This window comes from Scleropages formosus, unplaced genomic scaffold (assembly GCF_900964775.1).
Source record: "Scleropages formosus unplaced genomic scaffold, fSclFor1.1, whole genome shotgun sequence".
Classification (NCBI taxonomy): Eukaryota; Metazoa; Chordata; class Actinopteri; order Osteoglossiformes; family Osteoglossidae; genus Scleropages; species Scleropages formosus.
This window is the reverse complement of record NW_021641045.1, coordinates 23,753-93,293: the sequence shown is the minus strand read 5'-3', so window position 1 is coordinate 93,293 and position 69,541 is coordinate 23,753. Positions and strand designations below refer to the sequence as shown.

At 45.2% G+C, this 69,541-nt stretch overlaps 3 protein-coding genes across 9 annotated transcripts in view; all 3 read left to right on the top strand.

Moving 5' to 3' along the window:
* The first annotated feature begins 22,371 nt into the window (after positions 1-22,371).
* Positions 22,372-32,810, top strand: LOC114909775 (SEC14-like protein 2). Its single transcript, XM_029249577.1, has 12 exons — positions 22,372-22,443; positions 23,779-23,854; positions 28,211-28,254; positions 28,745-28,804; positions 28,941-29,129; positions 29,274-29,369; positions 29,738-29,798; positions 30,534-30,617; positions 30,743-30,849; positions 31,552-31,691; positions 31,794-31,963; positions 32,157-32,810. The coding sequence occupies exons 1-12, from the start codon at positions 22,390-22,392 to the stop codon at positions 32,306-32,308; spliced, it is 1,233 nt and encodes a 410-aa protein (XP_029105410.1). The 5' UTR covers positions 22,372-22,389; the 3' UTR covers positions 32,309-32,810.
* A 12,055-nt stretch (positions 32,811-44,865) lies between these two features.
* On the top strand, positions 44,866-64,825 carry LOC114909773 (metal transporter CNNM4-like). 6 transcript variants are annotated; one of them, XM_029249569.1, is made up of 8 exons: positions 44,866-46,314; positions 51,961-52,104; positions 52,232-52,366; positions 54,217-54,386; positions 57,284-57,380; positions 60,263-60,352; positions 62,715-62,890; positions 63,419-64,825. In XM_029249569.1, the coding sequence occupies exons 1-8, from the start codon at positions 44,895-44,897 to the stop codon at positions 63,716-63,718; spliced, it is 2,532 nt and encodes an 843-aa protein (XP_029105402.1). In that variant the 5' UTR covers positions 44,866-44,894; the 3' UTR covers positions 63,719-64,825. The 6 variants fall into 6 exon arrangements, with proteins under 6 accessions (XP_029105402.1, XP_029105401.1, XP_029105405.1 ...); XM_029249568.1 differs by having other exon boundaries at positions 63,365-64,825; XM_029249572.1 differs by having other exon boundaries at positions 62,715-62,907; positions 63,419-63,536.
* Positions 64,826-68,228: 3,403 nt separating this feature from the next.
* The window catches only part of LOC108932911 (metal transporter CNNM3-like), a 10,279-nt gene continuing 8,966 nt past the window's right edge, over positions 68,229-69,541 (top strand). For both annotated transcript variants that reach the window (XM_029249575.1, XM_029249576.1), the window contains exon 1: positions 68,229-69,541. This exon is cut by the window's right edge and continues 756 nt beyond it. In XM_029249575.1, the coding sequence (XP_029105408.1) occupies positions 68,806-69,541 (736 nt within the window). In that variant the 5' untranslated portion in view covers positions 68,229-68,805.

The following is a 69,541-nucleotide window of genomic DNA, read 5'->3' as shown; positions in this document are numbered from 1 at the left end:
GTTCAAAACACAAGGAGTCAAAAATCCAGGTCAGGAAGGGGCAAGGAACAAGGAGCTGGGACAAGGACAAAGAGAACAATAATGCTGAGTTGCAAGGAGAGTAAGTGCTAGGTGAACAAGGTTGCACGTCAGCCGTAGCTCTGCCTCCTCCGTCCTTGCCGAGCCCTAGGTGTGCCTTGTTGCTCCGGTGGCGTGGACATGGCACCTTTAAGCTGCTTGTTATTGTGACCTGCATTGACAGAGCACTGATTTCAACTCTCCAAACCTTCCACTCTAACTTCTTTTGATATTTCCATTTACTTACTTAGCGAACGGATATCTCCTAATCAGTGTTAACATCCTAACAATTATGAAGTCATTTATGCAGACAGGCAGTTTTACTGGAGCAATTTAGATTAAGTTCCTTTGTCAATGGAAGACACCTGGAAAGGGGAATTGAACCTATTATCTCTGCATCAAAAGGGAGTATTTCGAACCACTGTGCTATTAGCTCTACGTAACTGAAGGTGTCAGTCTTTCAATGGAAAAAAATCCTATGATAGGGAGCAGAGGCAAAAAAAGGCTTCAGCACCAGAGACAGCTCTCCGTTCCCAGAACCAGCAGCATCAGAACTGTCCTGTTGCAGCTCACCTGAATCACATTGAATCATTCAGCAGAAGGAAATAAAAGGACCGAAATAAGACAACGTGGAGCACAGTGGGGACCACGAGGACAACTGTTTGCCAACATGCTGACTCTGAGGAAACAAGACTGGGTCTCAACAACATGAATGTCCGTGATCACAACAGGACTGTCGGTGGATGAAAATCTGACTTGCATTTGCATTTTAGTTTATTTTTTCTCTGTGCTTCAGCTGCAAAAATGCAAAATTCTAACAACATGACTAAGTATGTGGTGGCACAGTGGTGCAGTGGGTAGTGCTGCTGCCTCACTGCACCCGGGCTGTTTGGGCAAAGACTTGAATGCAGCTCTGTCTTCTCTGTGTAACATGGTTTTCCAAATCCCAGTTTCCACATCCAGTGACAAAAACACAGGCTGCTTTCCTCCAAAGTGACGTACATCTCAAAGAAAATACAATGTGTGCATCACCTTAGGAGAAAGAAACACTTAGATGCAGATGTGTTACTCTTAAATACAGTTAGTTTGTTTCCTTCACCATATGCACCAATGTTCATCACACAAGTAGCTACATAAAACTTTACCAGAATATCGACGATTCCTTATCACCTTCCTAGTAGTTTTTTTTTTTTTTGAGATACATATATGTTACATTGCAGGAGTAGCTGTGTAAAGGACTGATCCGAGCATGATCACGAGCATTTATACCTTTCATGAACTTAAGAGATGATTGGCAAAGTGAGTCTGGAAGAGATGAGCTTTAAGAGGCTTTAAGAAAGCCCTGCAGCATCTCTCCTTTCTCCAAGGGTTGAGGAAAGCCCATCTCCCATCCTCCATCCTCACGACATTCTACAGAGGGACAATTGAGAGGAACACCGTGCAGCTGCATCACTACCTGGTTTGGTAATTGCACTGTTTTGGATCGCAAGACCCTACAGCAGATAGTGAGGGCAGATGAGAAGATCATTGGGGTCTCAGTTCCCTCCATCACAGACATTTGCACCACGTGCTGCATCCGCAAAGCCGCCAGCATTGTGGATGAACCCACAAACCCCTCACATCAGCTCTTTACTCTCCTGCCATCTGGATAAAGGTACCGAAGCACTTGGACCCTCACGGCCAGACTGCGTAACAGTTTCTTCCCCCAAATTGTCAGACTCTTCAATATCCAGGGACTGGACTGACACCAACCCACACACACACACACACACACACACACACACACACACACACACACACACACCAACCCACACACACACACACACCTGTACTCAACTGAACACCATTCTATCCGTTTGTAATTTTTCTGCAATAATGTTAACATTTTTACAGCATTTATTATGATACTGTAATTTAATGTCTTTTATGGCATGGTGGCGCGGCAGGTTTGGTTGGTGCTTGTTGTGTGGTGGGTCTGGGGTTCAAGCCCTGCTTGGGGTTTCTTGTGACAGACTGGTGTACCGTCCTGGGTGTGTTCCCTCCCCCTTTGGCTTTGTGCACTGCGTTGCTGGGTGGGCACCGGCTTGCCACAACCCAGCTTGGGACAAGAGGCTTCAGCTACTCTGTGTGTGTGTGTGTGTGTGTGTGTGTGTGTGTGTGTGTGTGTGTGTGTGTGTGTGTGTGTACTATACCACTTATATATGGTTGAAATGACAGTCTTGACATTGACTTATATTTTATCATGAAATATTCAAAGACTCAAAGAAATTTTATCATTGTAATTCTTTTGTGCCTTTGAATCCAACTCAGTGTGTGCGGAGTTCTCATGTTCTCCATGTGTTTGCAAAGGTTTAATCTGAGCGCCCTGGTTTCTTCCCACATTTGACACACAGTTCAGAAGAACAGCGTTTCTTCATTCGGTCTCATCAACACCGGTGTCCTGGATCACAGCAGAACTCTCGGTGGATGGAAATCTGAATGGCATTTGCATTTCAGTTTATTTTTTCTCTGTGCTTCAACTGCAGAATTGTAACTACATGACTAAGTATGAGGCAGCACAGCGGTGCAGTACACCTGAGCTAGAGTTCTCATGTTCTCCATGTGTTTGCAAAGGTTTAATCTCCTGGTTTCTTCCCCAATCTGACACGCTGTTCAGAAGAACAGGGTTATTTCATTCTTGGTCTACTGTATTTCTCACACATCTTATATAATATGTTACAATGACCCTGTTCAGCAGTGTTTCGGGCCGCGATCCATGTTCTAGGAACGTATCCTGAGCACTAACCAGGGCATCACTGTGTTACCGTTTGGGCATCTCAGCTTTACCATGACAATCCTAGTTGTACAGCATTACACAGTGGACAAATTGCAGGTCCGTTCCGTATCAGCCAATGTGTAGCAGAAGGAGTACATTCAGAACAGGTAAGTTATTAAACACAGCAGGTTACACAGTATATATGTATTTTCTGATATTATAAATAACTTGCAATCCTTTCATGAACACACAAATATCATGCTGTCAGAAACCACTCAGACTGTAGCTGCCATGAATCCAAGTGCATAATTTACTCAGCCTTTGATAAAGTGAACTGGTGACAAGTGAGTTCATGGACAGAAACACAAGATGAACACTGAGGGTTTGGAGATGCTGGACACAGACAAGGATGGAACAAATACTGGAGACATTGTTCTCTTGAGAGACGGGGGAACAGGGGCCTCTATTCGGGTTCTGCCAGGAGGGTGTTGGTGCTCCTTATATCTGTACTGTTCTGAGATGCAGCTGTTTGGGTCTGGACCCTCTCAGGGGATGCGACACATCAGCTGTAAATAGAAATGACAAGTCAGCAGTGTTATGGCTTCCCAAGGAAATCATAGTAAAGTTCACGCAAGGAGCTGCTCGAGCTCTACTGTGTTGTATTATATTAGACTGTTGCACTGAAGCAAAAACTCTGCCTTGATGTTTAAAAAGTTGTCATGTTTTCTCATTTTCTGTCTCCACCTGCATGATTTCCAAATATTGATTTTCTTTATATACCAAAACTGGTTTGTAAAATTTGTATATCTACACACATTGGCTGAAACCACTCGGCACAAGTGGGGTCGTGGCGAACCGGAACCTAACCTGGCAACCCAGGGCATAAGGCTGGGGTGGGGGGCACACCCAGAACGGGACACCGGTCTGCCGCAAGGCACCTAAAGTGGGACTAAAACCCAAAACACCCCAGAGAGTGAGATCTGGTCAAGCCCACAGCTCCGCTGCACTGCGACACCCTCCAATTTGAACCTATGGAAATAATGAGATTTTTATAATGTAGTTAATTAATAAACATAAGGTTACTTCAGTACTGGAAGGGTTTTAATTATTTTTTCAGACACAGAGTAATCTATGACACAATGTAAAATGTGCAGTGACAATGTGAACAGCAGCACAGAATTAACTTTTTTTTTCCCAAACAGACATTTAGTGTAATAAATGAAGTGAAATGAACACCTCTTTGATCCCCCACCACAAAAAGATAGAAAAACCAAGGGAGTGAAAAGCAAGAACAACACAATCTATAAGTTCTACATCACCAATCTCAACTCCCCCATCTCCTTGCACTGACATGTATCCATTTACCAGATGCTTTTCTCCAAAGCGACTTCCAGTGAACTCTATGTAGTGTTATCAGTCCACACACCTTGTTCACCTCGGTGACTTACACTGCTAGATACACTACACTCACTGGGTCACTCATCCATACATCAGTGGAACACACACCCTCTCTCTGTCACTCACACACTATGGGTGAACCTAAACAGCATGTCTTTGGACTGTGGGAGGAAACAAGAGCACCCAAAGGAACCCCACACAGAACACCTACAGTACATGCAACTCCACAGAGACTGAGCAGGGATCGAACCCATGTCCTCTCACACCGTTCAGACACTGTGAGGAAGCAGCACTACTCACGGTACCGCTGTGTTGTCCATGTACTCAAAGTGACTTCCTGTAGCTGCTTGGATGAAACTCAACACTCTGGTCTGTTGTAGACTGATGCTCTCTTCTGCAATACAGAATCCTGCTGAAGATACTTCCAAGTCTCCTGGTCTTCTCTGCAAATTCCCAACAGTTCACAGTCTACAAAACCATCAATGGATCTGCTCCGCGATATCTACAGGACCTGATAACTCGCTACACCCCAACCAGACTGGTACACTCCTCCACCTCTGTTCACTTAGTGGTCCCACACACAAAATGTCCAAAATCAAAAGCACAAAGGTTTAAGGTTCTGACACCCATATGGTGGAATGACCTCCCCCTTGCACTCAGAACTGCTGAATCTCTGTCTACATTTAAGAAGAGTCTCAAAACACACCTCTTTCAGATTCATTTCTCTCCCGATCTTGCAAGTGTTTGATAAATGTGTACATGTTTGTTTTATTTAATCATTTTTAAGAACAATTTGTTTAATAATGAGCCTTTATGCAACTACTAGTGTAATGTGCACTGATTTATACTGTCGTATGTGACACATTGACTGAACTCAACAATCACATGTCGGTATCCAAAATTCTCCTTCTCTTACTGTAATGAACTTTCTGTATTGTTCTATGAGTTGTATTTAGTTTTGGAGAAAAGTTTCTGGTAAATTAATCAATGTGACTGTAAATGGAAATAAAACACAGACAGACAGAGAAGTGGGTCCTACAGCCACCTTATCATGTCGTTTCTGAAAACATAAAGGTTGTGTTCACACCAGCCACATGTGTATCAGTGTGTGTTATATGTATTTGCATAGAGAAGCACTTTGCATGGACAGCACATGCTTCAGTGCTCTGGGACTGTTTATAGTCCTCAGAGTTGGACATTTCATGACTGACAGCTGTCCTTCATGGGAGTAAAACTCAAAACAATGATGAGCTCTATCAGTGTCTTCATCTCTGCACTTATGCTTCTGCTCTGTATCCAAGGTAAGGTTTAAAAAAAAAATTCTTCAGATATGCTTCAAAATGTTTGCTGTGTGTGGATTTTACACAAAATCCAATTTATGAAATCATGTTAAAAAACACAATAATCTGGTCATATGTTCATTATTACACTTTTCCTTTCAGAATCCAAAGGACAAATAACTGTGACTCAAAGTCCTGCAGTGAAAGCTGTTCAACCAGGACAGACAGTCAGTATGAGCTGTAAAACCAGTACTGCTGTGTATAACAACAATTGGTTAGACTGGTACCTACAGAAACCTGGAGAAGCTCCTAAACTCCTCATCTATGGTGCTACTAACCGTCAGTCTGGGATTCCAGATCGATTCAGTGGCAGTGGATCTGGGTCTGACTTCACTCTGACCATCAGTGGAGTCCAGGCTGAAGATGCAGGACATTATTACTGTCAGAGTGAGCACTACCCTAATAATGTCTGGGTGGCCACACAGTGTTACAGAGCCGTACAAAAACCTCCTCAGTCACACTTTACAGTTACTGCACTGCTGGGCCTGAAGAGGAAATAATGTCACACAGTCTCAAGACACTGATACAACAGAAGTACTTTACCTGACTGTTTCTAACAAAACCGATGACATGAAAAATTCATTATTTTCCTGCCATATTTCTGAAGAGCATCTGTTCTACTCCCTTGTAATATGCTTAATCATTGTACAACCCCGAATACACAAGTTTAACGCAAAGTGAAGATTCTCAACCCATCCTTTCTTGTAAACGACCGAGCGTTTTGTGCTCATTTTATACCCAAGATTAATACTGTCACCTGTTACCTATTTAGCTGTGGAAGGTTCCAAACAGGTTTTTTGACACATTCCACAGGGAAATGGTCGGCTGCTCCAACTGTTTTTTGAGACGTGTTGCGGGTGTCAAAGTCAGAATTAGCTTATATTTACAATTTTAAGTTTATCAGGTAAAACATTATATATGGGTAAACAATCATTTACAAATCACTGCTTTCTGTTTTTTTTCTGTTTTTATTTGCATTTTATATACTGTCTCATGGGGGGCGCCATGGCACAGTGGGTTGAACTGGGTCCTGCTTTCTGGTTGGTCTGGGGTTCGAGTCCCTCTTGGGGTGCCTTGCGACGGACTGGCATCCCGTCCTGGGTGTGTCCCCTCTTCCTCCAGTCTTTCGCCCTGTTTTGCCGGGTTAGGCTCCGGCTCACCGCGACCCCATACGGGACAAGCGGTTTAGACAGCTTTCTGATTCTGTCCACATCCCGTGTTCCATCGCCGTCCCAATCTGGTCTCAATTTCTTTTCACATCGTACACTTCAAACCATTTAATTTACTGTAAGAAGAGCCCGTGTGTCTCTTTCTTCTGTGTTCATTGTGTCACCATTGCACTTCATTTCCCAGTTCACACTGTACACTTGTATATAGACTCTGCTACTGTGATCATCGCACCTGCGTCTGTGTCCATTTCACGTCTGGATGTTACGGGGCGCAGTTTTGAATTTCTAATTTTGTTAACGGCCTCAAGATTTCAGAAGATAAATCAAATTAAATTTCCTTATTAATTGACATTGTATGCAGTTCTACAGTGTTAATTCTCTTCTTCAATCCATTTACCGTATTTATTCTAATTATCGCGCCCGGGCGCATCGCAAGTTATGGGCAGGGCGCGTCTATTTGAGGCCTGATTGTGCAAATTATGAAGTTTGCCTAATTCTCCCCAGCATTTAGCACGTGGTAACCATGCGGCCTGAGTGACGTCATTTTGTAAACGCGGGTTAAATATGGAGAGCAAAAAGTCGTACACAGCTGCTTTTAAGTTGAAGGTTATTGCAGTTGCTGAAGGAAAAGGAAAACGTTTCGCCGCAGAAGCTTTCAATGTTCACCGTCGGCGAGTGCAAGATTGGTGCCAGAACAAGACACGATTACAAAACGCACCTAAATCTGAGAAGAGAAAGTCAGGAGCTTGTCGGCCCGTCGCATATGAAGATATTGAAACTCTGCTCTGATAAACTGGTTTGAGGAATGACGTCAATGTGGGGTTCAAGTCACTGACAAATCCTCGAGGCACGAGGCTTTGAGATTGCACCGTGAAAACAGCAGCCAGTCATTTAAGGCTTTTAATGGCTGGTACCGATGATTCAATAAACGTCATAACATTGTGTTCCGGCGAACTACTCATGTATCCCAACATGCCGTAGACATCACTGATGACCGCGTGGATCACTTCTTGCGTTTTGTTACGTGGATGCGTAGGATGAGAGAGTATACGGATGGCAACGAACATTAGGTGTAGGCGTCAGCATCAATTTTTTGGCCAGACAGCTTGAAATCCGTTGTAGTTGTTAAAAATAAAAAGTTAAAAAGAAAACTGTGTTCTCTAAATTAAGATTCAATCATTGATCATTTTCAAGAAGCTAAAGTTTTACACATACGTGCACAAGGATATTAAAAATCAACATAATCAGCAGAAAAATATTAGCCGCGCCCTGGCTTGGTGGGGGCACTACTATTAGAGCGGGAGCGTCAAATAGGAGAAATACAGTATTACTATCTATAATATCTGTGAGGGGGGCGTGGTGGTGCAGTGGGTTGGACCAGGTCCTGCTCTTCAGTGGGTCTGGCGTTCGAGTCCCCCATGGAGTGCCTTGCGACGGACTGGCATCCCGTCTTGGGTGCGTCCCCTCCCCCTCCAGCCTTACACCCTGTGTTGCCGGGTTAGGCTCCGGCTCCCCGCAACCCCGTATGGGACAAGCAGTTCAGACAGCGTGCGTGCGTGCGTGCGTACGTATGTACATACAATATCTGTAACTGACAGTATATGGCACTGACTGTTATTCACTGTGATTGTTACATGTTACCACATGATGGAGCTGTGGCACATTGGTAAATAGTGGGACATGAGAGAAGGGTCTAGGATGTCACTTGCAGGTACTCGGGATTGTTCCTTACCCTTCTACTCTGTACTCTTCCTCGTCCATCAAGCAGTGTAAATTATCACCTCAGCAGTTGGAGTCAATGAGAAACTCAACCAAGCACCCATGTGAACCTCAGTGGGTGGAGGATCAGAGTCTGTTGTGAAGCTCTGTAAGACAGGACCCGAAGGGTTTTAGCAGAGACACATGGAAAGAGGAATAAATACAGTAGTGATGTAACAGCTGTAGGTGGTCCTCATGTGTAATATGTAAGCAGTGTGACACTATTCCACTCTTTCTGGCTGCAGTCTGTTTTCCCTGACTGATCTCCATTTCGAAGGTCTTCACTGCGGTTTTCTGCAGCCGATCTCACCCTCCCTTCTCACCTCACTCGTGAACAAGACCCAAAGATACTTAAACTCCTCTACCTGAGCCAGATTTTCTCCCCTTACGTGAAGGTGGCATGCCATCCTTTTCCGTGAGAGAACCATGGAATCAGACTTGGAGGTGCCGATCCTCATAACAACCACTGCACACAGCTGCAAACCGTTCCAATGCATGCTGGGGGCACCCATGTGATGGTGCCAAAAGGACATCATCATCCGCAAAAAACAGAGACATCAGCTTCCGGCCCCCACACAGAATGCCCTCCTGACCTCGGCTGAGCTTTGATATCCTGTCCATGAAATCCAGAAGCAGGAGTGGAGACAATGCACAACCTTGGCGGAGTCCAACACCCAGACCAAACAAACTTGACTTAATGATGTGTATGCGGACAGAGCACTCGATTCGTGTGTTCAGACACTGAACGGCCCGCAGTAGTAGCCCTGGCACCCTATTCTTCCGAAGCACCTCACACAGAATTTTTCAAGGAACCCAGTCATAAACTTTATCCAAGTCCACAAAACACATGCAGACTGGTTTAGTCAACTCTCATGCCCCCTTAGTTAACTGTGAGAGGGTAAAAAACTGGTCCACCGTTCCACGGCCAGGACGGAATCCGCATTGTTCCTCTTCGGTCCGAGGTTCAACTATTGGTCGGAGCCTCCTTTCCAGCACCCTGGCATAGACTTTCCCAGGGAGGCTGAGAAGTGTGATACTCTGATAATTGGTACACACTTTCCGGACCCCTTTCTGAAAGATAGGGACCACCACTCCAGTTTGTCAATCCAAAGGCACTGTCCCCGAGGTCCATGCAACATTTCAGAGGTGTGTCAGCGATGACAGCCCCACAACATCCAGGGATTTAAAAAGTCCTGGGCAAATCTCATCCGCCTCCGGTGCTTTGCACCTGTGGGGCTTTCCAACTACCTCAGTGACTTCCACCAGGGAAATGGACCCTGAGACCCTGGAAGCCTCTGGCCCTGACTCCTGTAAGGGAGCCATATCTCTCAGGTCTAGGAGTTCCTCAAAGTGCTCCTGACAATGTTCTCATTTGAGGTCAGAGTTTCTCCACCTTTGCTGAGCACAGCTTGGGCGAAGCTACTCCGACCCTTCCTGAGCTGCCGGATGGTTCTCCAGCACCTCTTTGAGGCCGACCGAAAGTAATTTTCCCATGGCCTCCCCAAACTCCTCCCATTCTCTGCATTTTGCTTCTGCAGCCACAGCCACTGCTGCCTTTATTTGCCTGCCGGTACCTATCCACTGACTCAGCAGTCCCCAGAGCCAACCAGGCCCTAAAGGCCTCCTTCTTCAGATTGACGGCTTCCCTCACCACCAGTGTCCACCAGTGGGTTCTTGGGTTCCCTCTGTGACTGGCACCAACAAGCTTGTCATGGTGTGGAAGGTATGTTAGTACCCATGGCATGTGTAACTTGCATTTCTGTGAGGGCTCCAATAATGTAGAAAGGCATGTACAAATTTTGGAGTTGGTGGTAGATTTTAGGAGGCGAGAGACCTGTCCGAATCCCGTTAGCACCCGGGGAACAGAGGTGGACATTGTTGAGGACTACAGGTATCTGAGTGTTCACATAGATAATAAGATGGACTGGACTAAAAACACTGAGGTTTTGTACAAGAGAGGTTTAAGCCACTTGTACTTCCTCAGGAAACGTCGATCTTTCAGTGTCTGCAGAACCATGTTGCAGATGTTCTATCACTACGCTGTAGTGTGCTGGGGCAGCAGGATGAAGGCAGCCGATGCCAATAAACTCAATAAGCTCATCAGGAAAGCTGGCTCTGTCTTGGGGGTGGAATTGGAGTCTTTGGTAGAGTTGTTAGAGAAGAGGATGCTAAGGAAACTACTCAGTATTATGGATGATGCCTCTCATCCCCTGTATGTCACATTGGAAGCACAGCGGAGCAGCTTCAGCCGTAGATTAAGACCACCGAGGTGTACCACAGAACACCATAGGAGGTCTTTTATACCAGTGGCCATCAATCTGTATAACTCTTCCCCCTTCTGTAGGGAGTAAAGTGGTAACATCGAAACATCGAGTATAACTGTATAATTATTATGTGGAATATCATTACTTCTTTCAACCTTACTAGCAATATAACCATTTAATATCGTGCAATTGTTTTGAATTATTTATTTATTTATTTTTTACTTTTATATTTAATTGTTCTTGCTAATCTGTTTGAGCAATCTCTGGCACAAGAATTTCCTTCGGGATGAATAAAGTTTTATCTTATCTTATCTTAAGTGCATGGCTGCGTAGGCAGAGAGTGTGGCACTAGACTGACCTGCCTGCAGTCCTGACCTCTGTCTGACTGAGAAAGTGACACGTTATGAAGCACAAAACAAGGCAACTAAGATGAATGGGGGAAAACTACACTTGCTAAACTTAACCAACTGGTGTCTTCGGTGCCCAGACACTCAATAAGTGTTATTAACACCCATGGTGATATTAGACAGTGGTAAACACTCAACTGTCCCAACTTTTTTGGAACATGTTGCAGACATCAATTTCAGAATAAATGTACATTTTCAAAAAACAATGTAGCTGATGAGGTAAAACATGAAATGCTTTGTCTTTATACTGTTTTTGTTTGAATACGAGTCAAATTCAATTTACAGATCACTGCTTTTTGTTTTTATTAGCATTTTCCATACTGTTCCAACTTTTTTGGAATTGGGGTTGTACAGTGCAAAGCAAACTACACAGGACATAATTTACACAGTAGCACAGTGCAGCATGTTATTTTGCTTCACAATGACGTTGGTGCAGGTATTGCAGTGGCACAGCGAGCTTGGCTGAGTCCTGCCCTCTGTTGTGTCTAGGGTTCAGTTCCCACTTGAGGTGCCTTGTGACAGACTAGTGTCCCGTCCTGGCTGTGTTCCCTCCCCCTCCAGCCTTACACCCTGTGTTGTTGGGGTAGGCTCCGGCTTGCCTTGACTCTACTTGGGGCAAGCAGCTTCAGCAAATGTGTGTGTGACACATGTGCCTTCGTACAAAGTGCCATGTGTCATGTTCAGGTGACTTGTGCAGTCTTTTCCTTTGTATGTGTAGCTCTTCTCTGCTCTTCCTTCACAGTGTATTTGGAGCAACGCTTTATGAGACATTTTAAACAATACGTTTTGACTGGTAAACAAGAGTTTTTCAGAAAACTATCCCTTCTGTAAGGGGGTTGTGGTGGCACAGCAGGTTTGGCCGAGGTCTGCTGTTTGGTGGGTCTGGGGTTTGAGTCCTGCTTGGGGTACCTTGTGACAAACTGGGGTCCCATCCTGGGTGTGTCCTCTCCCCCTCTAGCCCTGTGCTGCCGGGTGAGATTCTGGTTTGCAGCGACTCTGCTTGGGATGAGCAATTTCAGACAATGTGTGTGTCCTCTCTGTAAGGGGGACAGTGGTGCAGCGGGTTTGCCCGAGTTAGGGTGTGTTGCGACAGTCTGGCATCCTGTCCTGAGTATGTCCCCTCCCCTCCAGCCTTGTGCCCTGTGTTGCCGCATTAAGCTCTTGCTCACCAAAACCCCCCCACTGGACAAACAGTTTCAGTCAGTGTGTGAATGTGTGTGTGTCCTCTCTGTGTAACATGGTTTTCCAAATTCCAGTCTCCACACTGAGTGACAAAAACACAGGCTCCATCCTGTGGATTTCTCTTTTTTTGTGTTAAACCCCAATCTATCGATATGAATTAATGAGATTTTAGAGAATTTTCAGTACAGGAGGGGTTTTAGCTATTTTACTCACACTGTTACAAACTTGGTATTTTTATATATAAATCTGTGACACAATGTAAAATGTAGAGTGACAACATGATCAGCAGTACAGTTAACTTTTCAAACAGACGTTTAGCATAATTAATAAAGTGTAAAAGACACCTTTATGATCCCCCACCACAACAAGACAGAAAAACCAAGGGACTAAAAAGCTAAAAAAAAAAAACATGATCAACAAACTCCATACCATTAATCACAGTGAATTAAAATCAGACAGAGAGACAGATCCTACAGGTAGTGCTTAAAATGTGTTTCAATACATCGAAAATGGCTAACAGTGTGTCTTACATGTATTTGCATAGAGAAGCACTTTGCATGGGCAGCACATGCTTCAATGCTCTGGGACTGTTTATAGTCCTCAGAGTTGGACACTTGATGACTGACAGCTGTCCTTCATGAGAGTAAAACTCAACGATGAGTTCGATCAGCGTCTTCATCTCTGCACTTACACTTCTGCTCTTCATCCAAGGTAAGTTTTAAAACAAAATCATTCCCATGTGTGTAAATATGTATGCATTTAAAAATCCTTCTTATTAAAAGATATTTTTAAAAATTATGAGGTCTTAAATTCCTTATTAAACTTTGATTTTTCTTTCAGATTCTAAAGGAGAAGTAACTGTGACTCAGAGTCCTGCAGTGAAAGCTGTTCTACCAGGACAGACAGTCAGTATGAGCTGTAAAATCAGTACTGCTGTGTTTCTTAACATCTCTTTACACTGGTACCTACAGAAACCTCGAGAGGCCCCTAAACTCCTCATTGGTGGTCTTAATATCCTTCAGTCTGGGATTCCAGATCGATTCAATGGCAGTGGATCTGGGTCTGACTTCACTCTGACCATTAGTGGAGTCCAGGCTGAAGATGCAGGACATTATTACTGTCAGAGTTACCATGAAATCAGTAGTAGCCATGTGTTCACACAGTGTTATAGAGCCGTACAAAAACCTCCTCAGTCACACTGGACAGTTATTGCACTGCTGCACCTGGGACCCCCTGCAGCTGCTGAGGAGGAAGCTGGTGTAAAACACACACACAGACACACACACACACACACACACACACTTTCTGAACCACTTGTCCCATACAGGGTCGCAGGAAACCGGAGCCTACCCGGTAACACAGGGCGTAAGGCCAGAAGGGGAGGGGACACACCCAGGACAGGACACCAGTCCACTGCAAGGCACCCCAAGCAGGACTCAAACCCCAGACCCACCGGAGAGCAGGACCAGAGCCAACCCACTGTGCCACCGCACCCCCTGGTTTAAAACATTTCATGATTATTGTCCTTCATATTACTATGTTTATGAAAACTCTGTATTTAGTTACTCTCATTTCACCCTGAATTCAACCATAGATCTGTGAGCCTTACAATTACCTCATGACAGTTTGTGTAGAAAAATGTATATGGACTGTGTTCATTTTCAAAACTAGCAGACATTTAAGGGTTGATTGTAACATTTTCCAAACACCACACTCCTCCATTAGGACAACTGGTTATTGATAATGAAGTGAATTTTTTAAATTACAAAATAAATAGCCATAGAAATAATTCATTTTCTTAAAAAATATGTATGCAATGTAATGTGAACCCCTCACAGCAGGAATTTATTTGAGGAACAGGCAAAAATCCACATGAAAGCCTCCTCAATGTCCTGCTTTCTCCCAGAGAGCTCAAAACACTCAAAAATCCTGAAAATATCACCTATAATGAAAAACACTGATAGAATTTGTACAGAAATTGTCATGCCTTCCACTTCCACGCAACAAGGAACACCTGTGGCAGATCCCGAAACGCGCGCATAAGACGGGAGCTCGGAGCACATCCAGAGGTGGAACCTTGTTCGGCCTTGCTACTCACTTGCGTATCTTGCATCTGCTCTCCTACCACTCCCAATATCCCCTCCTTTGTCCTTGTTCCCGAAGCCTTCTCCTGTGTCTCCAAGTCCTCCTGGTATCCCTTGACCTCCTGCTCGTCTTTTGGATTACGTCTTTCGGATTCTCCTTTTCAACCACGTTCGCAGAGTCAAACACGGCAGATAAATCTAACACGCTGGTGCTTTGATTCATTCAGCCCATAATTGAGATTTCATTGGCAGAATAGTGACTTTGAGAATTTTTTTCTCTGGACATTTAAGGGTCTTTGTGGAGCAATAATTTATCCATGGTACTGTCCATTTCTCTCCATTGATCTACTACACAAGTTGTATAAAATAATAAAACTCTTATTATAAATATAAGAAGAATGTGGTACATTATTCATGTTTAACTCCAAAGTGATGTACAGTGTTGAGTACAGTAATTTATCCGTTTATACAGCTGGGTAATTTGTATAGTACCAAGCGGGAGGCTGGATTCAAGGCTGTGTCCTTAGGTTATCGTCAGAGCACATTGTCAACTGTACCTGGTGTCCCAAAGTCAGACGTTACCCCTTACAGTCCCGAGTCCAGGCTGTGTTGAGAGTCTGACCTGTTCACTGGTAGCTGTGACAGTAATACCTGAGTTCTCTGTTCTTCCGTTTACAAAATTGTTTGACAGGGTATTTGGAGAGAAGGGAGTGCGGTGGCGCAGTGGGTTGGACCAGGTCCTGCTCTGCACTGAGTCTGGGGTTCGAGTCCTGCTTGGGGTGCCTTGCGACGGACTGGTGCCCCGTCCTGGGTGTGTCCCCTCCCTCTCTGGCCTTATGCCCTGTGTTGCTGGGTAGACTCTGTGACCCTGGAGGGGACAAGTGATTCAGAAAGTGTGTATATGGAGTGATGCTTTACATGACATGTTTAAAACAATATGTGTGACTGGTAAATAAGAGTTTTTCAGAAAACTGTAACAAATATGTAAAATATGTATCAACATACTATGTATTTATGTCCATTATAAAGGCAGTTTTAGTAGTTTAATGGATTCCCTTCAAGTCCTTTTTTCTCTGTAAAAGAACATTCATAATGTTGTTCATAACAATTACTATATGTTTGTTGCTTTGATTCCCTCACATTACTGCTGAAAATTCTACATTTACATCACAGTATTAAATACACACACACATACACACACACACACACACACACACACACACACACACACATTTTCGGAACCGCTTGTCTCATACGGGGTCGCGGGGAACCGGAGCCTACCCGGTAACACAGGGTTTATGGCCAGAAGGGGAGGGGACACACCCAGGATGGGACACCAGTCCGCCACAAGGCACCCCAAGCGGGACTCGAGCCCCAGACTTACCAGAGAGCAGGACCCGGTCCAACCCACTGCGCCACTGCGCTCCCCCAGTATTAAATATTTCAGGTTATTTTATTTGTCTTCCGAATACAAAGGCCACGTTACTGAGACTCAGACTGCTGTTGTGAAAGTTGTAGCAGGCGGTACAGCGAGTCTGAGCTGTGAAACCAGTAGTCCTTCGTCAAACTGTAGTGACTGTAGAGCGTGGAACCAACAGCGGGAGTGAGTGAGTTAGTGAGGTTTACACCATGTGATTCTCAGGACAAAATCCCTCCTTTAAATCCAACTGTAATTTACATGAGCAGTTACTGAGGATGGATGGATGAATGGATGGATGGATGATTTTCTGTTCAACTTTCCCCACAATGGGAGTGATGGATGCTTTTTCCTAAAGCAGCAGGAGGGGCAAAGGGGTGCGGTGGCGCAGTGGGTTGGACCGGGTCCTGCTCTCACCAGAGGCTGGTGCTGGGACACATTAAGGACACCATCCCAGACACTTTGGACCCACTGCAGTTTGCCTACCGCCACAACAGAGCCACTGAAGACATAATATCACACACACTTCATACCATTCTAGCTCACCTGGACAACAAAAACTGCTATGCAAGGCTATTATTTGTGGACTATAGCTCAGCATTTAACACTGTCATCCCGACCAAGCTGATCCACAAACTACTAAGTCTGGGACTGAGTGCCGCATTGTGCAACTGGAACCTGGATTTCCTCACCAACAGACCCCAGCATGTGCAAATTGGTAGAAACACCTCCTCCCCACTAATCTTCAACACTGGCACTCCACAGGGAAGCGTCCTGAGCCCAGTGCTGTATTCCCTGTTTACACATGAGTGTGTGGCCAGACCCACCATTGCGGGTCTGATCACCAACAATGATGAGACAGCCTACAGAGAGGAGGTGAGGCTCCTGGCAGAGTGGTGCCAGGACAACAACCTGTCCCTTAAGGTCAGTAAAACTTAGGAGTTGGTGATTGATTTCAGGAAACAGGACACGGCTCATGCACCCATATACATTGGGGAAGACATTATAGAGAGGGTCAACAACTTCAGATTCCTAGGAGTCACCCTCACTGCTAAACTCACATGGACTGAGCACACAGCATCAACCATCAAAAAGGCCCATCAACGCCTCCACTTCCTCAGGCGTCTGAAGAAAGCCAGGATGTCCACTACAGTCCTCACCACTTTCTAGAGGTGTGCTGTGGAGTCCGTCCTCACAGAGTGTATTACATCCTGGGGTTGCAGCTGCTCCATACAGGACAAGAAAGCCCTACAGAGGGTGGTCAAAATGGCTCAGGAAATCATCGGCACACAGCTACCAGTAGTACAGGACACCTACACCACACCCTTCCTCAGAAAGACGATGCGCATCACGAAAGGTCATAATCACTCCACACGGGCACTTTTCTCTTCTCTGCCATCTGCTAAGCAGCACAGGTCTATTCAAACCCGCACTGCTAGGTACAGAAACAGCTTTTACCCCACTGCTATAAGAGTATACAACACTCGCCAACGTGCCACCTTTAGTAACTAGAGTTGGACTGCTCCACCCAACCACATTAGCAAATCAAATAGTCACTTTAAGCATTCTCATTCTCACATTCTGAGTTCTCTGGCTGTCTACTAGTATTATTGTTACTACGTTACTGTTATTTATTGTTATTGCTATTTGCATTATTTTACTCACTGTCATTGCCATTGTCATTGCTTTGTTTTGCACAGTATTTCTATTGTCTTTGTCCTGTCCATAGTTTGTGGAGAAGCATTCAGCAAAAGAATTTCATGATACTTGAACTTGAACTAGGGGCGCGGTGGCGCAGTGGGTTGGACCGCAGTCCTGCTCTCCGGTGGGTCTGGGGTTCAAGTCCCGCTTGGGGTGCCTTGCGATGGACTGGCGTCCCATCCTGGGTGTGTCCCCTCCCTCTCTCCAGCCTTACGTCCTGTGTTGCCGGGTAGGCTCCGGTTCCCCGTGACCCGGTATGGGACAAGCGGTTCTGAAAATGTGTGTGTGTGTGTGTGTGTGTGTGTGTGTGTGAACTTGAACTATCAAAAGAGGAGCAGTGGTACTCAATGTGGGGAAACAGCGCCACCCTCGTTATAATGGGCGCTCAGGGAACAGCCTCGCAGTGGTACTCAATGTGGGGAAACAGCGCCACCCTCGTTATAAAGGGCGCTCAGGGAACAGCCTCGCAGTGGTACTCAATGTGGGGAAACAGCGCCACCCTCGTTATAATGGGCGCTCAGGGAACAGCCTCGCAGTGGTACTCAATGCGGGGAAACAGCGCCACCCTCGTTATAATGGGCGCTCAGGGAACAGCCTCGCAGTGGTACTCAATGCGGGGAAACAGCGCCACCCTCGTTATAAAGGGCGCTCAGGGAACAGCCTCGCAGTGGTACTCAATGTGGGGAAACAGCGCCACCCTCGTTATAAAGGGCGCTCAGGGAACAGCCTCGCAGTGGTACTCAATGCGGGGAAACAGCGCCACCCTCGTTATAAAGGGCGCTCAGGGAACAGCCTCGCAGTGATACTCAATGTGGGGAAACAGCGCCACCCTCGTTATAATGGGCGCTCAGGGAACAGCCTCGCAGTGATACTCAATGTGGGGAAACAGCGCCACCCTCGTTATAAAGGGCGCTCAGGGAACAGCCTCGCAGTGATACTCAATGTGGGGAAACAGCGCCACCCTCGTTATAATGGGCGCTCAGGGAACAGCCTCGCAGTGGTACACAATGTGGGGAAACAGCGCCACCCTCGTTTTAAAGGGCGCTCAGGGAACAGCCTCGCAGTGGTACTCAATGTGGGGAAACAGCGCCACCCTCGTTATAATGGGCGCTCAGGGAACAGCCTCGCAGTGGTACTCAATGTGGGGAAACAGCGCCACCCTCGTTTTAAAGGGCGCTCAGGGAACAGCCTCGCAGTGGTACTCAATGTGGGGAAACAGCGCCACCCTCGTTATAATGGGCGCTCAGGGAACAGCCTCGCAGTGGTACTCAATGCGGGGAAACAGCGCCACCCTCGTTATAAAGGGCGCTGAGGAAACAGCCTCGCAGTGGTACTCAATGTGGGGAAACAGCGCCACCCTCGTTATAATGGGCGCTCAGGGAACAGCCTCGCAGTGGTACTCAATGCGGGGAAACAGCGCCACCCTCGTTATAAAGGGCGCTCAGGGAACAGCCTCGCAGTGATACTCAATGTGGGGAAACAGCGCCACCCTCGTTATAATGGGCGCTCAGGGAACAGCCTCGCAGTGATACTCAATGTGGGGAAACAGCGCCACCCTCGTTATAAAGGGCGCTCAGGGAACAGCCTCGCAGTGATACTCAATGTGGGGAAACAGCGCCACCCTCGTTATAATGGGCGCTCAGGGAACAGCCTCGCAGTGGTACACAATGTGGGGAAACAGCGCCACCCTCGTTTTAAAGGGCGCTCAGGGAACAGCCTCGCAGTGGTACTCAATGTGGGGAAACAGCGCCACCCTCGTTATAATGGGCGCTCAGGGAACAGCCTCGCAGTGGTACTCAATGCGGGGAAACAGCGCCACCCTCGTTATAAAGGGCGCTCAGGGAACAGCCTCGCAGTGATACTCAATGTGGGGAAACAGCGCCACCCTCGTTATAATGGGCGCTCAGGGAACAGCCTCGCAGTGATACTCAATGTGGGGAAACAGCGCCACCCTCGTTATAAAGGGCGCTCAGGGAACAGCCTCGCAGTGATACTCAATGTGGGGAAACAGCGCCACCCTCGTTATAATGGGCGCTCAGGGAACAGCCTCGCAGTGGTACACAATGTGGGGAAACAGCGCCACCCTCGTTATAATGGGCGCTCAGGGAACAGCCTCGCAGTGGTACTCAATGCGGGGAAACAGCGCCACCCTCGTTATAAAGGGCGCTCAGGGAACAGCCTCGCAGTGATACTCAATGTGGGGAAACAGCGCCACCCTCGTTATAAAGGGCGCTCAGGGAACAGCCTCGCAGTGATACTCAATGTGGGGAAACAGCGCCACCCTCGTTATAAAGGGCGCTCAGGGAACAGCCTCGCAGTGATACTCAATGTGGGGAAACAGCGCCACCCTCGTTATAATGGGCGCTCAGGGAACAGCCTCGCAGTGGTACACAATGTGGGGAAACAGCGCCACCCTCGTTATAATGGGCGCTCAGGGAACAGCCTCGCAGTGGTACTCAATGTGGGGAAACAGCGCCACCCTCGTTATAATGGGCGCTCAGGGAACAGCCTCGCAGTGGTACTCAATGTGGGGAAACAGCGCCACCCTCGTTATAAAGGGCGCTCAGGGAACAGCCTCGCAGTGGTACTCAATGTGGGGAAACAGCGCCACCCTCGTTATAAAGGGCGCTCAGGGAACAGCCTCGCAGTGGTACTCAATGCGGGGAAACAGCGCCACCCTCGTTATAAAGGGCGCTGAGGAAACAGCCTCGCAGTGGTACTCAATGTGGGGAAACAGCGCCACCCTCGTTATAATGGGCGCTCAGGGAACAGCCTCGCAGTGGTACTCAATGTGGGGAAACAGCGCCACCCTCGTTATAATGGGCGCTCAGGGAACAGCCTCGCAGTGGTACTCAATGTGGGGAAACAGCGCCACCCTCGTTTTAAAGGGCGCTCAGGGAACAGCCTCGCAGTGGTACTCAATGCGGGGAAACAGCGCCACCCTCGTTATAAAGGGCGCTCAGGGAACAGCCTCGCAGTGATACTCAATGTGGGGAAACAGCGCCACCCTCGTTATAAAGGGCGCTCAGGGAACAGCCTCGCAGTGATACTCAATGTGGGGAAACAGCGCCACCCTCGTTATAAAGGGCGCTCAGGGAACAGCCTCGCAGTGATACTCAATGTGGGGAAACAGCGCCACACTCGTTATAATGGGCGCTCAGGGAACAGCCTCGCAGTGGTACACAATGTGGGGAAACAGCGCCACCCTCGTTTTAAAGGGCGCTCAGGGAACAGCCTCGCAGTGGTACTCAATGCGGGGAAACAGCGCCACCCTCGTTATAAAGGGCGCTCAGGGAACAGCCTCGCAGTGATACTCAATGTGGGGAAACAGCGCCACCCTCGTTATAAAGGGCGCTCAGGGAACAGCCTCGCAGTGATACTCAATGTGGGGAAACAGCGCCACCCTCGTTATAAAGGGCGCTCAGGGAACAGCCTCGCAGTGATACTCAATGTGGGGAAACAGCGCCACCCTCGTTATAATGGGCGCTCAGGGAACAGCCTCGCAGTGGTACACAATGTGGGGAAACAGCGCCACCCTCGTTATAAAGGGCGCTAAGGGAACAGCCTCGCAGTGGTACACAATGTGGGGAAACAGCGCCACCCTCGTTATAATGGGCGCTCAGGGAACAGCCTCGCAGTGGTACTCAATGCGGGGAAACAGCGCCACCCTCGTTATAAAGGGCGCTAAGGGAACAGCCTCGCAGTGGTACACAATGTGGGGAAACAGCGCCACCCTCGTTATAATGGGCGCTCAGGGAACAGCCTCGCAGTGGTACTCAATGTGGGGAAACAGCGCCACCCTCGTTATAATGGGCGCTCAGGGAACAGCCTCGCAGTGGTACTCAATGCGGGGAAACAGCGCCACCCTCGTTTTAAAGGGCGCTCAGGGAACAGCCTCGCAGTGGTACTCAATGTGGGGAAACAGCGCCACCCTCGTTATAATGGGCGCTCAGGGAACAGCCTCGCAGTGGTACTCAATGCGGGGAAACAGCGCCACCCTCGTTTTAAAGGGCGCTCAGGGAACAGCCTCGCAGTGGTACTCAATGTGGGGAAACAGCGCCACCCTCGTTATAATGGGCGCTCAGGGAACAGCCTCGCAGTGATACTCAATGTGGGGAAACAGCGCCACCCTCGTTATAAAGGGCGCTCAGGGAACAGCCTCGCAGTGGTACTCAATGTGGGGAAACAGCGCCACCCTCGTTATAATGGGCGCTCAGGGAACAGCCTCGCAGTGATACTCAATGTGGGGAAACAGCGCCACCCTCGTTATAAAGGGCGCTCAGGGAACAGCCTCGCAGTGGTACTCAATGTGGGGAAACAGCGCCACCCTCGTTATAATGGGCGCTCAGGGAACAGCCTCGCAGTGGTACTCAATGTGGGGAAACAGCGCCACCCTCGTTATAATGGGCGCTCAGGGAACAGCCTCGCAGTGATACTCAATGTGGGGAAACAGCGCCACCCTCGTTATAAAGGGCGCTCAGGGAACAGCCTCGCAGTGGTACTCAATGTGGGGAAACAGCGCCACCCTCGTTATAATGGGCGCTCAGGGAACAGCCTCGCAGTGATACTCAATGTGGGGAAACAGCGCCACCCTCGTTATAAAGGGCGCTCAGGGAACAGCCTCGCAGTGGTACTCAATGTGGGGAAACAGCGCCACCCTCGTTATAATGGGCGCTCAGGGAACAGCCTCGCAGTGATACTCAATGTGGGGAAACAGCGCCACCCTCGTTATAAAGGGCGCTCAGGGAACAGCCTCGCAGTGGTACTCAATGTGGGGAAACAGCGCCACCCTCGTTATAAAGGGCGCTCAGGGAACAGCCTCGCTGAGAGACACAGGTTTGCGCGCCCGAGGGAGCCATGAGCGGTCGTGTGGGAGACCTGAGCCCGAAGCAGGTAGAAGCGCTGCAGCAGGTGAATTCCCCGTCCAACTCCTGCGCGTCCTTGCGTGTTCAGCATGTTTTACTGGGATTTACTGAAACTATATTATTATAGAATATGTTACAATCCTACTATGGTCTTGGGTGCATCTTAGTCTGACGAATTAAAAAATTGTATCAAAATTCTATTTTGGTATCTTTTGTTGAAACACTTTCAAACTCTGTTTCTATTACTGACAGTGCAGCAGGTGTGAGTCGTAACTTTAAATGACCTTTTTTTTAAATGAGTTATTTATTTCAACAAAAAAGATCCTAGTAAATACTTATATATACGTATAATTATGTACATATCTTGTCAAAAGTTATTCTCATCATGGTGTTTATATATCTTTATGTAAGAGCATCCAAAGTATTCTGTACAGTTTATAAACCAGAAATAAAATTGTATTCAGACACTGTTCACGTTCCCTTGTGCTGTGAGATTTTCGTTCGAAGTTCAAAATCCACCTAAAGTAAACATTTTTAAATGTTTGCCTTATAGGGTTAGAAAGGCAGTTTTAAAAAAGCTGGGCATTACTGTGTGTTTGTACAGTTCATGTGTGTTTCTGTATGTTGAGCAGAAGGGTTGTGTTGCTGACATGGGGGGGCAGAACAGTGCCCCCCCCCCAAAAGTCCCACAGGTTTAACTTGTGTAACTCCTCTGGGTGTTATAGGTAATATTTTTTGGCCCTCCAAAATTTGGCAAGTTGTTATACACCTGGTTCCCCAGGAATAGATCCAGCCCACAATAGTGAAAGCATCTGTGTAAAAACTAAAGAACTGGAAGTCTATTGTATGTACTTCAAGGGCATGTTAGGTGGGGTCACTATGTCATGTCAATGTAAATTATTATTATTCTTATTCTTATTATTATTCTTATTATTATTATGATTATAAGGGGGGTGCGGTGGCACAGTGGGTTGGCGCGGGTTCTGCTCTCCAGTGGGTCTGGGGTTCGAGTCCCGCTTGGGGTGCCTTGTGGCGGACTGGCGTCCTTCCCTGGGTGTGTCCTCTCCCCCTCCGGCCTTACGCCCTGTGTTACCGGGTTAGGCTCCGGTTCCCCGCGACCCCGTATGGGACAAGCGGTTCCGAAAATGTGTGTGTGTATTATTATTTTTGTTGTTGTTATTTCTCATTAAATAATTTCTTGGTGCTTCAGGTTTCTCCTAATGTAATGTACAAATTGTATTTTTACTGAGATGTACATCACTCTGGAGAAAAGCATTTACTAAATGAATAAATGTAAATGTAAATGTCTAAATCTGCCTCAAAAACATTTTGTTTTCATTCAGTTTTCCTTTCTTTTGAATGTTTTTTTTTTCGTTGCTAGTTTCGAGAGACAGTTCAGGATATTTTACCCTCTCTTCCCGCTCAGCATGACCATTTCCTTCTTCGCTGGCTCAGAGGTGAGACTACATAAAAGCTGATGTTAAATGAAATGTTGCGGTATGTGCTTTGAAATTAATGTTTGCAACCCAGGTTGGATGTTAAATAAGTTCAAATTGTTGTCTAACTATGGACTTTCAACTTCAGGTCTTGAAGATGCGCATTCCTAATGCATTGCACAGAAGATAGTCTTTCCTAAAATTTATTCCCCAGCCAGTCTTCTTAACACAATCTAATGATCCCCACTTCCACAGAATATGTGATAGTTGCACTTTATGGTAGTTTTCACTTCACTTTTCATTTTTACAGTGCTATTACACATCTCCTTCTTTGCCTTATGGTCAATGCTTCTGTAATAGACTCTGGATCACTCTGACCCTGCTCAGAACAAGCAGTTACTAAAATTGAACTGAACTGAGCTGAACTGAACTGGACTGGACTGGACTGGGGGGCGGTGGCGCAGTGGGTTGAACCAGGTCCTGCTCTCCTGTGGGTCTGGGGTTTGAGTCCTGCTGGAGGTGCCTTGCGACGGAAGGGTGTCCCGTCCTGGGTGTGTCCCCTCCCCCTCCAGCCTTACGCCCTGGGTTGCTGGGTTAGGCTCCAGCTTCCCCGACCCCGTATGGGACAAGTGGTTCAGATGGTGTGTGGAATGGACTGGACTGGACTGGATTGGATAGTACATACTTACTGTTTCCATACCTCTTGGTTGTCAGGCTAATTTGGTACTTTTCCTAGACCTGAACACAGTCCTAATTTATTTTTAAAATGTCTTCTTGAAAACTGTCTGTAAGAAAACCATTTATGAAAAATCTTATTCTCATGTATGTGAAGCTACATCATTGACCTGGTGGAAACTAATTTCTCAACTAACCCAGTAAGAGATTTCTGAGAATATCTGATAATCAATAGCACAAACATTTATGTGGAGCTTCTGAGAACTGTAGGCTCACCTGCTTTTTCTCCGTAGTGCTGCTCACCCAGAGACAGATGGTTTATATACATGAGTTTACCTTTTGCACTCTTCTTTCAGTCTGAATTTCATTTCAGTGGTTTCTTTTGTATAGTCTAAAATCTGAAACAGCTGTCAGAGCTGCTGCGCAGTGTCTGGTTCACAAATACAGGAAAGCCACCTAAGAATCACATTTATGCATTTTATGGCAAAAAAAAAATAAAAAAATCTTTGATCACAACTGCAGGTTTAAAAAAATGAGTTTGAGGAGATGGAGGTGAACAAGAGTATGAATCAAGCTGCTTTTTTGAAAATAATACGCTCTAACGCTAAGGAGCTAATATTACACACACACACAGTTTCAGAACCGCTTATTCCATATGGGGGTCACAGGGAACCGGAGCCTAACCCGGTAACACAGGGCGTAAGGCCGGAGGGGGAGGGGACACACCCAGGACGGGACGCCAGTCCGCCACAGTGCACCCCAAGCAGGACTCGAACCCCAGACCCACTGGAGAGCAGGACTGTGGTCCAACCCACTGCGCCACCACACCACCGCACCCCCTGACCGCTCAATAATAGCAACCACAAAAAGCAGGAACCAGTTTAATGATGTACAGAGACGGATGGGTGGCTTCTCTTGGCCTGATGAAGGAATGGAGCTTTAGAGGTCCCAACCATCCTCAGACTAGTCAATATCAAATCATCAAAAATCAAATCAAAGTAAAGAAAGGTCTGTATCTTGGAAGAGACTAAAGCTCAGTAGTTTTAACCATGAAAATGCTTTATCATTGTTGTGCTTCATGTTTATCTACATAGATTTAGCATAATAAAGACATATTAGTTTATACACCCTTATCTCATCCAGGGAAGTCTTATCAGAGGTATTGTTCCAGGTGTTGTTATGGGTGATGAACTGTCTTTTCCTGAGCCTAGATTGGTATGTCTTAGAAAGCCTCCAGTTCTAAGTTAAGCAAACATAGAAGTGCCAGCCAGTCAAATCAACCTCTTGGTAATCATTTGTGTGGTTTTCTAGGCAAAGGAGGAATGAAAGTGGATTACCAGTGTCTTGTTGCATGCATGTCTGGGGGTGAAAGTACAAAGAGAAACATGTGAGCTCCAGACACCCTGAGTTGGATTGGAATCCAACTCTACCAAGCAGCTTAGGAGATGTGAAGCACCGAATTTATCTGCTGTGCTGTCATGTCCGTTTTGAAATTTTAATGCTCCGAAAACTGAGAAATCTAAGAGGAAAATATTTCTCAAGCTATACTTGAATAAAATCAGTCCAGCCGCACCAGTGGTAAAGCATCGGACTTTGTACGCTTGGATATATGACATCCTGAGGTCATTGACTTGTCTTCTAGATAAGAATGTCAAAGGTAATTTTGGATGGAAAGATCAAGTGTTTGACCAGTGGAGTCTGATGTAGGTCTGCACCCCTTTTTTCTTTTTATTTTATTTAAAGCCTCACTTCTATTTAACACATAGGAGGGTCCAGTGGTGCAGGGGTGCAGTGGGTTTGGCTGGGTCCTGCACTCTGGTGGGTCTGGGGTTTGAGTCCCACTGGGGGTGCGTTGTCACAGACTGGCATCCTTCCCTGGGTGTCGTCCCCCCCCCCAGCCTTATACCCTGTGGTGCTCGGTTAAGGCTCCGGCTCGCTGCAACCCTGCTTGGGACGAGCAGTTTCAGTGTGTGTGTTCTATTTAACTGAGTTATAAGGCTCAAAACATTTTAATGCAGCCTGTGTGTTGACAAATTTGCCCATCAAGTGCCATGTATGAGATGTGTGATTGATTGACTGAAGTTACCGGTCTTCTAGTGTGGCCTGTGTGCTGAAAGAGTTATTAATTCATTTAGTTACATTAGTGGATTTATCTGGTTTATGGGCAGTTGTGTGGTTTTTGGAGGCTTTGGTTCTGAGTCACAGCCACAACTAGTTCCTGCAGAAGTTGATCCATCATAATCAAACGACCTTGAAAAAGTCCGCATTTCTAATGACAAGTACATTTTCATGTGCTTTATCACCATGGTTGTAGTAATTTAATTTAATGTATTTTAGTAACATTACAACAAATAAAATACAACATTTTATTTGTATTATTTGTATTATGCCTCTGATCCTTTGTTCAGTGCTCTGTCACTGTGTGAGAAGAGCACTCAATAAAAATAAATTGATGTGAATTTGGGGGCGTGGTGGCGCAGTGGTGCAGTGGGTTGGACCGGGTCCTGCTCTCTGGTGGGTCTGGAGTTTGAGTCCCACTTGGGGTGCCTTGCGGCAGACTGGCGTCCCGTCCTTGGTGTGTCCCCTCCCCCTCCGGCCTTACGCCCTGTGTTACCGGGTTAGGCTCCGGTTCCCCGTGACCCCGTATGGGACAAGCGGTTCAGAAAGTGTGTGTGTGTGTGTGTGTGTGTGTGTGTGTGTGTGTGTGTGTGTGTGTGTGTGTGTGTGTGTGTGTGTGTGAGATGTGAATTTTATTCCATGACATGTCAAGTGGTGTATAGTTGAAAACCACCAGTGGTGACATTTCCACTAATCTCAATTACACAGAGTTTGTAGTTTGTGACTTCACCCCCCCAGGGAGCGTGTTTAGTAGTAGTGTGTAAATGAGGTGAACACATAGTATTCGACTATTTCAGTCTTTGCACACCACCACAGCTCTGCTACCTGCAGTGATGGCTGAAATAATCCTTACTAAAGCAGAACTCACAATGAGTTTTGCTTTTTCTCACTCTCTCACTCATTTTCAGTAACCTCTTAGGCAGGGTTACCGTGGTCTGGAGCCTATCCCAGAAGCACAGGGCACAATGCCATGCAGGGTTCAACCCAGCCAGGATATCAGTCCATAGCAGAGCAGTCTCACACACACACACACAGTCACACACTATGACAATTTAAATTCACCAGTTCACCTCAAACTCATTGTTGGCCTGTGGGAGGAAACCAGAGTATCCAATGGAGACCTACGCAAATGTGGGGGACAACATGAAACATCGCTAGAATCCTTCGGTTTCACCAGGGAAAGGCAACTATTTATCTTTACACACCCATAGTGTTGTGTGGACTTTTTTTAAATTTTGTTTGATTTTACACAATTATAATACGGAAAATAATCTGAGCAGCCCAGTCAAGAATGTGGCTGAGAAAAGATTTTCAGTACAATGACTGGCTCTCATACTTATTTTTTATCTTGGTTCATTGTCCGCACAGGTTACTGGGGATAATGTGTGGGTTCATGTCTTCAGCTAAGGCTGCTTGCAGCAATGCCTTTTACATTGTGTTTGTGTATTCCTTTCATTCATTTCTTTTATGGTTCCCTTCATAAAATGTTCTTCCTATGGGAAGATGTGTGTTTCATGTCAGAAGGTAAGACCAAAATGAGTAAAACTAATGGTAACGTTCATTGTATTTTCCTTTAATTTTCAGCCAGAAGCTTCAGCGTGCCAAAAGCAGAAGCAATGCTCCGAAAGGTAAAATTTTCTATTTGGCTTTTTTTAAATCCTCTAAACACAGATATAAGCCCAAAATATTTTTAGTCTGACTGGGATTCATCTGAGTCCTTGGGTTTCCTCTCATATTCTAAAGATATTCAGTTACGATGAATTGGACACTCGAAATTGTCCATAGTGTGTAAGTGTTTGGCTACCCTGCAATGGATTGGTGTCTTACCCAGGGTGTACCCCCTAAAGCTTTGCGCTCGGTGTTTACAGGATAGGCTCCGGACCATTGTGACTCTCAGAAGTGGTTTTTGGAAGTAAATGATGTCATCTTCTGTACATAATAGTCCAAAGACATGCTGTTCAGGTTCCCCCATAGTGTGTGAGTGATAGAGAGCGTGTGTGTGTTCCACCGATGTATGGCTGGTAACACTACATAGTTTCCATCATAACTCGCTTTGGGGAAAAGCGTCTGCTAAATAAATGAATGTAAATGTAAATGTAACTGTAATCTCTTATTCAGCATGCAGAGTTCCGGAAACACATGAAAGTGGACACTATAATTGACTGGCAGCCACCAGAGGTATAGACGCAAAAAGTTTCGTGTCCCTCAAATATTGATATACAGTTGAAACAAAAAATTAATTGTCATGTCATTTGACTGTTATTACTGCAGAGGCACATGGCGGCTTCGTACAAAGTGCATGCTGTAATTCCAGGTTATTGAAAAGTACCTGTCGGGGGGTATGTGCGGTTACGATCGAGAGGGGAGTCCTATTTGGTACGATGTGATTGGCCCTCTGGACCCAAAGGGCCTCCTCTTCTCTTGTACCAAGCAAGACTTCCTGAGGTACAAGATCCGAGATACAGAGCTTCTCCGGAAGGAGTGTGAGAAGCAATCCAAGAAGGTTTGTTCTGAGAAACATTTCCTGAAGAGTCCCAGAACTGAGTTGCCTCCAGCATTCAATTTAGTCCTCACCATTTTTGAATATCTTCCAACAAACAGTCTCAGACCTTAACCATAATTAATGACCCACCTAACTGTCTCCCAGCTGGGGAAGAACATAGAGTCCATCACTTTGATTTACGACTGTGAGGGCCTGGGCCTGAAACACCTGTGGAAACCTGCAATTGAAGCCTATGGAGAGGTACCAGTCCTGTGACATCATACACCCCCTTCGCCCTTTGATAGAAAATGTGCTGTTCTGAGGCCAAATATGGTCATCATGAAATCCAGTACAATGCAATTAAAGGACATAAACATACCTTTTTAAAGCTCAACACATCTATTTGTACTGCATGAGAGCAATGCATGATTCAAGAGCTGTCAAACTCATAAGTATGGACTCGAGGTAAGAGAGGAGCACAAACTCATCATATCACTTTCTTCAACTTGCTCATGTCCTTTTACTGATGCCCAGCCTTTGCAGATTCCTCTTTGGCTACTTTCTGTCCTTTGCAAGAACCGGTGCTCGTTATGATAAATATGTACACTTTTTCGTCTATGCTGGTGCAGGTGCTTACCATGTTTGAAGAGAATTATCCTGAAGGACTCAAGAGGCTATTCCTCATTAAAGGTGAGGGGTTTTTTTACCATTGGGTGACATTAATTACAGCAATCCCTCAATTTGCACAATTAATCCTTTTCTTTTAAACATCTGGATACGGCAAGACTATTTACCATTATTTTACATGGGAAAAATAATAATGCATTCCCAGGCCTTCCAAAAAATCCCAGTCCAGTTTTCCAACTTTCAGTAATAAAATTAATGTTAAAGTGAAGGCAACAATTTCAAATAAACAAGGCAATTTACTATAGTCAACTGTTACTGGATTCAGTGAGTGAAGAGAAGAACAGCTGACAGTGAGTTCTGTTGAGTGGAGGAGGGAGGAAGCTTGGCAGTCATTCTTGCACTGCCGCTGAACAAATACGTGAAAAAAGTGAACACAAAACAAAAAACCAACAGAAAACAGCTGATGGTACACTAGCACCAACTATAGTACATTACTGCACTTTTACTTCACTCATGTGACATGCGACTGTCGATTTTTTTTCCAAACACTTTGGATAAAGGTTGTTAAACTAAATTTTTCATTCAATGGAAAATTGGATATTAAAAGCCAAGAGCTGTTATGCTGAAATTTCAGATAAAGAAAGTACATAAGTTGACAGATTTAATTTTAGCATTTTTTTTCCTGAGGTTGTACACTAACAAACACTTTGACAAACCATGATATTTAGTTCTAGTACTTAGATGAAAAGTTTCCTTGTGATGTGCGTGACCTCGGAGCTCTCTGTTACTTCATGGCAGCCCCTAAGCTCTTCCCTGTTGCCTACAACCTTGTCAAGCATTTCCTGTGTGAAGACACCCGTCGCAAGATCAACATCTTGGGGGGTAAGCGGGGGTTCATTGAATTCATTGACACCTGTGATCATGTTGGTTTTAGAGGCCAAAGGGAAACCAAACACTGTAGTCATACATGTCATGTGTATGTTCACTGTCTCTCCACCTGCCTGCAGGTAACTGGCAGGAGGTTTTGCGGAAGTACATTGAACCCGAGCAGCTGCCAGTGACTTATGGGGGCATCCTCACTGATCCAGATGGAGACCCTAGCTGCAGGTCCAAGGTAGATACTGGGGAAGTCAACCATCCGGGTTTTCTTCTCAAAACTTGATATTGCTGATACTTTGCTAATTCAGATGCCTCTTTTTTCATAGTTTTTTTTAACAACATGCAAACTTAGAGCATGTGTTACTGTTCAAGAGAAATATATTTCTTCTAATCATCGGTCACTTGACATAATTTTGTAACTCTTCAACATAGACATTACTCATGAAAACCTTATTCTGAGATTTCACAATCAAAAAATGTTGTGAAGCTATGCACTGTTCATAAATCCTTTTGGTCTGCACCGTGGACTCAGGACCACGGTCGCATTAAACACACAAGAGTTTTCACCTTACCTTATTGAATATACAGAGAGATGATGAGAAAAACATTGCGTCTCATAGTGAGAATTTGCTCAATTTTGACTGCTTACAATAGCAAGAAACTTGAGAGCCAGCAGATTATATGGTATAACACTTTTATAATCATCACAGACACAGGAAATTAATTTCAAATAATTTTTAAACGTTAAATCATTGGTAAGGATAGTAATCGTGATTGATGTTATCAGGTTCCTTATCGGTGTGGTTTATAGTACTAGGCGGAAAGGTGGTCCTAAACTAGTGCCTGGAAGCCGTACTCAAATATTCCAGACCTGACCTGGAGCTTTTATATTCAGCACTGGAGAAGTGCTTGAGTGTTTGGTGTTTCTGGCTCCTAGATAAAGTATGGAGGAGTCGTCCCAAAGTCGTACTACAAGCAAGAATCTGTCAAAGTGCAGTATGACCAAAGTGTTGTCATCAACCGTGGGTCCTCCCACCAGCTGGAATATGAGATCATTTCCCCAGGCTGCGTACTGCGGTGAGTGGCTTGCTGGGTAGTCTTTCCTTCCAGCAATATCCCCAAGTCCTAAGCAGATGTAGGCACGTTTTTCTCCAGCTTACCTACAGTCCTCGTTCCTAGGTGGCAGTTCGCAAGTCAAGGGGCAGACATTGGTTTTGGGATCTTCATGAAGACGAAGGTGGGCACAAGGCAGCGGGCAGGTGACATGTTGGAGGTGCTGCCTAGTCAGCGGTATAATGCTCACCTGGTGCCTGAAGACGGCTCTTTAACCTGTGCTGACCCGGGAGTCTGTGAGTAAAAGGGGTGGGAATGGAGGGAGGGGGTAGTGTGTGTATTTATTTCAACCCTCATAAAGGAACGTTTATTGATTGTCACAGAGCTTTCTTTTTGAGCAGTGGAAAATATTCCACAAACATTTTCTTAAGTCTGCCTTATGAAGACTTTGTAAAAGTCTGAAACAAATCGTGTCCTCGATCTTTGTAGATGTGCTGCGATTTGACAACACCTATAGCGTCCTCCAGTCCAAGAAAATCAGCTTCACGGTGGAGGTCCTGCTGCCTGACACTATGCCACAGTCACCAAAGAGTGAAGGAGGGAGCAAAGAGGAGTCCGAACCAAGTGCAAACAACCAATAACAGCACACTACTGACAATTAAATATGTAGAAGTTAAGATTCGGGTTCATTCGGTGCATGATGAGAAGACACCTTGAATTTTATTCCTTTTAACCCCATAGAGCCTAGGCATTTCACACCATTTCATTTATACAAATCTACACACGCAGGGAGAATATGAATTCCTCAGTGGTTGAGCGCGATTAAAACCCATCTCTAACTGCAGAGTCCAGGTACCGTCAGATACCAACACTTTGCACTGTTCCATGATATGCCACATGTGCACATGTGATGGATTTAAACAGCAAGTTAAAAGTAAGGCCCACCTGTTCCTAAGGAAATTTACCTACACGATCATAATTCGGGAGAAATATAGTAAAAGAAATAGACTGTAGCATTTACTTTGTTTCTAACAGTAAATTTAATATTAAATATGAATAAAGGAGCAACAATGCTCGGATATGTGTGTTAAAAATAATTTTATTGCCAGGTATCATAACTTACTAATACACACACACACACACTTTCAGAACCGCTTGTCCCATACGGGGTCACGGGGAACCGGAGCCTACCCGGTAACACAGGGCGTAAGGCCAGAGGGGGAGGGGACACACCCAGGACGGGACGCCAGTCCGTCGCAAGGCACCCCAAGCGGGACTTGAACCCCAGACCCACCGGAGAGCAGGACTGCGGTCCAACCCACTGCACCACCGCACCCCCTAACTTACTAATACACACACACACATTTTCAGAACCGCTTGTCCCATACGGGGTCACGGGGAACCGGAGCCTACCCGGCAACACAGGGCGTAAGGCCAGAGGGGGAGGGGACACACCCAGGACGGGACGCCAGTCCGTCGCAAGGCACCCCAAGCGGGACTTGAACCCCAGACCCACCGGAGAGCAGGACTGCGGTCCAACCCACTGCACCACCGCACCCCCTAACTTACTAATATTTAATACTTATTAATATTTAATAAAGGTATGGGTGTTAAAGGGACTTGCCTAATTAATGCATTAGTGTGGTCTAGTAACTGGTGAATCAGTCTTCTTTATAATACAGTTATGATTACAAACGTAGACATAACTGATGACACAGGGTTTCTTGTGCTCTGCTATAGTAGGATGAGTATAGGACTAGAAACTGGTATAGAAGAGCTTCTTGTTTTCTCACTGGTTGCATTGTATCATCTTAGAGTGTTAGTGACAGTGTGAAGCATCATATGTGTACTGGGTACCAGACTACCACGTTTGGGTTTTAACCCACGTGGATGATCAACTCTGTGTCTTTACTCTTTACTACCGTATCCTCCAAAAAAAGCCTAAGGTCTCGACAACAATCAGAGGAACTTAATTTGCTCTTGGAAAAAACTCTTGAAATGCTTCCAATACACAATAGAGAGAAGAATTCAAATAATTTTATTAACTTAATTTCACTTGAACAATTTATTCTGAATAAGAGTGATCTGTAAAAATGGCCCAAACAGTGCCTATCAAAAACACTACTGATTTAAAAAAGTTAATTGTAAATAGTTGCAGATTTTTTAAGTAATTCAAAACAGGTTCACATATAACAGAGTTAAACAAATAACCACCAAAAATGATTCTATAGTTTCCAGACTTTCAATATTACAGTGAATAATTATTTAGTGTATGCAATTGCAGCCTGTTCTCATTAATTACCTCTCTTCAGTTACAATTCTGACTTGATATAAGTGCTGCTATATTTTCCATACATTATTATCTTAACTTGTGAACTAAACTGAATTATCAGAAAATAGTTTTAGCTCTTCCTAGCTGTGTAATATCGGTATGTGAATTTACTGCAGTGATGTGTTTCCAGTGGCTTTTGTAACACTAAAATTCAGTACAGTATTATTGTACAAATGTATCATGTCTTCAGTAATTCTTTTGAACTTCCAGTAACACAACCAATGGATAATGGTATTGTTTTGAATGTATCAAAAGTTATGGAACAATAAAAGTACAGAATTCTGAGGACATATACTGTTTTTTTTTGTAAGTTTGTGAGTTGAAATAATAATGGTTTTAGTTTAACTTACAACGTACTTGCCTATAGTTTTAATATTTTATAAACTGATGTTTTGCCTGTAATTTAAGATATGATAAACTTCCCACATCTCTTCTCGAACTCTGGTAGCTTGGCAGGACACTACACATCTGTTGCAGTGATTTGTGCTTTGCTGGGATGTACGCCCATCTCATATTACAGGGGCCGATACAAGGAAAAATAGCTAAAATAGCATATGACAATGTGTACCCATCCTTTAAGAAAAAATATGAGTAGCTTTATACTGGTGTGTGTGAGTGTCATAGAGTGAGTGTGTTCCACTGATGCATGGATGAGTAACCCCTTGTAAGTAATGTATCTAGCAATGTAGTCACCTTGGTGAATAAGGTGTGTGGGCTACTAATACTACATAGTATTCATTGTAAGTCACTTTGGACAAAGCGTCTGCAAAGTGAATAAATGTAAATGTAAATGTAAATCAAGCCCTAATCTCATGATAAAGGTCATCTAGGGCCAAATCTTTGTTAATAAAGTTACACAGCATCTCTGACAGCAGTGTGTCCATGTATCTACTTTGCAGAGTAAAAGACAGAGACTATTATCTCATAAACTTCATTTGTTTATATCATAAAGATTCATAATGTGAATTATAAATATTTCCATACAGAGTGTACCTTATTTTCCACCCTGTGCTTATAGGGGAAACTCCAGACAACCATAACGATGCAGTAGACATGCGGATATAGGTAAATGTTGAATGAAAATTGTGAAATATTAATTTTAATTTCCATATTAAAAGGCACGGTGGAGATGATTTTTTACAAATATGTTGGTGTTGCCATTGTGCTGCATAAAAATATATTTTTTTCTTTTTTTTTTTTTTTTAGGTACTATTATTTCAGCTGTGAACTGGTGTTTTTTATGCATAATAATGGAAATTTGACTCCATCACAAAGGGAATTATCCAGATAATTTCATGGAACAAATTAACCCCATGATGTGTAGAATGTGAAGTATTATTGAACACATTCTACAAATTCTGTAATGGAAAATCTTTTGTGGAACTTACAACCCAAAATTATTGTTCTAGTTTCACCAGCGCATGTGTTCAGCTTCATACCGGATAAAATGGCAAATCTTAATGTGGGTTAGAATGGCGTAGATTTTTTTGTATGTATAGAGTCTGCAGTTTATACAGCTCTGTAACACACTACTCTAACAGTGTGTGAGATACCATAGTGGTTTTATGTCAGTGTCTTTGGGGATCAAGAGCCTAGGTTCAAAACTTACTTCTTACTATAGTGTATATCATCAAGGTACTAACCCCTATTTTTTTTTCAGAACCGCTTGTCCAATACAGGGTCACGGGGAACCGGAGCCTACCCGGTAGCACAGGGCGTAGGGCCGGAGGGGGAGAGGACACACCCAGGACAGGATGCCAGTCCATCGCAAGCCACCCCAAGCGGGACTCGAACCCCAGACCCACCGGAGAGCAGGACTGTGGTCCACCCCCCAACCCCTCTTTACTCCATGGAAAAAACAGTGCTTGAGCAGATAAATCACTGCAAGTCACTTTGGAGAGAAGTTTCAGTTACAGTAAATAATGGCAATCTTTGCCAACCTTATCAAAAAGCTGTTTGTGAAGCAAATTCTCCTAAGTCAAAGATATAACAACCATTAGTTTCAATTATAACTTTTACACTGTCCTGATCCCCAAAAAGAATACTCATTCATTTAACATTAAATTTACATTTATTCATATAGCAGACACTTTTCTTCAAGACGTAGGGTAAGTAACCGTGTCCACTTTAATGGGATTTGGTGATGTTCTACTAAGAAACACACAACTCAGAGTAAAGAAAAGTGCATTTCACCACCAGACAAAGAGATACAGATAGAGGACAGAGGAAATACTGAGAGACGGGATCAGGTTATGGCTCCGATGTGTTGGGAGAATCAGAGACTTGAGTCGATTGCCACTCACAGGCTCTTGGCCAGTAAAACAGAAGGAATGAAGGAGGTGTCCAGTTTGACATGGAGTTCATGAGAGGTGGATGGACCTGCTGGGAGGTGAAAGATCTCAGTCTTGGGAAGTCTGAGTTGTGGATTGTGATCAGTCATTCAAGCAGGGATGACACTCAAGCATTCACTATATTCAGTTCGATTCAATTCACTTTTAGAGCGTTCTCTTCTCACACACTGATGCAGCACGCTGAACAAAGGGTCAGAGGCATAATATAAATAAAACATTACATATACATTAAATTACTAAAATTACTACAGTAACTATGTGCAATTATTTAAGCTGTAAGTAAACCAATAAGTAAACCAACTAGCCACAGAGGAAAGGAACATGAAACTCCCAACTGAAAGGCAAGGGAGAAAAAAAAAAAACCTCAGGGGTCCAAGTGCCAGTATCTGCACCCCTCCTGGGCATTCTAGATTATAAAAGATTTTTAAGTAAATTTACAGGTATTTATAACATTATCACTAAATGCTAATAAGTTGATGTTCCGGTTCACGTGGGCACAGCATGTTCACCATGACTGGAGGTCATCAGCTTCTGTTAACATAGAGTGCTGGTGTCACGGCGGCACAATTGAGGGCTACTATGTTCTTATTCACCGATCACGCTGATCACAAAAATTCCCATTAATGGTGCTTTGTGTTGATTGATGACCTGTTTTGTGTGGTAGTAAGAAGAACTTGAAAAACTGGAACAGGTCATTTTAACACCCTGCTATCTGCCACTGCAGTGCCTGATTCCCATGAGCCTTTGCAAATTTTATTTGCCAGTGATTGCAATTTTTATGCTTGCAAATTGTTTTATTGCATTACATGTGTCTTTCTCTATTCCTTTGTTTTGCTGTGTCTTGTGGAAAGTAACAGCTCTGACTGCATCTATCTCAGTTTCACTGAGCGGTGCCAATCAGTTAAGTTACAATTATTTCTTTCCTGAAAAGGAGACCAGTCCACCCTCTGAGGTTAGTTACAATGCACAAGACAATGGATATGAATTATGGGAAAACCTTTGCAGGCTCAGTCTAAGTGTAAATAAACATTTCTCTAAACATGAACATAAATGAAAAGCAAATTATCATAGGGAGACATTATTACTCCAGCTGGGCTTCCTGACCCTATTTCACAGCAAACAAAGAAAGTTGCTTCATCAATAACCAGATTACTATAAATGGATTCTTTGCTTGAGGTCAAAGAGGACAATGTTTATAAGTGACAAACTTCATAAAACTCTATGAAATGCAATTGTGTTGCTTCAGTTAATGATTACAGGTATATTTCTTTCATAACCACTGTTGCAAAATGTGTTCAGTAAGGAATAACTTAATTTTACAAGTTTAAAACAACTGAAGGACACCTCCAAAGCAAATAAAGTTGACCGTGTGTTTGAACCTTGCCCGTGACCCAGCCTATCCTGTAACTCAATGACTGTCGCCTTTACAGCCATGTCACTCTGTTAGTGGCTCTTGGTCCCGTGGACACACAACCGTCTCCTTCATGGCACTGACTGCTCTCTCTACGTTCTTGAGATGCAACGTCTAAAGGCTGGAAAATGATGGATGCGCATTCAAATCTTACAGCTGAGAAGATCAGCAGTGTTTTTGTCAGCTGGACTAGTTATTGTGTTGCTTGGTACCCTTTTGTGTTTCTTCCTCACACACTGTGAAGTGAGCCTTACAACATAAGGAGAGATGAAGCTCTGAAGAAGGGCTCCACATCCACTGCAGCTCCCTGCCTGGAAGAGGATCGGACAATAGCTGGGTCCATCTGCTCATCTGCTCTCCTAGACTTCCATCATCAGCACCAAGAGACACAGAGCACGGACATTCAATACCCACATCTAACCCTAAGCAAAATGTGAACAATGCGGCAGCTCTCTCTCCTCCGAAGCACAGAGGTATGTGCAAATATAGGTGAGATACCATTTTCTACTGTCCAGGATGGGGGTTGTAGGAAGTCCCGTCATTAAGGGTCAGCTGAAAGTAATTATGTTTATAATAAGTTATAATGGTTTATTATGAGTTGTCTTTTCATTAGTGTTATATGTATAGCCTTATTTTCCTTTTATGTATCAATATTTAGTTGTTTAGTTTAGCCATATGAAATATTATATCGGTGTTTGATGCTATGACAACTACATTAGCCATAGTGTTTCACTGCTCAGTCGCCAGTGATGTTAAGGGCAGGTGTGCAGTATGTAACTTCCAGCCCTGCCCACAAATGGCACAAACAAAACCCCCCTTGTGTTGTATTAATGCTGTGTTTGTACTGTTTTGGGCCATAAAAATTAGAAATCTTGCTCTTCTCTTTTTTAAGATAATTATTTTCCGAGTGTGACATCACATAATCCCCCTTGCAACAGTGCAGGGACCCAAAACTGGGCTCTTCGTGCTGTATTTGTGTCACTTTGAAGGCTTAAAGTGTGATTATATCTCTTTCGCTGGTTTAAATGTGAATTTTTATCACTTTCAGACTGTGACATCACTCAGCCCTATGGTCCCGCCTGCAAACTCTTGACTTTGGATGGCAGTGAATGTTCTTCAGGCTTCTAACAGAAGATGGAGCTCCAAGGTCAAAAATCATAGACAGTGGCACGTTAAGCACTGTCCCAGTGAGTAAAGTACAGTCCTATAGTAACAAGGTTAACATAGTAGTGCAAATCCTTCAACAGTATTCTTTGATTGTTTGTTTATTTATTAGCTCCTGAGCATGCTAGTGTGTTGCAACATGCTTGTGGTACTAAAGCTGGGAGATACATGTAGATCAGACAATACAGAAGTAGCATCAGTGCAATCCAGTGGTTTCTGGAAACCCAGTCCAGCAGGCAGTGTGCAGTGACTTCCAGTAATTTCCCAAATGGCTCATTTGATGGGCCCGGATAGTTGCTGTGACCCTCCGTGAAGGAAGAAGCTCAACTAGTGAAGGAGGAACAATCAGAATGACTAGTTACGTGAAGAAGAGAGAAAGGGAATCATTCAGAGAATCATTAATCTTAGAGGTCAGGTACATATCATCAAAGAAGCAACAGTTAAATACGATGGGAAAGCAGCAAGACTAGGTGTTTGAAGCAGTCAAAGATTATGAATGAGGAGATAATTTTTTTGGAAACTCAGAAGTCTAGAAAGACACGTGATGCTGGCTGGAAGCTCATCTGACAATTTGTGAGCGAGAAAAAAGAATGAGTGATTCTTCCTTGTGCACTTGGAAAGAGACATTGAGAGAAGGCAGGCAGAGATTTCATCAAGGATAGTATGGAGAAGTTCGAAACTGAAGGTAGTGAGGAGTCAAGCCATTAAGAGAACTGTATGTTAGGGTTAGGGTCTTAAACGGAACCTGGCTGTGAGAGGATGCTGGTGGAGATACCAAAGTGGTAGAGTGGTAGGATGTGTGTGTAAAGTAGAACGTTACACACTAAACAAGCAGTTACGTTTTGTATGAGTGGAATGTTGTGGATGGCAGACACAGTACATACGGAAGCCAGTCAAAATGAATCAAGACTAAAGAAAATGAGGGTCTGGACAAGGAGATGGGAAGTATTGTCGGTGAAGAAGGAGAAGATTTTGTGGATGTTGCAGAGAGAAAAAGAACAGGTCTGAACCAGTGAATAAACATGATTATTAAAGTTGAGAGACATTCAGTGTCACACTGAGGTTCCTTACAGACTATATGGGGGGGGAAAGGTGGTGCAGAGGCAGGACATCAGATCTACAGAGATTAAATTTTCAGTGATGGTCAGTCACCCTGCGATGACATCATGCAAGAAGAGGTGTCCGAGAGGACCTCTGATATCAATTCTGAGACCTGAGAACTGAAGGGAGAAAAGGAGACGTACATTTAAGTAACATCTGCTTAAAGGCGATATGAAAAACAAGAATTCCCTGAAGTGGCTGTATATCGACAATAGGAGAGGTCTCAGTACTCATCCCTGAGGTACACCTGTGGGCATGTAATACAAGTTTCAAGTTCAAGTTTCAAGTTTATTGTCATAGATACACGTACCATGTACATGTATCGTGAAATTCTTCCTGAATGCTTCAACACAGACTATGGGCAAGGACAGAGACAATAGAAATACTGCACAAACAAAACAGTGACAATGACAGTGAGTAGTGCAACAGCAATAGGGATAAATAATGGTAACAGTAGTAACAATAATGCCAGTTGATAGTCAGAGAACTCAGAACGAGAGAATGAGAATAAGAATGCTTAAAGTGGCAGGGTAATTTACCAATGTGCTTGGGAGGAGCAGACCAACTCTAGTTACTAAAGGTGGCACATTGGTTAGCGTTGTATACTCTTGCAGCAGTGGGGTAAAAGCTGTTCCTGTACCTAGCAGTGCGGGTTCGAATAGACTTAAGCCGTTTTGCAGATGGCAGGGAAGAGAAGAGTGCCCGTGTGGGGTGACTATGGTCTCTCATGATGCGCATCATCTTTCTGAGGCAGCGTGTGGTGTAGGTGTCTTCGACTGCTGGTAGCTGTCTGCCGATGATTTCCTGAGCCGTTTTGATCACCCTCTGTAGGGCTTTCTTGTCCTGTATGGAGCAGCTGCCACCCCAGGATGCAATACACCCTGTGAGGATGGACTCCACAGCACACCTCTAGAAAGTGGTGAGGACTGTAGTGGACATCCTGGCTTTCTTCAGACGCCTGAGGAAGCGGAGGCGTCGATGGGACTTTTTGATAGTCGATGCTGTGTGCTCAGTCCATGTGAGTTTGGCAGTGAGGGTGACCCCGAGGAATTTGAAGCTGTTGACCCTCTCTACAATGTCCCCTCCTGTGCAGATGGGTGCATGAGCCGTGTCCTGTTTCCTGAAGTCAATCACCAACTCCTAAGTTTTACTGACCTTAAGGGACAGGTTGTTGTCCTGGCACCACTCTGCCAGGAGCCTCACCTCCTCTCTGTAGGCCGTCTCATCGTTGTTGGTGATCAGACCCACAATGGTGGTATCGTCAGCAAATTTTATGATGGTGTTGGAGCTGTGACTGGCCACACAGTCATGTGTGAACAGGAAGTATAGCGCTGGGCTCAGGACACTTCCCTGTGGAGTGCCAGTGTTGAGGATCAGTGGGAAGGAGGTATTACTGCCAATCTGCACATGCTGGGCTCTGTTGGTGAGGAAATCCAGGATCCAGTTCCACAATGTGGCACTCAGTCCCAGACTTAGTAGTTTGTGGATCAACTTGGTCAGGATGACAGTGTTAAATGCTGAGCTATAGTCTACAAACAATAGCCTTGCAAACTGTCCAGGTGAGACAGAATGGCGTGGAGTGTGTGTGATATCGCATCTTCAGTGGATCTCTTGTGGAGGTAGACAAACTGCGGTGGGTCCAGAGGGTCTGGGATGGTGTCCTTAATGTGTCCCAGCACCAGCCTCTCAAAGCATTTCATTGCAATGGGAGTCAGTGCCACTGGGCTATAGTCATTAAGGCAGCTCACTATTTTTTTCTTGGGAACGGGGATGATGGTGGTGTTTTTGAAACAAGTGGGTACAGCTGAGCTTTTTAAGGAGGTGTTAAATATGTCCGTGAAGACAGTAGCCAGTTGCTCACTGCATGTTTTTAAAACTCGCCCTGAAATTCCGTCCGGACCAGCAGCTTTGCGGATGTTGACTCGGCTAAAAGTTTTACAATACAATTCAACGCAATACAATTTATTCTAGTGTAATGCAACCACAACTGGAATATTTGGCAAAAATCTTGATTACAGCATCTAAGAAATTTAAAAATGTGCAAGTAGAGGTGATGATACAGGAAATAACCTGGATGAAATTGACAAACAAGATACAGGTATGCGTCACTTAACATCCTTCCACACAATATGAAGATGGGCGGCATGGTGGCACAGCGAGCAGAGCTGCTGTCTCACAGCACCTGGGTGGTGCGAGAGGACGTGGGTCCGATCCCCGCTCAGTGTGTGTGGAGTTTGCATGCTCTCTTTGTCTTTCTCTCTCTCTTTTCTCCGAGTGCTCTGGTTTCCTCCCACAGTCCAAAGACATGCTGTTCACCCATAGTGTGTGAGTGACACAGAGAGAGTGTGTTCCACTGATGTATGGATTAGTGACCCATTGTAAGTAGTGTATCTAGCAGCGTAAGTCACTGCAGTGAATAAGGCGTGTGGGCTGATAACAGTACATAGTGTTTCGTTCAAAATTGCTTTGAGAAAAAAGCATCAGCTAAATGAATAAATGTAAAAGTCCAGGGCCCATAAGGCTATAATAGAGTTGAAAAATCTGGATTGGCTAACGGGACATAGCAGACAGAAGCGGCCGTAGAGCAGATGGGAAGTCACCATGGCCTGGACAAGTAGTTGGGCAGAGTCAGTTGTGAATAAGGACGGATCCTGCGGATGTTATGCAGGATGTATCCGCAGGTCTGGGTTGTGGCTTTGACGTACTGAGAGAAATACAGACTTGGGTCATCATCACTCCCAGACTCTTAGCCCAGGAGGTCGGCAAAATGAATGAGTTATCCAGTTTGAGCTCTGTGGAGCGCATCATCTCTCGGTTAACTTTCATCCTGCAAAATAAAGCGCATCATGGCCCCCAAACACACTGAAACCAGTCTTAGTGATGCCAACAAGAGGAAAGGAGGATTATTGATTTGGAAACAAAATTAAAGGTGATTAAACAGCACAAATGTGGAAAAGGAGTGCATTTCATTGCTCGTGAGTAAGGTATGTCCCACTCGGCAGTCATATATACAGTAGTACAGTACTGTGTTAGTTGAAATACAGTATAGAATCTTGGCTATTTAGTCAGTACAAGTACAATATAGGTACAGTATACCATAATAGGCTTTTATATATGATGTTCGCACAACGTTCAAATCGCCTAACGTCCTTTTGGACAGAACGTGGGCGGCACAGTGGTACAGCGAGCAAAGCTGCTGTCTCACAGTGCCTGGGTGGTGTGTGGGAACGTGGCTTCGATCCCCGCTCAGTCTGTGTGGAGTTTGCATGTTCTCCCTGTGTTTGCATGGGTTTCCTCCCACACTCCAAAGACATGCTGTTCAAGTTCCCCCCATAGTGAGTGAGTGACAGAGAGAGAGAGTGTGTGTGTTCCACTGATGTATGGATGAATGGACCCCTTGTAAGTAGTGTATCTAGCAGTCTAAGTCACCATGGTGAATAAGGTGTGTGGGCTGGTAACACTACACAGAGTTCATTGGAAGTCGCTTTGAAAAAAGCATTTGCCAAATGAATAAATATAAACGTATCCTGCACACATTTGACTGTATTCTTATCATGGTTAACTAAATGTTTTGTGATTCTTTTTAGAGGGGGCGTGGGGTTCGAGTCCTGCTTGTAGTGCCCTGTCATGGACTGGCGTTGCGCCCTGTGTTGCCGGGTTAGGCTCGGTTTGCCGCGACCTCGCTCAGGACAAGTGGTTTCAGTGTGTGTGTGTGTGTGTGTGTGTGTGTGTGTGTGTGTGTGTGTGTGAGAGAGATTCTTTTTAATCTCTAGCGTTAAAAGCTATAAATCTACTGCATTTAAGTAATGTTTTATATTTGGCCTAAACCAAACCTCCACTATGCTATAAGACAACCGTAAAATAAGCGCAGTTCACGAGTGTAAGTGAACATTCGGAACAGTGGCTGGACGCAGCAGGCGGTCTGCGCACGTGCGCGTCTGTGCAGCGTTTGCAGCGCGTTCCATTTCTGTGTGCGGACCGTGCGCTACTTACCGGCGGCGGTGGACGCAGCGGGGTCCCAATGTCAAATGGCCCCGCCCCTCGGGATTGCGTCACTGCGCTGTGCACCGCTGACTGACGGCTCGCGGACGAAGCGCGTGCGGCCCGACGGCTCCTCGCGACGCGGCACCCGCGGTGGCGCGTGCCAGCGGAGTGCGGGGAGCGCTGCGGAGCGGGCGTTTACATAAGAGTACACTACAGTAATAAGTACAGTCAGTTTTAAAGGAGCGCAACACACAGAGGTCATGGAGGCAAACGAGGAGCAGTTTTGGCTTCCAGTTATTTGACAAATAAAAAATATTTTCAAAAAATTCAAAGAGCATTATTTATTATATATATGTCTCGCCATGTCTGGATTTTACCACTTGCGCTATGCTTTTCAGTGCCGTGCTGTATTGTCGACACAAAAAACGCAAAGGTTGCATAATACTAATGTGACAAATTTAGGATAATATCATGCAGACAGTACTGCAAATAAAAGCTGACACTCGGGCAGTTTTTGGGTCGGTTTCGGTACTGAGGAAATACTGTATATATAGATTCAGTCATGCGCAGTAGTTTATATTATAATGTTCCCTTAGCATCTCGCTAAGCAACCGCTCCTTCCTTGCATTACGTTACCGTAATGTTTGGTTTCATTTATGTCGTGCTCGTTATTCACGCCTAGAATTTGAACCCTGGCCAGCGGTCATTTCCGCACGCGCAGAGTACGAACCGCCCCCCCCCTCCGGCAACCGTAGCGCTGTCCTCGCCCGTCTACCTGCACGATTCGATGGGCGTGGCGGAAGGGTCATTATGTTAATAAGGGGGTGGGGTCGTGGAAAACGAGTGCGTGACGTCACCCGCCGTTCGCAGGGATTGAAACAAACATGGCGCCAGAGTGTGGCGGACAGGGGTACGTCCTAACTTTAGTGGTTTTTCTGTGGAGCGCGGTTGTCGGACGACCCGAGACGGCGGTAGCGGAGGCGGGGGGCACCCTGGTGCTGGGCATGAGGCTGGAGAGGAGCGACAAGCCGGCCACGACCACCGACGAGGGCGTCATCCAGGTGACGGAGGAGAGCAGAATCCAGCTCCGCTTTTACGGGCTACAGATGAACGGGGCCACCTGGTCTCACATCAGGTTCGCGGAGCGCGGGGACGGGGGCGAGGAGGAGGAGGCGGCGGCGGCGGCGGCGGCGCGCGGCAGCACTGGCGCCCTCAACAGGACTTGTGTGGAGTTCACCAAAGACTTGAGCGTTGGGAACTACATGAACGTCAGCAGCCGGGGCACCTCGGGGCTGCTGAGCGTGAGCGTGAAGCCGCTGCGCAAGAGCGAGCCGGCGAAGGAGTACAGCGCGTGCGTGCGGCAGAGCGCGGGCGGCGCGTGGTACGCGCTCGAGGGCAACGACGGCCGGCTGCGCGTGGTGGAGGAGAAGAAGTCGTTGCTGCCCCTGTGGCTCCAGGCCGCCCTGATCTCCTGTCTCCTGGTGCTGTCGGGCATGTTCAGCGGGCTCAACCTGGGGCTCATGGCCCTGGACCCGATGGAGCTGCGCATCGTGCAGAGCTGCGGCACCGACAAGGAGAAGAAGCACGCGCGCAAGATCGAGCCCATTCGCAGGAAAGGGAACTACCTGCTGTGCTCGCTGCTGCTCGGCAACGTGCTCGTGAACACTACGCTCACCATCCTCCTGGACGACCTCATCGGCTCGGGCTTGGGCGCCGTCGTCGCCTCCACCATCGGCATCGTCATCTTCGGCGAGATCGTGCCCCAGGCCCTGTGCTCTCGCCACGGACTGGCGGTGGGCGCCAACACCATCCTGGTGACCAAGTTCTTCATGCTCCTCACCTTCCCCCTGTCCTACCCCGTCAGCAAGCTGCTGGACCGCGTGCTGGGCAAGGAGATCGGCACCGTGTACAATAGGGAGAAGCTGGTGGAGATGCTCAAGGTGACGGAGCCCTACCACGACTTGGTCAAGGAGGAGCTCAACATGATCCAGGGAGCGCTGGAGCTCCGCACCAAGACCGTGGAGGACGTGATGACGCCGCTGAGCAACTGCTTCATGATCCACAGCGACGCCGTGCTGGACTTCAACACCATGTCGGAGATCATGGAGAGCGGCTACACGCGCATCCCCGTGTACGAGGACGAGCGCTCCAACATCGTGGACATTCTCTACGTGAAGGACCTGGCGTTCGTGGACCCGGACGACTGCACCACGCTCAAGACCATCACCAAGTTCTACAACCACCCGGTCCACTTCGTGTTCCACGACACCAAGCTGGATGCCATGCTGGAGGAGTTCAAGAAAGGTAACTTTTACCTGGCTGGAAGAGGAAAGTAACGGCTTCCTTTTGAGCACCTTGATACTAGAACCGGTTTAGTGCTTCACCTCAGGAAGTGCTTTGTCCGGTTAAAGTATTTAAATTCCAGTTAAATTCTTTATCCGTGAAAGGTATTTACCTAGGCTAAGCACAGTAAGTAAATATTACCTCCTGCAACACTGATACAGTAGTCTGTTAATAATTTCAGTTTCTGTCCGGTTAAATGTTAATTGTTTTATATTTCTCTGCACACACAGTGAGTGAACAGTAGGGAGTGGTGTCACACGTTGGCCTGTTTACCGTAATTTTCACTTACCAGCCTTAGTCCAGCGGGATTTTGGCTGCTCTCGGCTCTTACCTGCAATTTTCTACTTACCTGGTGTCACTTATTAACAATATGCTGTCTGTGTGATGTGCACAATTGGATGCGAGACCAAAGCTTTTGCACTAGAAAACATTTTGGGGGAGAATAAAGTCACACGAAGGTATGACCTTTGCCACAGCTGCTAGATAAAGAATGAAGCAGCAGTATTTACTTGGATATGTGTTAAACCCCATTGTCCCTAATCTCTGTCACCAGACATAACTCAAATAGGCTGTACCCATCTGACACTGAAATCATTATTAAAACACAAATAAGTTCACATTTCTCTACACATTTACTTCTCAGATGTGCCTATATTACTTCTTTGTGTGGGTCATTGGTTTCGTTATTTGCTGGGTATTCTTGCTGTATTAATTCTCAGCATCTTGCTCAGGGGTTCTACAGCACTGGGATTTGAAACAAGGACCTTCCGAATGCAAGGTGAAAGCTCTGAACAGCCTGCTGCTCCAGTAGTCCCCAATATGTCCTCAAAGCATGTCCCCTTAGCCGTGGTGAAGTTTTACAACTGGTTGTGGAGGTGAAACGGTTCTAAATCTATTTCAACTTTTTCATCTGAATTCAAGTTGCTTTGGTTTTTCTCAAGTCCATTATTCTTAAATTCCATATCTGAGTATAATTATGTGCTTGGAATTACAGAGAAAAAATTACTGTGATGGACAGTACACATGGGATCAGATTCAGATGAAAAATGCAATGAATTCATAGGCAAATGCACTAATAACATCCTATATTTGTGCCATGTGACTAATTAGGTCTTTCTACACAAGTGTCGCTTTTTGGATATTTAAGCAATTAATATACTGCCGGGTTTAAAGCTATGTATCAAAATCCATACATCCATTAACAACAACAGCTTCTCTCGAGCGGGGTCACGGCGACCCAGAGCCTCACCCGGCAAAACAGGGCGCTAGGCCGAAGTAGGAGAGGACGCATCCAGGATGGAACGCCACTCTGTCACAAGGCACCCCAAGCAGGACTCGAACCTCAGACCCGTCACACAGCGGGCACCAGCTGAACCCGCGCGCCGCCACCACCCCCCCATGTATAAAAATGTGGTTGATCATTGTGACAGGTACCATGCTTCTCGAAGAAAGATCAGTGACATAGAGAGGGTCATTGTTCAGACACATTTGGCAGTAGCTTCAGCAATGAACACTGTTCAGCTTTCTGATATCTCACAAGGAACTATGGAGATATTGACATCAAAGTTTGAGGGGAAGATGGCACTGGCTGGGAACAACTCGGGGCACAGTGCAAATTTTGGGGGTGTCGTCATTATCAAAACACCACGTTGTGAAATTTCTTATGGAAGAATGATGTCCAGGGCAACTGCTGCCCAGTGCACAATGTTTCCTCTAACAGAAAACACGTTTTTTGCAAAGTGTCCCACCACCCCTTTGAGTCCCCTCATGTTATGTATGTCACGGTTCCTTTCATTTTTCAAAGTTGCTTGTTACATTTTCCAGTTAGACCAGGTATAAAAAGAATAATGGCACTAATTGAGAGTTTTGTTGCTTTTTGGAATGAAGCACAGCTGTTGATTTAGTACATGGAATTTAAATATACGTTAGTAATGGAAGGCAGTGGACTCAGAAATGGACAGGGCTCCAAGCAATGTCTTCAAAGAGATTGTGAGTTTGTGAAATTCTTTGAAAAACGTGTAAGCAGGTGGGCAAGAGAACCTGAGGAATAAGTTGGCTCTCAAGTCATGAGTCATAAGTCTGTCTTATTGAGTCAGTTACCCAAGCATTTCCCAGCTAAAAAGGGTGATAGAAATGTACCTGGGTGGTACAGCGAGTAGTGCTATTGTCTTGCAGTGCCTGGGTGGCGCAAGAGGACTTGGGTTCGATCCCCGCTCAGTCTGTGTGGAGTTTGCATGTTCTCCTTGTGTGTGTGTGTGGGTTTCCTCTGGGTGCTCTGGTTTCCTCACATAGTCCAAAGACATGCTGTTCAGGTTCCCCCAGAGTGTGTGAGTGACAGAGAGAGAGTGTGTGTTCCACTGATGTATGGATGAGTGACCTAGTGTAAGTAGTGTAAGTCACCACAGTGAATAAGGTGTGTGGGCTGGTAACACTACATAGAGTTCACTGGAAGTCGCTTTGGAGAAAAGTGTCTGCCAAGTAAATGTACCTACATGTCTGTGGTGATGCGTTTCGGAATAACCCTTGATAAGGTGGATCCTCCTGATGCAAAGATGTTATTACTACTACACTCAAAGATTAAAACCTGATTCCTGCTCAGTCTGTGTGGCGTTCATATGTTCTCTGTTTGTTTGCGTGGGTTTCCTCCCAAAGTCCAAACATGTTTCAGGTGAATCGGTGACTCTAAATGGCCCTTTGTGTGTGTGTGTGTGTGTGTGTGTGTGTGTGTGTGTGTGTGTGTGTGTTACATTGCTGTGCTTTATCAAAGACTGCTCTAAACTGCCTACAGCGAAACACTAAGTCACCTTGGATAAAGGTCTCGGCTAAATTCTAGGTAAAATCATTGCAAGTCGCCCTGGAGGAAAGTGTGTGCTAAATGAATAATTGTGTGTAAATGTCTTGTCACTCAGCTGTCACAAGAAATCAAAATTCTGTTCTCATAAATGCAAAGAAACGCCTTCTTAGCTTGAGTCAGCGTTTCTCAGGGTATAACTATGTGAAAACGCCTAAATAATGTACCTGTTTAAGAAATGCAAGACCCCATTTCTGGAGTTTGTCTGAAGGTTTTATGTAAGTCCACTGAAACTTGAAATGAATATGTGAATAAGGGCCTTGTGTTTGGCTGCTCAGAGAGCATTTCATTATTCTTTGTAAAGTTCAGGATTATAATTAACTCAAAAACTGAAGTTTTGCTCCAACAAATTAGAGAACCAAATATAGTTTTCTTGTTACAACTGAAAACTGTACATGTCTCGTTGCTTTTGAAGTCTGTTTTCTCCTATTTCCTACACTCTGTAATGGTATTGAATAAACGAAGATTTGCCTGTTTGACTGCATGCACACAGCATCATATTCAGCATAATTGGGGGATGTGGTTGATTCCTTTGCGACTTGGAGACTTCTTAGATTTAACTTTCTGACTTGTGGCGTCATGATGTTTTACCAACATGAGGTTGGTGGAGCCAAGGCTGTGTGTTGAGTTACATGGTTAGACAGACTGCTGTAAAGCTCACAGGTTGGTGATGTCTCCATTGGACCTCTCTCTCTCTCTCTCTCGCATGCTCACTAATGCCTGGGATGTGGTTTGTTTCTTAGTGACTATATTAATAGATTGAACCTTTGTGCTCGGGCTGTCAAACCATGGCACATCAGCAGTATACAGTATTGGATGTCTAGATGTAGCTGAGTACCTAAACAAGGTAACTAAACAAAATGTTTTTGGCCCATAGCTGTAGTTGTCCAAGCACTTCTGGTTTTAAAGTGCAGCAGTCAGTGTGTTTTGGAATGTACTCATCTGTGTTTGGTAATATGATGCATACAAATGCCACTTGTAATGGAAATCAATTTGCATATCTTAGTTTTGTATTTATTCCAGTCATCCAGAATACACGTCTTGGTCATATGTCGTATTCTATTCCCATTATTAGAATGTGAAAATGCTCTTCTGGGAGAAAAGAACTGGCCTCAGTTTGGTTTGCTCTAATTCTGCATTTTGATTGAATGTCACCAGCTCTTCAATGAAATAGTTTTATTAGGTAAAATTAGACCAAGTAAACAAATAACTGAAGATGCATTTATTTAATGAAAGCAATGTACCACTCATCAGTGAGGAGGGTTTTTCGCCCACAGCTATATCCAGAACTGTTTGAGCTCAAACATTTCAGGGTTTTCAAGCATGAACAATTCTTTTCAACATCTTTGCCACCTTTTTAAAGGTGACAAATTTTTTTCTGAAATGTTATTTGAACAGTTCAATGGACCATTTCAGTAAGGTTCATTCTGTGAATGAACTTGAAGCTTTGGTCCTGGGTGCTGATAGAGCTGTAGACAGCAAAGACTTCAGAATGTTTAGAAAACCATCATCACTGAAGGGCAAGTGAAGGTCGTTTCACGCTGTCTTCAGTGCATTGAAAAAAACAGGTACTAGTGCTTTTTAAAACATTATATAGCTTCTTACAGTGCATCCATGGTAACCACCCTGGACTGCAGACCCCAAAGTGACTTCTTTTCTTTTCCTCCTGCTTCTGCTAATTCACTTTTCTGAGAGCAGGTTAGGTCATCCTTGATGCCCCTGGAATGACTCATAGGAAAGTCTTGCAAACATGACCTCTTGTGGGTTTCTACAACTTACATGACCATCTCTCATGTGCCCTGGAAAGGTTCCCTGTATCATTTTCTGATACAGCAGAGATTTCATGGCTTCTTGCACAATGGCAAGTTATCCATTTCCAGACCATCATACTATCACCACAATGCTTCTTCACCTGTGGTAGAAGATTCTTATTGTAGTTTGGTTTTCACCAGGAATAGCTGGGCCCGTGATGTCCAAGAAGTTCCTTTTTTAAATCACCAGTGCCCAGAACATTCTTCAAGGAGTCCTCAGACTCATCCAGGTGCTTCTGGGCATGTTGGATATGATCTGTAATGATGTTTTTCATGTACAGGGGCTTCTGTCTCTGTCCTGTTCATGTCATTGTTAGTTTTTTATTTAGAAATCAGAAACACTTTTTCTGAAACAAAAGAATTCTGCAGTTCTTTTTTTATTTTTTTTTATTTTTTTTTTATAGTATTGGTGATTTTTACACCCTGCTCATGGAGACATTTCAGCAAGATGGTATTTCCTATATAGATTCGCTACAGTCCCAAGCTTTCTCCATCTGGTGGTCATAGGTCAGTAGAGGTTCAGGGCCTCAAAGTGCTTCCCTTTCCAGACCGATTGGCTTTGGTAACCTTTCTCCAGAGGTCTTCAGGAATTTTTTAAGCCTGTGAAAAACTGTTTTGTAACCTGTCTTGTAATGGGAAATGTTGAACTTGCTGAAATGTCCATTGGGCAGTAATAGCCCAAATTAGGCCTGTTTGTTTACCAAAGTGTTCAAGCAGATGACCTGAATTCATCTTAATTAGGGTGATACCTATTTGAGGACTATTTAATTTTCACACCTGTTTCCACACAGGCTTGTCTTGCATGCAGTAATAAGCAAACAACAACTCGCATCTTCTCTGTCCTTCGCCATCTGAAAATGGGTTCATTATTTAATTAGCATGGGCACTAATATTTCCTTAGCAGCTGGAATGCTGGAGTGTGACAGCCTTTCTGCTCCATTTCAGGCAAATCACATCTGGCCATTGTGCAAAAGGTGAACAACGAGGGCGAAGGGGACCCTTTCTATGAGGTGCTGGGCTTGGTAACGCTGGAAGACGTCATTGAGGAAATAATAAAGTCGGAGATTCTGGACGAGTCCGACCTCTACAGTGAGCCTTCCCACCACCTAGGAGTGCCGTACATTGAACTCCCAACTCCTAACGTTGTGCTATTTTGCTACTGTTTTAATGTGTTTATTCTTTCCATCTCCCTTTCACTGCTCTTGCTCCTCTCCAGCTGACAACCGCAATCAGAAGAAAGTGGCACCCAACAAGAACAAACGGGACTTCTCTGCTTTCAAGCAAGAGAGCGAGTCCAAAGTCAAGATCTCACCTCAGCTCATGCTTGCTGCCCACCGCTTCTTGGCCACAGGTGACCTGGCGCTACCGATTAAGTAAAAGCATTATAAGATAAACAGGTGCATTGCTGAGCTTGTGCGGTTACCACATCCAGACACAATGCAAGAAAGAGCCAATAAGGCTGTACAATATGGGGCGCTGAAAGCCAGGTATTATTCTACACTCTTTCAACTGATATTGATGTTTCTCCAGGTGTTTCCTATTTTGTTTCAGGAGTAGCTGCAATGTTTGTGCTGTACATGACTCAGGTTGGGGCAGGTGTGCCATAGTCTTAATCCACCATGCAATTGTAACACGTTCCTGAAAAAACCCTTTGTAAAGTGAATTCTCCAAAATTTAAGATATAATTACCATTACTTCCAGTGGTAAATCTTCTTATGCATTCATGAGCCTGAAAATTGATACCCATTTATGCTTAAATATCAGATAGTATAATAAAAATAGTTTCTTTAGTTTTCTAAGTGCCCTCCTCTGTGTGTGTGTGTGTGTGTGTGTGTGTGTGTGTGTGTGTGTGTGTGTGTGTGAGATTTCTCTATAGATGGATGAATGACAGTTAGGGAGTTCAGTGCACTGTATCCAGCATTGCAGGTCACTTTGAATAAGAGTATTAGCTAAATTCTCCATCATTATTATTATTATTATTATTATTATTATTATTATATGCGCTTTGGAAAAAAGCATCCCTTAATGGGTAAATGTGAATGTGTCACGCCAGCTGTCTGGTTGCGTGTGAAATCTGAATTTGATCCTCGTAAATGTCTCCTAAACAAAGTAGGAATGTTGGATGAAATTCCTTGTACAGTCAAATTGTGGTAATTCACATGAATGTATCTTGGTGTGACCGTACTGTGTAGAAAACTGTTCCTACGTGGGGTGACGCCGCGTGGCAGAGGAGCAAGCACAGGTTCCAGTAATCTCAGGAACCGTAGCTCAAGAAGTGTGGCTGTACCACACTTTTACACTAGTGGGCTGACATTGACATTGTTCAAGTCCTCCACAAGTATTATATTGTTTTTGACTTGTAATCCCCCCTTTATATATACTGTGTGTGTGTGTGATTTTTTTTTTTTTTTTAAGAACAGGGAGCCCTGTAGTTATATCTAATGATATATGACAGCTGGCAGTGAGACAACGAAAGAAAACTGTGCACTGCTTCGTGGTCTTCATCTAGCTGCCAACCTGTTTTGTTAGTTTCTCCTCTTTCCTGGAAGAGGTTCCCCTGTCAGGTCAGTGCTGGTGTTTTGACTGCAGCGGTACAAGGGAAGTGCCAAGTATTACAGGAAATATCTGTGCACCGAGGACTCGCATATTACCAGAGTCCATGATTCTGCTTTGTTTTGACCAAAACTAACAAAGCGGGTGTCTGTCAACATTTGTGTACATCTGTGCTCTAGTTACAGACCCTTTAACATCAGTCAGCACAACCACTTGTGGACTGTGGATGCAGAAGTGCTGTGGCACATGGGGCACATAACCACAGTCATCTGTGCACATCCACATGTCTCAGCTGTGTGCCTGAAGTTTTGAGTGTCCAAAAAAAGCACGTTGTCCAACTATGTCCATCCACTCAGAGAGAAGGGACTGGACCGTAGGGCAGCTACTCAGCACCACCAGGCTGTCTTGCACTTTTTAGAATATGTCTCAATTAGCACCTGAGTTGCCCCCGAATCTCAAGGTGACATGGTTTACAATCCACATAACTTCTGTAAAGCAGCTATGGAGTTAAAGTAAAAACCTGCACACCTTAGCAAGTTCTAGAGGTCCAAGCTCAGTGGATGTGGTTTTGTGTGTCCTTTCCACTTTACTGCACTTTCACTGTATTGATCGTGCTGACTTTCTCTGGCACCCCTTCTACTACCGCAGAGGTGAACCTCTTCAGTCCCATGCAGATCTCAGAGAAGGTGCTGCTCCGTATCCTGAAGCACCCCAGCGTCATCCAGGAGATCAAGTTCAACGAGAGCAACAAGCACGCACCGCAGCACTACGTGTATCAGCGCGGCAAGGCCGTGGACTACTTTGTCCTCATCTTGCAGGTAGCCCCTCCACTCCAAGGCGTCGTGAGTAGTCACCACTTTTGGTACCAAGGCTGAGTGGCTGATGAAGAGTTGTAGCTCTGATGGCGATGAGCCTCTCAGTGGCTGTGGAAAGAGGCGCTGGGGTGGTAGGTGTCAAGGCAGTTCAGGTGAAGAAGAGTGCTGGGGTTTCGTAATTTATAGCTCCCTCGTTGCTGCTCCTGCTTCACTGTGCTTCATCAAGGCACCTACAGTACCTCGTTGCTCCAGTAAGAATACCCTGCAGTATAAATGGGTAAATCGTTGTACAGTTCACCTTACAGAAGGACATCAGCTAAATAAGAGCTACTAGCACAAGTATTATAAAATGATGTGGTTGGCATTAATATTAGATGAAGAGTTACAGTAAGTGTTACAATGCAGCATTTGCTCATTGACCTCAGGTTCCAGGATGTTGGTCTGTGTGTCTTAGTTGGGTTACTGCCTCCTGTGGGCACAGTGTGCCGTGAGTAGCTTACATGGTTAAAGAGGTAGGCTGGGGAAATAGATGAGCGTGTCCTGTGTTGTGCAGATGAGACATGGTGTGAGTGTGACCGCTGCAGGAGGAGAGCACTGGGGGGAGCAGCTGTGACGCCAACGAGGGGTCGGCATGGTCCAGCTGGGACCAGCAGGCCTGCCCTTCACTAATTGATCCCTCTTACATAAGCAGGAGAGGCTCCACATTGCCAGTGAGATTCGTATCGCTGCCTTAATCCTGCTTGTTCTGCTCTGCTCGCTCAGGAATGTCCGTGCACACACTTCCCTGTTTCTGATACCTCTTTTAATGTTCTGGGTTCTTGTTTTGCATACATTCTGCTAGACCTTTGTCATATTTAAAAAAAAAAAAAAAAAAAACAGCTGCATCTCTTCAAGATGGCATGGGAATAACACCTACTGTTATCTCCAAAATGGAAAGGAGGCATCAAGACATGGTTTGAGATCAATTAATCAGATCATGGATTTCCTCTGTCTTGCTCTCCCTCAGCAACCTCAGGTGAAGTACACTCGACTAGAGTCTGAAGGAGGTCACCTCTGAGTGTGTCGACAGCGTTGCTAATTGAAGAGCGGATTACCCGATTCATACCTTTCTAGGGAGCAAGGAGGATAAGGAGAGGTTCGGGGCTGATTGGCCCTGGCAGAAAATGTCGTGCATTGAAGGTCTGGAGTCACGCTTTGCACAGTTGTGGGAGGCGAACGTTTGGGACCTGAAGGTTTCTGGTTCAATTTTCTAGCCCCATTGTTGTAATTTTCACTCTTGCATTTTTTTGTTATGGATTTTTATTTTTAAATCATGAACTACGTTGCCACAAAGCAACTAACGCTGAGATTCAACGGTGTATGCGTTTGAAAATATTTCGCTTGTTTCTGTAATTTCTCTTATGAGAAGGAGGGGTTAGGGGCTATAAGTCCATGTTAGAGTGCATTTTTTTGGCATTTAAGTTGGCATTTTGACCCATCATGATTTTTCTACCTTTGTGAGTGTGGTTTTGCTTATGTGGTCATTTCAAGGCAGCATCACCCTGAAAGCACTGTGTAATTGTGTTCACCGCTGTGTCGCGTTCGTGTGTCTTGGGTTTTGTGGCCCGAGAGCGCTTGGAATATCGCTTTTCTGTGTTTGTGTTCTTAGAGGAACTTGAGCTCCCTTGACAGTTCCATTTATTCATTAATTTCGTTTAGCTGACGCTTTTCTCCAAAGCGACTAACAACACTAAATTATCTACTGTGATACGTTTATACAGCTGGGTAGTTTTTACTGGAACAGTTTTAACTTAAGGCTCTTATAGCAGGAATTTGAACCTGCAACCTTTGGGTGTGGCAGCTTTGACTACTGTGCCACCCGCTGCTATTTTCTGGCAGTTGTCTTTGCCATTTTGATGTTTACTCAGGTTGTTTGTGTCTGTTTTCGGCAGACAGTGATGTGTGATATATGATCAGCTGTAAGGAAGCAAAACTCCAGAAAGGGAAAATATTGTTTTATCGCACTGTCCCCATCATTTAATCATTTTGGTGAATGTGAAAGTAATTGTATTCTTCATATCCTGCTTTCCTGCAAAGATCACCTTATGGCTGGAGAATCAGTTATACAGTTAGCCTTAGAAGGAGGATGATTTTCTCTCGCTCTTTCGTTACTTTTCAGTCACTTTTCTTTCTGAACCTGACGCAGTCTAGTTGAAGGGAACTGAAGATGTTTTACACCATGCGTTTCTATAATGGTGTACATCATTCATCACATGCACCTTGTGTGTGTGGTGTTCAGTTGTGAAAGCTGCCTGGCATGGAACCGGGTCACATGCGTGTTACTATCTGCTCATTTTCTTTGCCTGTTCAAGTTTTTTCCTTTTTTTGAATTGTCAGCCTTATAAGAGCCATTCAGGTGCGTGAAGGCGTTGTGCTGTAAAAGAAAATTGTTTGCAAAAAGCTTCTGCTTCTGGATTCTTTTTTTGTCTCTTTTGACATGGCTGTTACTCGTTGTCCATGTACAGAGTGGGCAGGGAATCGTTGTTTCTACATGTGACCTGATCCTAATCTGTGGGAGTGGCCAGTTTGTTTCAGGCTCCTGGCCCTTGTCAGTATTCGAACGTCTCTGCGTCGATTATGGACCAAGGATCGAGCGTTCCACACATTCTTGACCTGAAGCCTGTAGCCGAGGTGTCCCCCCCCCCCCCCCAAACCAGACCTAAGGCGGCTTTGCCCAGCTCTCCCGAACTTGACCTTACGTAGTTTCCCATCATTTAAGAGATGTTCTGAATCGTCGGCTTTCCTCTGCAGTTCAGAGGATCAAATTGTGAGAACATCCTTTAGGTTTGACTACATACTGTGGGGCATATACGGTGTGGGAAGGAAGGTAGTGGCTGTTTATAACTGCGTTTCCTCCTCAGGGACGGGTTGAGGTGGAGGCCGGCAATGAGAATATGAAATTTGAAACCGGACCATTCTCCTACTACGGCGTCATGGCCCTGAGCTCTCCCAGCATTGGTGAGTTTACGCTCTACCTTGCCCTTCTTCCAGATTGTCTCCCCCTCCTCCTGTGCGAGAGATTGAAGCTCTTATTGCAAATGACGGGCCAGACCCTGCACAACCTTCACACGCTGAAGAGGTACTCAAACACAACACACACAGTGCTGCACTGACGTTACTCAACACACCTCCAGTGTCTACAGCCTGTGGCATTCCTGAGTGTCCGTGATCGATGATAAGACAAAAGGTGGATATGTTATGGGATGAGTTTGTCGACAGTCACCATTAAACAGGGATTTGTTGTATTTTTGTTTTCATTTATTTTAATTTTAAGGTAGTATGAAGTTCACGAAAGTTTTTTTGCTACATTTTATTTGAGGCTTTTACCAAAGCTGTAAACAAATCAAGATGTGCCTGTATTATTAACATAGATTTTTTTTGATGATAAAGAGTTGAAAGTGGCTAGAAGCTGACAAATGTTGCAGATGTGTGTGGGCTGAACTGATCAATGGTTCGGATTGACTAAGAATTTGCTAATGGATGTGTAAATGACCCTTTCCAGTAAGCTGATGCCTCATTTAACATTCAAGTTACAAATGTTGGAAAATAAATTTAGTTAAAAAAAAACTTTTTCACTATTCTTTTCTCTAAAAATCTCTCTTCCACTTTCATTGCCTCTTCTGTTTTAAAAAAAAAAAAAAAATTCCCAGTCAATGCAGTAAGCTGGTAGAAGCAGTGCTCTTGGACAAATTGACTGTGTTTTGAGAATTGTCTCCGTCTGCATCTGTTGGTAAAATGTTCCTCTGTTTACCCTGAGTTAAGTCACTTTGGAGATGTTTTGCTAAATGAGGAAAAAATGTAGACAGCAAACTGAAAGTGATCCGATGCTGACAAACATTGAGCATGTTTCTGTATGTCTGACATACTGAATGAATTGAGGCATCAGCTATACTTAAACTCGCAAAATTCTGTTGGGAAAATGTACTAGATACATTTAAACACATTTTTATCAGTTCTATCAACCCTTCTGAATTTGGACTGTGCTCTCAGTGAAGACGGGGGGAGGGGGATTTAGCTGTAAACTCTTGACTGGTCTGGTGTGATCAGTGGTCGGTGAAATCCACAGGCGATGGAGAACGAGAAAGTTAAAATATGAAATCCAAAAATTTAAAAGTAAGGTGATAGAAATCTAACACAGTAAAAATGTTTTTTTTTTTTTTTTTCTCCCCCCCCCCCCCCCCCCACAGATGTACTCAAAAGTTTATATAGTTTAAAAAAAAAAAAAACTCAAAAGTACAATTTTTCCAGAAATTAGTAATGCGGTAAATGTAACATGTTACTACCAACCAGTGATGTTCTTTTTTCTTTCTTTTCCCAGATGGAGCTGCTAATATGCTTGACTTTAGGGCTGCAGTAATTTCTAACAGTTTAGTGATGTCAGTGAGGCATAATGCTTCATTATTCTCCTGCATTGTTTTGGGGATCTGTGATGGGACTGATTGATTGTAAAGAACTGATGAGAAAGTAGTTGTGCAGCACTGACATCTAGAGTCTGAAATTGTGGTGTCACCTGTCTGTGGTGTTGAGGCTTTTAAAGTGCTTCTCCTCTATAATTTATTCCCTGTATAATTTATTACACATATGCCCATATAGCTTTTTTTATTTTCTGGCTGCATGCTCCCATGAAAGAGTAAAGTTACAAGCCACAAGAGTCACTCTTGGGCCACAGAAAAATATCTTCATTATAGAGTTTCAATTTCATGTGTTTGCAGTGTGTAAACTTGTGTATTTCAGCTCTTTTTGAATTTTATCAGAAGAACCCATAGACAGCCTCTACATTCTACAGTCAGAATTGAGGGCACATGGTAGCGTAGTGGTTACAGCTGTTGCCTTTTGACTCTCAAGGTTGTTGGTTTGAATCTCACCTATTGCTGTAGTATCCTTGAGCAAGGTACTTACCCTAAACTGCTCCAGTGAAATTACCCAGCTGTATAAATGGGTAAACATCTAAGTTGCTTTGGAGAAAAGCATCAGAGAAATGCAATCAGTTCTTTAGGATGTATCATTCTCTTGTGTTCATTGCTTTGTTGTGTATTATAGCCTGTCCTCCTCCTCCTCCATCTTTCGATTTTCTTTCCCCTAAAAGTTTATCCTAGACTTCCGCCGGTGTTGGCGCTCTTCTTCCTGCCATGTCCGCTTTGACACAGCCTCACTTTTTAACTGGCTTGCTGCTCTCACTCTCTTCTGTTCCACACCCATGCTTTTTTGTCGTTGAAACCTACCACCGACTGCCATTCTTTCTCCCCACACGTGCCCAGCGATTCCTTTCCGTCCACCTTGCAGTCTGGGCCAGAAGACCTTCGGCTGGACCTGGGTCAGGTGTTCAGTGTGTGTGCCCGAGGGAGCTCGAGCACCGTGCTGTAAGGTCCAAGGGCACTGGCTCATGTAATTGTCTTTGACACTCGCTCAGACCTTACAGTTGCGTGCGTCTCGATTCCAGAGTCCGGCCTCCGAACAGTTCTTGAATATATTTGTTTCAAACTGCTTGTAGCAACCGGTAACTGTTAGTGTCCTGTGTTCTGGCTGCATTTACTGTGTGTGTGTTTCTTTCTCTCACCGCATCATATTTTGTGGCCTATAATGGTCAGTCAGCAGTATTTGCTTGTATTTTATACACCTGTTCTTCCAAACCAAAAACTTTTTTTGAACATCTTTTGGTTTTGTGTTCTGAATCTTAGAGGTTTAGAAAGAACTTCAGCTTAAGATGAGTGAGTATCCATATTTTAAATCTGAACGTGAGGTGTTTTCAGGACCGCTGAGACTTTCCTCATATGTTCATGGGAACTTGTTTAAATCTGAATTTCTTTGTCTCTCTCTTATTCCTCTGTTTACCCCCCCAGTTGTGTCCCCCTCCCTCTCGCCGTCGGTCAGCTCGCCCCCACCACGCTATCTCTCTCTAAAGAGGTTTTCTCTGTTCTCTCGCTTCCCAGGTAAACGAATGCATGTTTGGGGGGGGGGTGGTTCGGAGGGATTCAGGGTGTGTGTGAGAGGGGATTAGTTTCACTGAACATCAGCCCCCACCCCCATGATTGAAGGGACCCAGTTCAGCACTGCTAGTTTTCGGTCATCTCCACCCTAATTTTCCACTCGGAATTTTAATCTGTTAATGATAAGATTAAGGGCAGAATTAGCTTTTACCCACTCAGTGTCTTTCATATCCTTTAAGAACAGGCCAAAATGAGCCGATAGCCCCCCCTCCCCCATGGCCAGGACAGCCAGCAGCTCATTGCAGTGTCACTTGACTTGCTACGCTCGGCCTGGGTACAAAATGGGGGAGCAGCTTACTACGCTCTTGAACTCCTAGACCAGTGAACTCACTCATTTACCACAAGGAGGGTCACAGCAGTGAAACACAGGTGGTTTAAAAAAAAAAAAAAAATGGACCTGCTTGACTGGGGCCCTTCTGTCCAGCAGCTGGGGAGGACTGGGACTAACCTTAGGGCACGCAGTGTCCCATCAGCCCACATTCCTACCCCTTTAATACTCTCCCCGCACTAACTTCCCCTCATCTGCCACTCGGGCTGAGTCACCACCCTCCGCCGGCAAAGACCGACGCCTGGCCAGTCGCTGTCTGACAGCACGAGTTTCCAAAACTGAGCCATAAATATGTATATTCAGGAGCTGACTGGCTTGCTGAAAACTGTTTTGCACAGTAGGGTCAGAATTTCAGTTTTTCAGGTGAAGGTTAAGGGATTTGTTGGACGTCGCCTTTGCCGAAAGGCTCTGGTCCACTGTGGACGCAGTGAATTGTATCGTCTGTGATTTTGAATTACGGTAAAGTTGAATGTAGCACAAAGTTAATAAAATATTAATGTTTGTATTTTTGAAATAAAGTTTGGGTTTTGCAGAACCTGTGCAGTAAATTAAGGGGCATCTTCATGATTTAGTTAATGTGATGTAAGTGGTAAAAGTGACTCTGGAGTAATTTAAATAAAATTTCAAGCACATTTCCAGCCCGTTGTTTGCAGGCCAAGGAGTCAGTGTGTTGTTGCAGTGTGTGTCAAGATAGCATTTTAAGTGATATTGTTATGTAATTTTCTGTGGTTTGCTGAGACCAGTATAAAACTTGATACATTCAACGCAACTCTGTAAGACTGCAAATGTTGAGGAGGGATGGTGTGGATCTCAGGGACACTGGTGCAGGAACAAAACTGTCAGGGCTGGGCAGGCACTAGAACAGTATGACACCTTTTCGAATCCTGGACAGTGAGCCTCAGCCAAAATCGGTATAGTTTGTGTTGAGGTTAATTTGGTACCGATGATGTCTCGCAGAATGTTGTGTTGGATTATTGTAGTAGTTTCAAGCCTTAATAACTCCTTTTTAAATGTTGTGATGAATTTTGTTCTTCGTGGCACTGGATGAGAAAACGTTTCGGGACTTGTCGACTCCAGCACCGAAACGGATGGTAACAAATGTCAGCTCAGCTCCAGTACTGATGTCGTGCAGACCTCACCTATTGCTCTGGTTCTTAATGTTCAAGACCAACCTGTTCTCTAGAACGGGGGAGTCTGGATGGGGGCCTTGGTGACAAGGGTTTGGTGACAGCTGACTGCATGGAGGAGTGGCCGATGGAATAAGGTTTGCGGCCGCCGAACGTAAACCCGCCCCCCCCCCCCAACCCCCTTCCTGCTTCAACACTTCAGCCCTCCCTTCTGTTGGCTCTTCCTTAGTGGAATGCAAAGGCAGTCGGGATTGACTCAGGATGGGTGCTTGTCAAAGCAGGAGCCCGTCCTACAACCCAAGAGGCGCCTTTATTTCTTCCTGGATCGAATGCCTCGGTTCAGCTCTGACTCTGGCCTGTCCATTGTGGGTTTGCTTGCTTCAGAATCGTGACCACATGAGACACACAGCTCTCCCACAGAGCTGTACTGTCAGAAAGGCAGCGCAGTGTGTGCTGAAAGGTAGGACTAGGTAGAACTAGCACCAACTGCAGGTAAGGATCCTAGAAGGGCAGTACAAGTAGGAAATCTGAGAACCAGCACTCTCGTGGGACGAAGCTGTGGGGAAAGGTTTGAAAGAAGCATGCCACACGATGGGCTTTCTTGGCCATTGTTGAACAAGATCACTCCTTACCCCATCCCTTAAACAGTGTTGATATGAATCCATCTCTTAATGTGTTCATTCCTGTTAACCCTTCTCTGACCCACCTGCCGACATCAGAGGACCCCACTGTTGGGTTTTATGGTGTTTTGGGTGGTTTCCTGAAATGCTCAATCCACTCACCTGCAGACTTTCAGCTGGCTTTTGACAATGTTCTTGCCCTGATGGCACACATGTCCCTGTGTTTTCAGAATCCCGCTCGCCGTCCCACGTCGGCAACCTAAACCGTTCTGCCTCGCTCAGCTGCGCGGAACGCACAGATTGCCTCTCTGTCAGCGGTAGCAATAACCAGCTCAACAGCGCCCCTTCGCCGCAGTACGTCCCCGACTTTTGCGTGCGTGCGCTCACGGACCTGCAGTTTGCCAAGGTGGGCGCTCCCAAAGTGTAGGTCTTCAGTCCACGTGGCTGTTTCTGTCTTATGGTTGCACTTGTTTTAATGCTATAGAAAGAGGTCCATTACAAATGACTTGATAAGCCTGAACTGATGAATAATTCATATTTCACATTTGTGACCTTTCCTTAGTTGTCTGTGAACTACTTCAGTGTCATGGGCAGAATATTGGCAGTGCTGCGTCACAATTTTCACCGGTCTATTCTCAGATGAATAGAAGACAAAATGGAAATTAAAACCGTACACTTGTTTATACTTCCTCAGTGTTATAGTTCTGTTTGTAAGTTTCATTTTAAAGTGTTTAATTTTATTTCACAAAAAGAACAGGTGTGTATTTGCACTGGTGCAAAAACACAGTAAGTCTGACCCCTCTTGTTGATACGGTGTCTTCAGACAGGATGATTTGCGTGGATATTCTACCGTAGTCCTGTTCCTCCCCCCCGCACTTAGGTGTTGTCTTCTCTGCCCGCCCATCCCCCACCCCTACCTGTGGTCGTTCCTCAGATCACACGCACACAGTACCAAAATGGTCTGATGGCATCCAGACTGGACAGCACCCCACACTCTCCTGACTGCGAGCACACGCGGATGGACCGGCTGCCCCAAGAGCCCACCACCGACAACGGTCCCGACGAGACCACCTCTCTGCTCAATGATCAGAACTGCCTGCCCCCTCGGCAACCGAATCACATCCAGGCCCGTGTTCCCACACCAGCCCACAGCCACGCTCACAACCCCATCCATGCTCATGGCCACTCCCCCAACTTTTGCCACACCCACGCTCACACAGAGAGCACCATTTGACCAGGAGATCTGGAGAATAGTGGTCATCATGTAAGGGAGGGACCAGGGGCGAGCGGCAACCACACAAACACAGCATCTCCAGGACTCATGGGCCATTTAGTTGAGTGCATCCTCCCCTTGTCCCTGGCTCCCTGAACCATCCCACCTTCATAACCCCAAGGGATGAAGCACTGAAGATTTAAAGGGGAATCACTGGTGTTCGTGTGGATCATCTTGGACATTCTGCATCAAATTCTGGATGCAGCCCACCCCTGTCGACGCAAGCAGCTTCTTCTGTCCTCCACCCTTTCCCTCTACAGTGCTCTTGTTCGAGTTTTCAGCAGCCGTGAGACCAGTGCGATGAACGGTGGACTGTTGCTTGTGCAACGTTAGGACAGAGAAGAGCAGTGGAAAAATGGTCTGTGTACCAAGCCGATGTAGGGACCGTGCCGGATTGGGGAGCATGGAGGACAGCGTAGACTCTGCATGGAGACGTGTGTGTGAATGTGAATGGAATGGAAGGGGCGAAGGACAATATTTTTTTTTTTGCATCATACAAATAACATGACTATCAATCCTTGTCGGTATAATTCTTTACTTTTATGCAACTATGAAGGAGATGCCCCACTGTACCCTTTGAAGCGTGAGCAGAGGGGAAAAGCTGACCTCCCTCTCCCCTGGCTGCCACATGCCAGGCATCTGCTGGTTGCCAGGGCCAGTGTTATTTTCCTGCATGCCAGCTTACATACCTCCCCCCACCCCCCCCGGCAAGCCACGTGACTCAGGGAGACCAAAGACACAGGCAGTACCATGTTACTGTCATGGGCACAGCCATCTGCCTGCTCTCAGGTGGCGTGCTTGAAAGCAGGGACATAGGAAGCAAACAGAGAAGAACGTTTCCAAAGCATGCTTTAGCGACAGTGGCATTATTTATAGCCATGCATCGGGAAAATGAACTTATTTATGTGTGGTGTACTTTATTTCTTCTGTTTTGTGAATGACCCACTTAGGTCATAGCATGGAGTGTGCTGCCTGAAACTGTGACACTGAATTCTTTCAGTTTTCCACGCTCTTGTTTCAAACCCTCAAGGGGGTTTCTGTGTGTGTGTGTGTGTGTGTGTGTGTGTGTGTGTGTAAGAAGGGTTCGCTGTTCCGCTGTCATAGGAGTCCTTGAAGGACAGTCAGTGGAGCAACAGGCAACACTTGGATGTTGGATTTGTGAAGATGTTTCTTCTGGGATGTGATGCTCATTGTCTTTTTGAGCAGATTGAATCCTGGATTTGTCAACACAGACTTACTTGACTCCAGTGGAGGAGGACTTTCAGGAGGTTGCTCAAGGCTGTTGAGCTCAAAGTATATGTAATACTCACCTCCCAAATAGTGACATATATATATATAAATATAAATATATAAGGGTTTATTTATTTAACATGAGATTTAATTTGTATATTTTTGTGAATTTTGTTAATTTTTGTCAGTGTTTTTCATATCCTCTGAATAGCAATACATGTTTTCTTTTGTCATTTAAAGTTTTTCGGCAGGGGCAGGTGCTACTCTGCCAAGATAGATACTGACCCCAAACAACCAGCGCCTGTTAAGCTCCCCCGTTTCCATGGTGTGGAGATGGTGGTGTAATCAAAGTATTTATCATGTGTAGCTTATTTATTTATAGAGAATGAGGACTGAAAAGCTATTGGGCTACTGTTTTATTTATTTATTTATTTATTTATTTACACAATCGGGGAATGAACAGGCACATGCGGGCCAGTTGAACCAGGGTCCTTCTGCTGTGCCAGCCCTCATTTCCTCCAGCAGCTTTGCAATGAACTTGATTCGATGGGTGACTAATGTGCCCCTGGCTGACTGGTACTGGGCAGCACATGTGGAAGCCCCCACTTGGTTAATCTGAGAGCACTTTGAGTAACCACTGTGAAACTTTTTACCAAATTTCCAGTAGTTCCAGTGTGAACGGATAGTGGAGCTTTGGTTAAATGAGGAGGTGCTGTTCCGAAGAGACAGGCCTCCATGTTGAAATCTCTGAATCTGACCTCATTGAGGAACACATCTTGGTAAAGATTTTACGTTCCAAAAATGAGTGATGAGGGAGGCACTTTTCTGTTTCAAATGGACACCCTTGTGTGAAAAGGAACATAAGGGAACAGATGCCTTGCTCCCTCACCAGATGGCCCTGCTTTGAGCTCCTGTAGTTTGGCAGTCACACATTATACATATTGATCATGGAATTGAGCTGCCGTTCGGAAAGGACAGTTATTGGCCCCGTTAGTTGAGCGCTGCTCTCGCGTCTCATGTACAATTTCATTTTTAAATTGTTCAACCATCTTAAATGGAAAGCTGTAGTTTGTCAAATATGTGATATTGTTTTATATCCTGCTACTTCACAATTCAGGAGATCATGGCAACTCAAATATGATAATGTGTGCGCAAGAGACAAATGTACAGCTGATAGCACTGTAAGCCCATCCGAGGGGGCAGAGCTCTGTTCCACGGGGAGCGGTGATTCGTACCTTCTGATCTGACCATTTATTTCCTGCTCTTGTCAGCTAAAGATTCTCAGTACTGACCTCCCCACCAGTGTGTGCTTATGTTTGTGGAACGATTTTATGAAAATGTTATGGGGTGGATGTAAAACCATGATGAAAATAGCATCAGGAGGTGTATGAGCTTGTTCTAGAACATAAGATTGCCAGCTTGTAGTCTGTAAATTGAAACTGAAAGGAGCATTAATTTGTATTCCAAAAACCTTGCCATTGGTTAAAAAAAAGACTTTGTATATAGAATTTTTTTTATGCACAATAGTACAGTCTCTGCATGGTTTAGTACTTGTTACTGGATATTGCAATAGGTCTTGTTTCTGCTAAGAAAATGTAGCAATAAAAATGTCTCTTCGGGTTCTATTAGTGCAGAATACCTGAAAAGGCAGTACTGTACTAGTGGTGATGGTCATTCTCATTGCAAGTTGATTTAACACGACGTGGTAGAGTTAGTGTTTCCTCTTCAGTACTTAAACTAATTACAAGCAGAATATGGAATTACTGCTAAAGTAGTTCTAAAATGCATCTGTGCATGTTGAGTATACTGTTGCCCATGACGCTACATCTTGTTTTAGTCTTTACTGAGAGCAGTGAACCAGCACGTCACTAGGCTTCTCCCGCCGTTCCCAAAATTGAAATTCCAACAACCCTGTGGCTGATGTGGTGTGATAAGCTGCTTTTCACCCACAAACCTTTAACGTCTAGGAGCACAACAGTGGAGAAGCTTAGCCTTAGGTAGCTGTTGCACTGTACAATCCCCCCCCAGCAGTAGTTTTGTAAGCCACCATCTGATGACTATGCACCTCTGAGATGTAATGGTTTTAGAAAGTACATTCCCATGCCAATGGCTTTTTCTCATGTTGTGTATTTTACCATTTGCTGTATTATTGTAGAAATGGGTTAAATGGCCCAAGTGTTACCCAGTCCTTACCACATCTGTAAACAATCTGTTCTGGGCTCTAGGTCCATTCTGTAGATTTCACTTGCACTTTACTATTTTACTTAATATATTTATTTTGTGTGTAACCCAGGTTAATGTATGTCATGAGTTGTGCTGCAGGTCGGTAACGTTTAATTCAAGGTGAGACTTTGCCATTGAACCTTGTGAGCTGGACAGGTCAATGAGCACTATGAAATGAGGTTGGAAAACAGAAGCTTAATGTACAATGCTGCCCAAATCCACTGATCTCACCATGAGACACAATGCCAGCTTGAACTTCCTTCAACCTTTTGTAGCAAAGCCTATAACCAATAAACTGTCTGCATGCATTGTGGACTTCTATGCAGCTGAGCACTTTAGCAGGGATGGAGGGGGGAGTAGCTGCTTCGAAACCTGAACTTGGCTGATCAAGATCAATGAAACCGTACCCATGTTGGGATATCACGGGAGAACATTACAATCCCATTTTGTCCTTTGTTGTCATTTAGCAAACACAAGTAAGAGGATTTTCCTCTGGTTGTAACACCCCCCCCCCCCCCCCCAACAGGCCTGATTCTAAAGCAATCAGTATATGAGCAGCAGTGTTTTGTGACAGAGCTACTTTCAAATTTATGCTTCCAATTGTGACGGACTGAGTTTTCATTTGAAAGGGTACTGCATCAGTCATTTTGATATTTTTATTTACCTTATTTGAAGGTGAAAAGGACAGAAAATAAGGGACAGTTGAATTGTACTGTATCTTTTTTCCTTGCGTGTTTTAAGTTAAAACATGTACATGCTGTTTTATAACAGTTTTGATGAACAAGAAAAAAAGGTTAATAAACTGGAGATATATTTCTCTATTTAAAAAGTGTTTGGTGTCAGACTCTGTGTACTTTCCAAAAGTGAAGTGTTGAGATACATGTTTTTCTTCCTGTTTATAGAATAAAAGCTGTTAGTCCAACACTCTTTAAACCATTCTGTCAAATACTACCCCCCTTGCGCTACACGGGCCAGGAAATGGCTTTGATGTGTTTTGTTTCGGTTACTTGGTAACAGCGAGGCTCGCGAGTCGTAAGAGCAGCAGTCTGTGGGAAGTGCCCGAGACGGCGCTGTAGAAATGGTCTAATGATTAAGGAAAAAAATAAAGGATAACTCGTTTCTCAGTTAAAACGAGAGGAACTTCCCAGGAACATTTTTTTTTTTTTTTTTTTAAATCGCAGTGTGTAATTTACACAACATTTATTTCGACTTCGAACAAAGAGAAGAGCCCGACACGGTCCGAGCAGCGAGTAGGAAACCGACTCCACTTCGGCTCAAGCGCACAGAAACCCTTCCTATTTGTTTACATGTCGTCTTGAGCCAAAATGGCGACGCTAGCGAAACGGCTGCCGGCCGGCCGCGTCCGTATCCGAGGCGAGCTGCTGCTGTTTTCCTCTAACGGCATGAGTTAAAGCAGTCCGCTGGGGGTTCGAGGGAAAGTCCAGGCGTGTCTAAGCAGGTTGCACAGCCCCGCTCTGCCTACTTTGCCGCCCGAGAGCCGCTGTGGTGAAGCCGTCCGACACGATCCTTCGGCCCGCGGCGAGCTTGGGTAGAAGTCACGTGACCCGCGCAAAGCCCAGCTGCCCAATTCCAATATGGTGGTCGGCTCGGCAGGCTTACGCTTCTTGTTGATGATACTGTGCTTCCGTGGCTTTCGGTCCGGCGCCTACGGCCAGCTGCAAGCCCCGCAGGTTCTGGGGCTGCGACTGGAGGAGCCCAGCGAAGGGGTTTATATGCGGGAGCGGGTGATCACAGCGCCGTACGGAGCCTCTTTCAAGCTTCGCTTGTTCGGTCTCTTTCCGGCGAATGGGACCGGGACCAGGACCACCACCACGACCACCTGGCCGTGGGTCGGGTTCGCCGTGTGCGCGGGCGCGGACGCGGACGGGATCTCGGAGCAGGACCCGTGCGAGCAGGAGAAGAGCCGGAGCTCGGCCCTCTTCCAGGTGAGCGAGCGCTTAGACGCGGCTGAGCCTGAGGGTTATAATAATTATTATCATTATGATGGGGAGAACAGCAGCAGACTCGTAACCGTCACCGTGCGGACGAGGCGGGGACGCGACGACGGCGGGGACGGCGGCGGGTCCGAGGAGGGCATCTACCACCGCGTGTGCGTCCTAGACGGGGCCAGGTGGGCTTCGGTGGGACGAGACAAGCTGCGGGCGGTGGGGGCGGGCGGAGAGACGCCGAGCGATGATGATGACGACGACGCCGACGACGATGACATGATCCCGACGTGGGCTCTGGCGGTGGCCGTGGTGCTCGTGCTCGCCGCGTGCGCGCTCCTGAAAAGCGTCAACCTGAGCCTGCTGTGGCTGGACCCCCTGGAGC

Excerpts from the sequence above, each read along its gene's own strand:
- LOC114909773 (XM_029249568.1), top strand. The coding sequence starts at position 44,895 with ATGGCGCCAGAGTGTGGCGGACAGGGGTACGTCCTAACTTTAGTGGTT. Across the intron at positions 52,105-52,231 it reads GGACGAGTCCGACCTCTACA|CTGACAACCGCAATCAGAAG; the intron begins GTGAGCCTTCCC and ends GCTCCTCTCCAG. Across the intron at positions 57,381-60,262 it reads CCTGAGCTCTCCCAGCATTG|TTGTGTCCCCCTCCCTCTCG; the intron begins GTGAGTTTACGC and ends TTACCCCCCCAG.
- LOC114909775 (XM_029249577.1), top strand. The coding sequence starts at position 22,390 with ATGAGCGGTCGTGTGGGAGACCTGAGCCCGAAGCAGGTAGAAGCGCTG. Across the intron at positions 28,255-28,744 it reads CAGAAGCAATGCTCCGAAAG|CATGCAGAGTTCCGGAAACA; the intron begins GTAAAATTTTCT and ends TCTCTTATTCAG. Across the intron at positions 29,370-29,737 it reads CAATTGAAGCCTATGGAGAG|GTGCTTACCATGTTTGAAGA; the intron begins GTACCAGTCCTG and ends ATGCTGGTGCAG.